Source organism: Telopea speciosissima, chromosome 10, assembly GCF_018873765.1.
Source record: "Telopea speciosissima isolate NSW1024214 ecotype Mountain lineage chromosome 10, Tspe_v1, whole genome shotgun sequence".
Taxonomy (NCBI): Eukaryota; Viridiplantae; Streptophyta; class Magnoliopsida; order Proteales; family Proteaceae; genus Telopea; species Telopea speciosissima.
This window is the reverse complement of record NC_057925.1, coordinates 34157823-34229911: the sequence shown is the minus strand read 5'-3', so window position 1 is coordinate 34229911 and position 72089 is coordinate 34157823. Positions and strand designations below refer to the sequence as shown.

The 72089-nt window shown below is 39.4% G+C and overlaps 1 protein-coding gene across 1 annotated transcript; it reads left to right on the top strand.

Annotated features, from left to right (window-relative positions):
- The first annotated feature begins 38005 nt into the window (after positions 1-38005).
- LOC122641537 (14 kDa zinc-binding protein-like) lies at positions 38006-67169 on the top strand. Its single transcript, XM_043834801.1, has 5 exons — positions 38006-38175; positions 38856-38913; positions 39537-39626; positions 66791-66908; positions 66997-67169. Exons 1-5 carry the CDS (start codon positions 38039-38041, stop codon positions 67062-67064), a joined length of 471 nt encoding a protein of 156 aa, XP_043690736.1. The 5' UTR covers positions 38006-38038; the 3' UTR covers positions 67065-67169.
- The last annotated feature ends 4920 nt before the right edge of the window (positions 67170-72089 follow it).

The window sequence follows — 72089 nt, the reverse complement described above, 5'->3', positions numbered from 1 at the left end:
TTACTACCAGCCTCGGATGGACATCTTGGATATGTTCTCTTTGGAGACTAGGAGGATGGTCTTCAGAGCACTGACAGGATCATAGAACATGCCCAAATCCAAGATTTCTTACAAACCCAGTGCCTGTGTCATTAGCAGATGTGTGATTTACAACATCCACCCTAAAGGCGGTAACAAGGGTAGCATATCCATGATGAGGGCATACATTACTTATTGCCTCTTAGGAGCTGGTCAGGGGGGTCCAGTCATCAACCTCCCATATCTTTTACTTCAGGTGGTGCTTTACCATGCTAGGAACCCAGCTAATGGGAACCTTCCTTATGGGAAATTCCTTACTCTGATCTTCCATTACTTTGGGGTTCCATTGGAGGGCGAGTATGTTGATAGGATCAGATCTTGGCTCATAGACAAGATTTCCATTATGAAGATGAAGGTGCCTGGAGAGGATCCACCAGAGGGTGAGGAGTAGATGATGCCTGGAGATGAGCAGCAGGGGAAGGAGCAGGGTGGTGATGCGCTCGATGAGGGGTTGCTTGGAGAGGAACAGGGTATAGGTCCAGGTGATTTCGAGGGTTTTGACACTCAGTTTACTGACCTACCTACATATGAGACGATCGGTGCCACTAGCTCTCAGGTTCTAGGACCACCAGAGTGGGCTCAGATGATGACACACTTCGAGAGCCTAGGTTCCCAGCTTTCTAGTTTGGCGACTAGGGTGGATCAGGGTTTTACTTCTTTGGAGATGAGAGTGGGGTCTGTCGAGTAGCGGTTAGATTTTTGGGACAGATTCTACCGGGTTGATTCATGCCAATCACAGCCTCCTCCGAGCGACGTGCCTCCTTCTGAGTAGTACTTGATCAGCTCCAGATACTCTTACTACGTGGTTCAGGCTATTTTCCTTTTGTTATGCTTATGTACTTTTCTTTTTTCCTTCAGAGATGTACTTATTTCGGTGTGTTTTTTTTTTTTTATCAGCTATGTAATTGTTAAACTTTCAGTTTACCAGTGAAACTTATGTAGTGGCTTGGCCACAGTTATCTTTTATTCAATGAAATTTATGTATCTTTTATTTATATACATCTACCTCCCTTGTAGCTTTTAATTATCATATGTTTTATGGTTTGTAGCTTATTAGCTCTAGTCTGCACTCCATTATCATAAGAAGAGCCTCATGCTCTGATACCAAGCTCTGTCACACCCCAAACCACCCCCTAGGAGGATTGGGTAGGTGACCCGAATTGCATAATGGCAATCCACCAAATCCCACAGATTTAGAAGCTGTGCTTACTATCATGGAACCACAACCATCACTTTGCCAAAGGCAAGATCAGAGTGCCGCAGATAACTTATAATTTCAATAATAAAAGGAAGCATAGCGATACGGGAAATGATGATAATATATACATAAGAAAGTTTGTATATTTCCCACCAACCCATAAACATAGAAACAAAGTTGACAGGAATAGAACTACATGCATATATATATACAGGGTGAGCATACTCAACCCCAAAAAGAAAAAGAAGTAAAATCTACTACAAAACCACAGTCAGAAAGGGGATAAACTCCTGACAACTCAAAAAGGAGCCCCAAGCCAAAAAGCATTAGAAGCACTCCTCAACGGTCTTCATCAATGACCACCGAGAAAGTACGAAGGATCGGTATGACCTCCATCGGGGTCCACACCAACATCATCGTAACAACCAGGACTCTCCTCCTCGAGATAGCCCTCCAAACCACATTGGCATCTATCTGCAAAATCATCTAAGAAAAATAATGTATAACAGAGTGTGAGCCCCACTGAGCTTGTGAGCAAATGACATCATCATTCATGCACATGCAATCACAATTCACAATTCGTATGTTCCTACATGATGTGCAAGTCCAGTTTATTATTAGCCACCTAACAATACAACTAAGTCAGGTCAGTGCTACTACAATCCCCAATACATGTATCCCTGGTGTGGGTTTCCTTCACCTGCGGGGCCCACTTGGGTTCCAAAGTACCTTCCCATCAAGGACAGATGTGGGGAAGGGCTTTTTTTTGGTCATTTCCCAACCTCCCACAGTGTTATAGGGCCAATGGGTGAAGTTCCCAAAGCCAGATCACAATTTCAGCAATTTTCCATTCACTGGGTGATGGCTCTGGGCATTGGGTGCATCGCCCAGTACATCGCGCAATGCCCTCAAATTGACATTGGGCTGAGATTCCAAGGCTGGGCTTTTTAGGCTAGGCTCCATCTTGATCCTTTGCATGTTAGGGGGGTTAGGTAGCCCCTAGGATGGCCTACCTAATGGTCCAATTGAATCTTCCATCAGATCCACCATCAGGCTGCCAATGGCTGCCCAGACAACCCAGTGAATAGTATAATCGGGTTTTCTTCAAACTTGGAATTCGATTCCAACCACATGCAAGGCTGGAAATGGATGTAATTTGATGTTCCATGGCTGGAATCATCTAGGGTTAGGTCTGTGTAGCCATGGTTTACATCCAGGGTTCTAAACTGTCAGCCAGAAGTGAATCTGGGCAGTGTAACCATACACAGCCAAGTCTTGGCCTCAGGAACAGCATAACAGTGTATTAAAATCCCTCATAGATCATAGATCTTCCATGCACAAGGCTAGCATGGCAGATCTGGCATTGTTCTGGGCAAACCCTAGCTATTCAGGGCTTCCCAGAGAGCAAGAACACATCAAACAGAGAGAAGAGATGGGGATAGCAGGTTTATATAGGTGTAAATATACCAGAACAAGCTTGAGAGAGCTCGAACCAAGTTGGGTGCAGGGCTGCAGCAGCTCGTCCTCCTTCTTTCTTCTTCTCCTTCCTCTCCTTTCTCTCCGCTTTCTCTCCTACGGTTTCTATTAGAGCTAAGAGCTCTAAATGAGCTCAAGACCCTCCTATTTATAAGCCCAGCCCACACTGAGGCTTGTTTGGCCAATAAGTCCCTTTTTCAAAATAAAATTTTAAACTAATTCTAACTGATTCTGGGCATACTGGTGGGGTCCACAGTAAACTAAGGGTATGAGGTGGTCCCTCAGACTTCCCTCTATTCATGGAGGGTGCCCATGTCTATATTGGGTGGTCCCCATAATTAAAATCCAATAAAATATTCAAAAACATCCACTGGGCGATGTCACTGGGCCTTGTTGCATCTCCCAGTGCCATCGTCCAGAGAATTCCAGCAAGCTGAAATTCAATGGGCTTGCACAGGGGTTTGACCCTTGGTCAGGGTATTGTCCCCACATGCCTCATAGGGAATTTTACACACTTTTATAGAGGTGGGTCCCACCATTATAAGGAGGAGAGAGATTACCTGGGATCCAAACCATATATTAGGGAATGAGCTATACATTTGCTGGGGTCTACTGTCCACCTACTGACAGGCATATAGGATGATCCACACAGGGTTTCTTCATTAATCTAAGTCACTGGGGTGATGCTCCATAATGATCCTGGTTGCCTGATCAGGGGTTTCTGTCCTTCAATCAAAATTTCTAGTCAGCCAGGGGCAGGGTTTGACATTCTATGCCTGGCAAAACCAAAAGTGAATATTAGTAAATTTTTGTCAATTTTTTTTCTGTATATCAAGTTTTCTTCGAAATTCCATCATAATGAGAGAGATGGCACTTGCCCAAATCTTTGGAAGGTATGGAAGTTAAGCATCAATAAACCAATTATTGTAGCTTCTTCTTATCAACATTTATCAATGTGTGTTGAATGGTTAAGTAATTTCTTTTTATCTCTGTAGTTCATGCAAGCTGCTTTCGTGCTCGTAGGAGAGATTTATGGCTGAATTTATGGTCTTCAAATTACTTTTGCTCCTTGGATCATTCCAGATTGTGAGATAACCTAGAGGGGGGTGAATAGGTTATCACTAGTGAAATGTTGTCCTTTTTAAAATTTTCTTGAATTAAATAGAGAGAGATAAAATGCGTAAATAAAGGACACATAAAATTTATAGTGGTTCAGTTGAACTTAGCCTACGTCCATTCCTCTCAACCTTGAGAGAATTTCACTAGTTACTTCCTTTCAGTACAGTAGGTGGGAAGAACACCTTTATAATATTTTTCCATGGGATAAGAGGATCCCAATCTTTTAAGGATAAGAGAATCCAAATCTTTTAGGGATAAGAGGATCCTTACAAAACCTAAGTACAGTCTAAGCTAATGCAATAATGCTTTATAAATTCAAAAGCCTAAACTAATACAAAAGAGAATAAAGGTAAAGATTATCTAGCCAAGGAGTGTGATGTGTACTCCTTGTAAGTGTCAAATAATATAAATAAATGCTTGTAAATGAAGACCTTCTTTAAGACTATTCTTTAGAGTGCAAGCATGTGAAGGTCCTTTAAGCTTTGAAGTCAATCTTCAAGTGATATTGATGTGGACAAGAGAACTTCAATGATGAGAGCAATAATTGACTTTTCACCTTTCACAAAAGTTGGATTTTGGACCGTAGTGGATAGGTGAAAAGGTCTGACATGTTTTCTATTTATAGACTCATTAATGGCCTTTAGAATATGTATAAAATGTGCTCTAACGGATCTATTTTTAACCCATCCGGTTGACCTAAAGATTGATCCGGTCGATCGGATCATAGCCGTTCGAGAAACTAGCCATTGGAAGGCAGCATTGGCATCCGGTCGATGTTCGGTCGATCGGATCATCGTTCCACTTGATCCGGTCGACTGGATCATTTCTGGGAACGTACTAGTGAGGCTATTGTTTCTCCAAGTCAATGCATACCCTGTGATCCGGTCGATCGGATCATAGACTGGATCCCAGTCAAGGCTTAATGCTGACAGTTTGACTGCAGGGATTGGTCCAGGACTTTCTCCAACCAATTCTAACATATTCTAAGGTCAAAGGGGGTTCAATTATAACCTCCTAAGGTCTCTAAATGGCGCATAAGTTTTTTCATTTATATTATGCAAATGCAATTACAAGTATGTATACAGTGTGTATCTAAGTATGCACACAAACAACTTGTCTTTCTTTCTTCATGTGACATTCTTCAATCTTCAAAACATCTTTTAAGATCTTCTTTACTTGACTAGCTTCGTACGTCTTCGAGATCTTGGACTTCAAGGCTTTGTCTTGAATGTCTTTACTTTGTGCCTTCTAGTTCTTTGACTTATTACCCTATTGACATATTGGCACAAACAAAATCTTGTACAATATGTTTGTTATCATTAAAACACTTATGGAGGTAGGGTGGAATTTCCCAACACAAATGACTTTAATGCTACCTTATTCTCACATAAAAAAAAGGACTTGGAGCTTTTAGTATGGGTTCAATAGTTGAATTTGGTGCTATGATTGATGCATACTCTCTGCTGGTTGCATTATCATCTCATGGAAGAAAATATACTGGACAAATAACAGAAGAGTTGATCATGTCTTTGCTACCCTTGATAGGTCTCTCTGTAATAGTGCTTGGATGTCCTTCTTTCATGATTGTGTTAAGAAAGTTCTTTCACCTGTTGAATTGGATCACTCTACTTCGTTGATTTAATCTGAAGCACTGCCAAAGCCAAAAAAATGTCCTTTCAGAATCCATAAATTTTTGATGGACCACAATATTTTTTGCAGGTTGTAGGTGATTCTTGGAATTCTCATGCTTTGGGTTCTCCTATCATCATCCTTAATAAGAATCCAAAGAGGTTAAAATATTTTCTTAAAGCATGGTCTCGCTTTTTCCAAATTTTGACAGTGTAGTTAACGAAGCAAAGCTGACCTTAGGAGATATTCAAGAAACTATATATGGACATAGTTGGGATCAGTGACAACCTCTTTGATATGCAAAAAATAAATACATTGAAGCTCTGGAGGGGCAGGAAAAGTTGTGTGATGAAAACTCCCATATTAGATGGTTGAAACATGGGATAGGAATTCAAAATTTTTTTCCATCTATCCACTCAAGATCGTAGACCAAAGAATTTGATTCGTTCTCTTAAGAAACCTCATGGCTCGGTAATCTATGATCAATCTCAAATTGCATCTTTGTTACTTAGTACTTTGAAAACTTTCATAAAGTGTCTTCTTTAGTTCATCATCTTGAGCTTTTATCTTGCATCCATGTTGTCATCAACCTAGTGGACATTTTATCTTGATAGTTCCTCGGGTCTAGATGGGTTTTCATGATGTTTCTTCCAAAAATGTTGGAATATTATTGAGAATCATATGGATGAAAATCCTCTACAATTCATACATCTTTCATTGCATTTCGGTGCGGGTTCCATAAAGCGCCATGTGGCTATGGAAGTCGTGCAATTGAGATTCTTTTAGCACATTTCAAATGAAAGACCCATTTAGAGTACCGGGTTGAGGTATCACCCGCCCGACGAGTGAAGAGAATCCCTTCCCTCTTCCCTCTCTGGATAGTAGCTTCCCCTGCGATTTCAAGCTTTGGACGGAACGGAACCAGATCTCCTCCGATGGCTTAGGCATTACACACTTCCTTTCTTCTACAATTTAAGAGTGTAATAGAAACCCTATTTCGTGAAAACATCTCCACAGGTATTATTTTCTTCAACCTCAGAACTCTGATCTAAAGCCCTAGTACAGATTTTGTGGGATTCTTTGATTCTGTTTTCATTATGTTTTTCCCTTATTTTTTTCTTCTCTTTTTCTTGACTAGAACACCATATCTTATATGAAATGAATTCGCTTAATCATCATAAGGCTCTTTTTTTTTGAGTTCAAAGGAGGAGCTCAAACCTTATCGGCAACAGGGTCCAAAAATGCACCAAATGTTGTTCCTAATCCCATCTGATACACAAAGAAGGAGAAATTTCCAGAGACAAAAAATGAGATAAAATGGGAGCAAGGGGAAGATTACTCAATTTGATTATGTTTTCTTTAACCATGAGTTGTATTCAATGAACAGATTAAGCAAACAAAGATCTAGTACAGACATCTAGAATAAATTGTTTCACATTTTCCTCTTCTTTTTTCTTCTCTTTTTCTTGAGCAGAACACCATATCTTGTTAGACTCAACTAGCTGAATAAGGCTCTTTTCTTTTGGGTTCACCAAATGCATAAAAAATGCTCAAACCTTTGATTATGTTTTCTTTAACATTTTGGATTGCTTTTGCTCTTGTTGAGAGTTTATTTATGTGATAAATTATTCTTATAATATTGTGGATTATGATCTTATAATAGAAGCTCATTTCTTTTTTTGGGTTTATTCATTTATCTTGAAATTTTTTATATATAGGATGAGATTACATCCTCACAACAATGTAGGATCAATGAAAATAAACTTAGGTCTTAATATTGACGTATAGGCCAACACATTTTGTTGAACCAATTCACAAGAATGGATGAAGAACCTAAGATGTGTAGCTATAGCCAAGGGAGGATGGTCATGCGAACTTCCTACATGCAAAACAAACTTGTGCGGCGATTTTACAGATATCCAGTCAGTGAAAGACATCCAGATGCTTTTAACTGGGTGGATCATATTTTGAGGAATGAATCGGAGAATGTAGACATAGGGGCATGTCAATCATATAAAATGTTAACAGCCACACATGGTTGATTTCGGTTGCTCCACAATGAGCATCTGACCCACAAGTGTATAGCCAAATACTTGTGGACCAGACACTACTCAACCATTACTATGGATTATGGAATGACCATCTTCCTCTATATTTAGGTGTAATTTTTTTTGTTCTATGTATTTTATGCAACACCTATGTGTCGACACTGAAATTTTGCCACCACTCCTGAAAATGATGACAACGGGACACAGATGGAAGGTATCATGCCCCCTTAAAGAGGCCCAAAAAGACCCAAAAAACACATTGGGAACCCAAAAAATGCCTTGGTGATGTCATATCCAAAGCATGGCATCATGGAAAGGGATCCACGATGTCACGGAAAACCCACACGGTACCACAAAAAAGTACAAATGTCGTCTTTATGATGTCATCTGTGGTGCCGTGGAGTTCTTCTCCATGGCACTGCAGAAGGCTTCCACGACGCCATGGAGGATCTCACACGGCGCCGTGTTTTGTGGGATACCCCTATAAATAGAAGGGTCCCCCTCCCCCATTTGAGAGGAGGAAGAGGATGAAGGGAGAGGGTCAGTCTATTTTTTTGCCTTTCTTCACATCCCCATTCAAGCCATTTGAGCGATTTCAAGTTTCCCTCCAAGTTATGGGTAGATCCTTTGATTACCCTACTTGAAGAGCGAGCATTCCCGTTCCTATGTGAGCCATTACTTCGTCTACATACGGATACCGGAAGCCTCCTTATAACTGTTATTCTGTCGATGTGCAGGTAACAAAAAGTCTTTTCATAAGTCGTTATTCGATCCAAAGAACCAGTGACGATTCAACCATCTGTCTCCACCGGAGCCAGCGAATCATCGACAGTTAAGAAATCTCCTTTTAAGGTATATTCACTGCATTTTATTTTGGCACAATATAGTCTTTTGTGTTTTCTATTTTAGCGTAAATATTGTAAATATCAATAGAATAAGCATAATGCAGTTGTCATGTGAATATGCCATAAAGAGAGAATATTCGATATTTAGCATCTATAAAAGAAAGACTTGATCAATCGGGTAAGGTGGGGTACTAATACCTTCCCACTCTTGTAATCTCACCCCTTACTCAATCTCTGACTAGACCATATGGAATCACGTAGCCCGTTTCATCTTGGACAAGGGCTATACCTATTGGATCCTAGGCCCTAATCCTAGGTGTCGACTCCATTTCCTTTGATATAAAGCATGATCCCAATCCCCATGAAGATGTATCGAAATGATACGACATTCTACCCCAATGACAACCTTTGTCACCATAAGGCGGAGGCACCCTCTCCAAACCTGAGAGGACTGCAGTACTTACAGTGGCGACTTCACTGGAGACCATAGGTAAATAGTCAAGCTTTCAAAAATAGATGCCTCCGATAAATGCAAGAATATTCTCTCTCATATTGTGTGAAAACTTGTATGACTAATCTTTGCTGTGATACTAACTGCATCATGCATCATGTCGAAGTGAAATCAAATGACAAGGGTACTCCCTGTCGTACCTCTACCCCCGGGGGAGGTGAAGTACGTCATACTAAGTACTCTGAGATCGGATGATAGCCGCTTCCTGCACCACTTTCAGGCATGCACAAATGGCATGAGAAAAATTTAACCATGTGGTTAGTCATTGGATCCCATGTGTAGTCATGGATAATTCACGGCGAAGCCACAACTCTTGATATTTACTTTACGAGTTTAGTATCACAGGTGAGGATAACTACTAGTATGTTGTGGGGTGCTTTAGAAACTCAAAAAAGGCACTAGCACGGTTATTTTGAGATCGTGTGACCTATTCCCTAGTTATATTAAAAGAATCACATACCTATGACTCACGTAAGCGATAGGTATATCGATTCTGTTAAAGGTGACCTTTTCTGTCCTATCAGCCTACCTATATCAAGCACCATATAGGAAAATAACTCATATATGATTAGGATACGACAAAAACTACCCATTGTTAGTTTGATTGAGGTCCAAATTTAAGATTTATCAATGAGTAATCTTGTTTTCATATGAGATGCCAACCAAAGTAGGGATTCCATAGTCCCATGATAGTCCCTTGAAAATAATATGGGTAATTCATTCCCATATATTGGAATCCTACGTGTCCCTTGAAGAATGGGTATCTTGTATCAATCCAAGACATATCAATTGAAATCTTGACTTAGGTCCTTTTTTTGTGTTCGCATAATAAATTTGTTCTTGGCTTAAGAGATGTTGAGCAATGATGGAAGGTTTCCATGACGACAAGTGTCAGAAACTTTGATCACACCCTCGACTACTTAAGCAAAGATAAATCAAAAGCCAAGAGCAATGTTTTGCGTAAATTGACTATTTGTTTGTATTGAGTGTTTGCTCCATTAGAGATAGTTTCTTCTCTTCTAGTATCTAAAATAGGATGTTATTTATTATGTAGAGGCACGATTCCGTACCCAAGAGAGCTTTCTTTACCTATGTGGATCCGAAATGATGGAAGATTAACTTAGATCAATCTGCCATCCTTTCCAAATACTCTATCACCTTCTCTTTCATCTATTTCTTTAACTGAAATATCATTTGAAAACAATATGGATCCTTCCAACGATCATCACTTTGAGAGTCATATGGAACATTAAGTGGAACAATTGTAGACAGATATGGCAAAAGTGAGACAACTCATGACACAGTTGTTGCAAGCAGTCCAAGTGTCTTCCAAGGGAGATTTGACACCGATTTCTACCGAGTAGGAAGTAGGAAGACCACTCCGACAATTCCCAAGATACCAGTTACAATAATGGTGGAAGAAGGAGAAGATGTTGTGGTTAGTTTGTCGTTTGATCCTCTTGAGACTGAGAGAGAAAAGAAAATGAGAGAAAAAGTTAAAAAACTTGAAGTTGCAGTCAAGGGAAAAGGAAAAGAGAAAATTGAAGAAGAATCAGTCTTCTTTCCTGAAGGAAGGATACCCGAAGACTTCAAGTGGAAGCTGGATAAGTTTGGTGGTTCAGGAGATCCCAAAACTCACCTCAAGATCTTTGCTACCGTGACCAAATCTTAGGACCTCACTGAAAATCAAATGAGGCAGGTGTTTCTATATTCTTTAACTGAATCGGCTCTGAGATGGTTAACTCAATTGGACCAAACTCAAACCCAAACATGGTCCTCAGTGGTGAAAGCTTTCACAAAATAGTATTCTTATAATACTGAGATGGACATCACCAGGAGACAATTAGAAACTTTGAGGAAAGATTCAACTGAAGAATTCTCGAAATTCATCATGAGGTTTTGGGAGAAGACTGCAAAAATGTGGAATTGCCCTACAGAGGAAGAGCAGGTAGAGATTGTACTCGAAAATCTGTGTGGGGAATATCATGACAAATTGTACTATCTGCATATCAAATCTTTGATTCTCTCATGGCTATTGGGAAGAATATCGAGGACAAAATCTTTAAAGAAAGGCAGGCATAAGGTGTGACTAAGGAGACGATTGGGTCCTATTCCGAAAGGTAGGCTCCAAAGGCAAAGGGAGTGAACGCAATAGGAACCAGTCGGCAATCGACAGAAGTACAGATGGTAGCCTCCACAGCTTCACCACTAGTGATCCAAGCTGAACCAGAGCCTCCTAAAAGGACCTTCAATTTTGTAGGAAGACACCAACTGTATTGTTCACCAAATTAAAGAGGGAAGGAATGATTAATACAGTCCTACCAAGGCATGTGGATATAGAAAATTTCCCAATGTGGTATAAACCCAACTTGTATTGCCACTATCATAATAAAAAAAGGGCATCAAACGGATAAATGCATACATCTCAAACATGCCATTCAAGATATGATTGACGCCGGGAAGATTGAGCTCCAAACAAAGCAACAACCGAATGTGACTATAAATCCTTTGCCGGCCCATGGAGTAAACATGCTATAAGAAGACTCAAAATAAGGAGATCCTACTCTCTTAATCAGACCCATCGATGGAAAATGAAAGCTGATGGATGCACGTGTCTACAGGGCTATTCTTGCATCAAGAAGAGAGAAAGGGAAGAAAAAGCATCAGATTTTTCCAAAAGTCTCCTAGGAAGTAAATCGACCTGACTCCCCTTTTTATCATCCAAGGTCCCCGGACAACATGCAAGTAGAGCCTCCGGTTCCATCAACGAAGATGTCGTAGCCTCTCCTGAATCATCAACGGGATCAGTACATATGTTGGGAGAAGAAGAGCCTTCAATGGACCCAACAATGTTGATTCAACCCAAAAGGGAGAAAGAGAAATAACAATTCTAGAATGAAGGAGGGTCCTCCTCTTTTCGAGGAAAAAGCAAACAAACTCAAAAGAGAAGAGCAAAGAGAATGCGAGTGTGTGTTCATTATGCTAGGACAAATTGCTATGGCAAACAAAGAGAGCGTGGACAACTATGTGATCATGGCATGGGAATGGTATCTAATAAGCGGCTATAAAAGTTGGACTTCCTAGAAAATGGTTTGGATGGTATCGCATTTTTGTGGAAATATAGGTCCACAACCTATAAAATCAGTCACCTGGCAATAGATCAAGAGTTCAATGACAAAGATGATGGCGCAAAGACAATAGAAAATGTGACACCTAAGCCAATCAAGGCTATGTCAGCATTGGCCATAGGGAAATCCTTACTTAAAGAAGTCTCTCTCATATATATAGGTGGAAACATTGATGACAACAAAGAAGATGAAGAAGAAGTTGGTTATGATGATATATTTGATGAATGAATAGACTATGCTGAAGAGAAGGTTCGTCTGAAGACTTCTGAAGATGAGTTCTCCGTAGAAGCAACTGGGTGGACAAATAGCATCGGAACAGATGACAATCATACTGATCCAAGTGACCTCATCCAGCCAATCCCATTGGGAAGTGATGATGAAGAGCTAGGATCCCCAGAGGATCCGAGAGGAAACTGATTTATGGCGTGCAGAGATTTTGACCGTTGGGTATGAACATCTACTATCTAGTAGAAGATGTGCTTGAAATTGCCACCATGACTCAAGAAATCCTTTACAAGGTGACTTCTCAATTTCCTGATCTTGTGTGCAATTTTGTGGCATAATGTGAGCAACTAGAAATGCCTAATGAAAATGACCTGCTTCTTCGAGTTTTGCACGAACTGAGAAACATGACCTGGCTTACTAATGCATTGGCACAAGACTTGTTCGAGAAGCCCCCTTAAGACCCCATGCTCTTCTCAGATGTAAATCCTTACTCTGGACCTCCCAGGAGGGTTGAAGAATAGGAAACGTGGATCAATAACATAAACACGAGAGATCCTTACTTTGACCCAACAAATGAGATCCGACCTATGGATGTTGATGGTGAAGAAGACCCAAGTGAAGAATCGCATGAAGAAGATTCAAGCGAAGAAGACCTAGATGAAGAAGATTCAGACGAAGAAGAATTAAAGCGAGAGGATGTGAATTCACCTAGAGGGGGGGTGAATAGGTGAAGGTAGTGGAATATAAAAAATATTAAAGAAATAAAATAGAAATCAATGAAATACAATTAAAATTGCAAAGATAACACAAGAATTTATAGTGGTTCGGTCAAAACTTACCTACGTCTACTCCTCTCACCTTAGAGAGAATTCCACTAAAAAGAATCTTGACAATGAGCAAGAGAACTTATACAAATCTTGATTGAGAGTAAGAGAACTCAACTACTCTTGATTTTGAGCAAGAGGACTCAACTTAACACATATAATGAAAAGTTACTAGGAAAATGATTACCTCAACCTTAGTAAGTGTGCAAACTACCTTCCACCCTTGGAGCTTGAAGCTAATTGAGGTAGAGGAGCTTGAGTGTGTGAACTTTATGATGAATTGATGCTTACAATCAATGAATGGCTCACTTTGATACTATTGCAATGAATCTTGTATTGAAGGCTCTTAATTGTGATTAGTAGTAATGATTAGAGCCCTTAAACAAGTGCCTATTTATAGGCTAGGTAGCTCTAATAATTATGGAAACTGTCTTAAGATCGGATTAGATTAGACAGTAATAATCCGGTATATCGATTCCCAATCCAATATGCCAGTTCACCAAATTTCCTTATATGAATTAAGGTGCAATGGTCAAATTCCAATAGTCATATCTTAATCCGGTATGCTGGATCATAATCCAGTATACCGGTTCAGGGTAAAATATAGCCAGTAGTGATCCAGTATGCTGGATCACTATCCAGCATAGGTTGGAAAGCTTTTGTGGCTTATTTAATGAGACCTACAATGATTCGGTGTGCCGTTTAAGGATCCAGTATGCCGGATTAGCTATTTTCTGCTGAAATAAGCTAAGTCCTTTATGGGGCTACCTTGGGGGTTTCCAAACTAAATTGGTCACATGTATTGGGGTTGTTTTAACCTCCTAAAGTCATTCTATATGAATGTATGCGTGTGTGTGTGTATTACATTAATTGTGACTTTAAATAAATAATTTACAAAAATAGTACAAAGTCTTCAAGACTTAAACTTGACAGTCTTCAATGTAGGCTTATTCTTTTTGACTCGGTCTTTGTCTTCAAGACTTCATTTCTTCATTTCATTAACTTGAGCAATAGTCACTTGTCTTGAGTGCTTGCTCCAATTGTGCTTGTATGCTCTTGTATGCTCCCCCTCACTTGGTGCTATGCTCTTATCTAAACAATTTAAACAAGAGTTAGTCCAAGAGTAGTTTTATTTGTTATCATCAAAACCTTTATGTCATCATGGTGGATGACTTAGAGTGTATGAGGTCTTTTCCTCAACAATATCCCCCTTTTTTATGATGACAAATAATCCAAATGAATAAAATAATGAAGCAACTTTAAATTGAAGCAATTCAACACATATTAATTGTTATCAAGTAAAGTTGCACAAATATTCATAAAACATGAAATGAGAAAATTACAATATTCAAAACATTAACATTTCTCAATTCATTTCAATTCAAAACATTCCATTACAAACATTTTATTCCTTCCATGCCTATATATTTTCTCCCCCTTTGTCATTGTCAAAAAGAGGGTAGAGAGAATTCAAGGATTCGGGTCAAATGGTGGAATAGGAGGGATGGAGCTTGATTCAAAGCAAATTCACTCAATCAAATGGGTCACACAAACCCAAGTCTCCTCTAAGTGAGCAAAACCTTTCTTCACTTAAGGGTTTTGTGAAGATATCTACGAGTTGCTTCTCGGTATAAAGTCAAGTCGGATTTCACCTTGTTGAGCTGTATCACATAGGAAGTGATGACGAATATCAATGTGCTTAGCTCTTGAGTGTAAAATCGGGTTCTTACTTAAGTTTATAGCACTTGTGTTATCACACAGGATAAAGGAAGTGTCAAACTTGATTCCATAGTCTTGGAGAGTTTGCCTCATCCATAACACTTGTGCGCAACACTGTCCGGCCACGATGAATTCGACCTCGGTGGTAGATAAAACAACAAAATTTTGCTTCTTACTAAACCACAAAACCAAACATGATCCTAGGAAGTGACACGTCAAAGTCATTGTCCATAGGGTATTAGAGGCCAATGCTTGGAGTTCCTTTTAAGTGCTTAAAGATTTGCTTCACAGTACTCAAATGGGATTGCATAGGTTGGACTTGAAACCTAGCACAAGCACAGACACTAAACATTATGTCCGGTCTACTAGCCGTTAGGTAAAGTAAACTACCTATCATGCCTCTATATTTGGTAGGGTCAACAGGAGTTCCATCTTCACCTTTGGACAAGGTTACATATGTACTCATTGGAGTACTAGAAGATTTCTATCCATTGATGTCAAACTTCTTCAAAAGTTCTTTAAGGTATTTAGTTTGACTGATGAAAATCCCATTAGGGGTCTATTTTATTTGCAGTCCTAGAAAGAAATTTAATTCTTCCATTAGACTCATTTCAAATTCACTACTCATGGTTTTACTAAATTCATGGCAAAAAGATTCATTAGTAGAACCAAAGATGATATCATCAACATAAATTTGAACTATTATTAAATCATCTTTCTTATGCTTAACAAATAAAGTAGTATCGATCTTACCCATTGAGAAACCATTATCAACGAGAAACTTACTTAACCTATCATACCAAGCTCTTGGGGCTTGTTTCAAGCCATAAAGGGCCTTCTTTAGTTTGTAGACATGCTTAGGGTACTTTGAGTCTTCAAATCTAGGGGGTTAGATGACATATACTTCTTCATTAATGAAACCATTTAAGAATGTGCTTTTCACGTCCATTTGATGTAACCTGAAATTCTTATGACACGCAAAAGCAAGCAACATTCTAATAGATTCAAGTCTAGCTACAGGTGCATATGTTTCATTAAAGTCAATGCCTTCCTATTGGTTATAGCCTTGAGCAACCAATCTAGCCTTGTTTCTAGTTATGTTAACATCTTCATGAAGTTTATTTCTAAATACCCATTTAGTTCCAATTATTTTGGTGTTCGAGGATTTTGGCACTAAGTCCCAAACTTGATTTCTTTCAAATTGATTAAGCTCTTCTTGTATAGCATTTATCCAATTACTATCCAAAAGGGCTTTCTTTATATTCTTGGGTTCAATGGTAGAGATGAAGGCTACATTAGAGCGAACATTTTGAATTTTACTTCTAGTTTGTATGCCTTTCTCAAGGTTTCCAATGACAAGGTCAAGAGGGTGATCTTGAATAGTCTTTATCTCTTTTGGAAGTTGATGCACTTGATCATTAGGTTCTTCTAAAGAGACATTTTCAACTCTTTTTCTAATTTCAAGTACTTCATCTTCATCTTCTTCTTCTAAATCTTTATACTTATCCTTGGCCATAAATTCCTCAAATTTTACATTTATAGACTCTTCCACAACTAGTGTTCTTTTATTGAATACGCTATAAACTCTACTATTTGTGGAGTAGCCTAGAAATATACCATCATCGATCTTTTCTTCAAACTTTTCTAAGTTGTCCTTAGTATTAAGAATAAAGCATACACAATCAAAAACTTTAAAATGATCAACTTTAGGAAGCTTATTATGAAAGAGTTCATAAGGATTTTTCAAAAGTATTGGTCTTATCAAAACTCGGTTCAACACATAACATGCCGTATGAACAGCTTAGGCCAAAAAATACTTTGACAAAGAGTACTCATTGAGCATTGTCCTTGTAGTTTCTTAGATGGTTCTATTTTTCCTTTTAACCACACTATTTGATTATGGTGTTCTAGGAATCGAAAAGTTATGGGTTATACCTTATTTTCTATAAAAGTCTTCAAATTCGTCTATGTTATCAAATTCTCTACCGTGGTCACTTTTAATAGAAGTGATCAAGTAATCCTTCTGATTTTGTATTCTCTTGCAAAGAGATACAAATTCCTCAAATGCATCATTTTTATGCTTGAGAAAGAGGGTCTAAGTAAATCGGGAGTAGTCATTTACAATAACAAAGGTGTACTTCTTACCTCCTAAGCTTGTGGTTTGGATAGGTCCAAACAAGTCCAGGTGGAGTAGTTGCAAAAGTCTAGAAGTAGCAACAGAGTTAATGGCCTTGTGAGAAACTTTTGTAAGTTTACTTCTTTGACATGCTCCACAAGTGTGTTGCTTATCAAAGTTCAACTTAGGTAGATTTCTCACCAAATTCTTAGAGGATAGAGATTTAATTATTTTAGGATTAATATGTCCTAATTTCCTATGCCACAAGATAGCATCATCAAATTTTGAAATAAGGCATGCATCATGTGAGTTTACACTAAATATGCAAGTATAAACATTATTTCTTCTATATCCTTCAAGAATCATGTTATCATTAGAATCTTTGATTACACATTTAGAGGCATTAAAAATTCACAAAATATCCATTGTTGCATAATTGACTTACACTAAGTAGATTATACTTAAGGTTATCAATTAGGCTAACATTAGAAATTACTGTACCTCCAAATTGGATTGATCCATTTTCAATGATTCTTCCTTTGCTGTTGTCTCCAAAGGATACCCATCATCCTTTTTGCTTCTTGAGCTCGAAAAACAGCTTTGGATTGGATGTCATGTGCTTTGAACAGCTACTATCGATGTACCATTCCATGTTGCTCTTATGCACCTACAAAACAAAAATACTTAATAAAATTTTGGTCCCCATTGTATGTTGGGTCCGTCATTGTTAGTATCATACCTTCTTCTTGGTCTCCAAACCATTTGGTTACCATTTACCTTTTGGTTGCCATACAAACTTGTGTATGATTGGGGGTTCTAAGGTCTTTGGTTTTGGGGTACTCTATATGATCCTTGGTTTTTGAGTGGTCTTTGCACCTTTATTGGAGTTCTAGTTGGTCTTTGTATCTTTGGATGACTCCTCCTGTTTTGACCATTATAAGGTCTTCTAGGATGATGGAAAACTTGGTTCATGTGATAACATTCCCAAATTGTATGCCCATTTTTATTGCAGTTATTGTATACAACAATTTGAGGGGTATATGGAGTCTTTCCTTTGGGATTAGGTTTATTAACTTGAAGACTTTTCTTTTTGGAATAACATTCTTCAAGAGAGTGTCCCTTCTTCCTACAATAGTTACAGTATTTGTTCTTCTTCACTTTATTACTTGCCATTTTACTTGTACTCGGTTCTTTGGTTTGATTTGAATTTTTGGTCACATCATAGCCTACCCTTTCCTTCTTGAGAGGTGCTTTGGATGCAGTTCCAAGTAAAATATCAAGAGTCTTTTTACCATTAGTGAAAGATTCTAAAGCTTTACACAACTTTTCTTTTTCTTCTTCCAAGTCGTTAATTTGAGAAATTAAAGTCATGTTTTGGTCTTTAAGGGTGTTTATCTCTTTTAAGAGATTCTTTTTTGTAGTAGCTAATTCCATACTACTTTGATAAAGGTCTTCAAAAGCTTCTTCTAATTCTAGAAAGTCTTTATCCTTATGAGATGGAGAAGTGGGGGTTACCTCATTTTGATTATCTTCATCTTCAATAGCCATAAGTGTAAGGTTGGTTTGTTCTTCTTCTTGAGATTCTTCATCTTCCTCTTCTTCGTCGCTTGAATCAAAGGAGTGTTCGGCTTTATAGGCCTTTTTGTATTTTTTTATTTTCGGATAGTCTCCCTTATAGTGTCCTGATTTTCTACACTCAAAACAAATAACATCTTTTGAAGAGGAGTCGGTATTATCTTTAAAAGTACTCTTACCTTACTGGTCCTTAGAGAATCTCCTTTTACTGAATGAGGTTTTGCCCTTGTTCTTCAGGAATCTTAAAAACTTTTTGGAGAGATAGGCGATCTCGTCATCAGAAAGTTCTTCTTAACCATTATTGATTTCGTAGCATGATTTGAAAGCAATGACCTTCTTCTTAGGTTCTTTTGGTTCATCTTCCTTGGTGTCCTGTTTGAGTTCCATTTCGTGGGTTTGGAGTGATCTCAACAGCTCATCTAGGCTTAACATATCAATGTCTTTTGATTCTTTGATTGCTATAGTTTTGGGTTTCCATTCCTTTGAAAAAGATCTCAAGATCTTTCGAACATTTTCTCCATTTGAATATGTCTTACCGAAACCCTTCAACTTGTTTACAATGTTAGTGAAATGTGTAACCATAACATATATATCCTCATCATTTTTCATCTTAAACAATTCATACTCATTAACAAGCATGTCTATCTTAGATTGTTTGACCTCAGAAGTAACTTCATAGGTTACAACGAGTTTGTCAAAATCTCCGTAGCGGAGTCACACATACAAGTTCTATTATACTCTTTTTCTCCCAAAGTACATCGAATGTAACTTATTACTACATAATTGAGTTGGACTTTTTCTTTATCAATTGTAGTCTATTCCTCTTTGGATTTATATATTGTGTTTGGTCCATTCTCAATAAATTTTCATGCATCAATGTTATTGGCACAAATAAAATTCTTGAAGTGATTTTTCCAATAGAAAAATCCTTCACCTTCAAAGAAGGGTGGTCGGATAATGTTGTATCCTTCAATCTTACGATTGTCAGAGGATCCCATGGTCTTTTACTCTTAATTAGATTACAAACAATCAAGCCCTTGAGCTCCCGCTCTAATACCAAATGTGAATTCACTTAGAGGGGGGTGAATAGGTGAAGGTAGTGGAATATAAAAAATATTACAAAAATAAAAGAGTTATCAATGAAAGACAATTAAAATTGCAAAGATAACACAAGAGAAAACTTACCTACGTCCACTCCTCTCACCTTAGAGAGAATTCCGCTAAAAAGAATCTTGAGAATGAATAAGAGAGCTCGTACAAATCTTGATTGAGAGCAAGAAAACTCAACTACTCTTGATTTCGAGCAAAAGGACTTAATCAATCTTGATTCCGAGCAAGAGGACTCAACTTAACACATATACTGAAAAGTTACTAGGAAAAGGATTACCTCAACCTTAGTAAGTGTGTAAACTACCTTCCACCCTTGGAGCTTGAAGCTAATTGAGGTAGAGGAGCTTGAGTGTGTGAGCTTTGTGATGCATTGATGCTTACAATCAATGAATGGCTCACTTTGATGCTATTGCAATGAATCTTATATTGAAGGCTCTTAATTGTGATTAGTAGTAGTGATTAGATCCTTAAACAAGTGCCTATTTATAAGCTAGCTAGCTCTAATAATTATGAAAACTATCTTAAGATCGGATTAGATTAGACAGTAATAATCCGGTATACCGATTCCCAATCCGGTATGTCGGTTCACCAAATTTCCTTATATGAATTAAGGTGTAACGGTCAAATTTCAACAATCATATCTTAATCCTGTGTGCTAAATCATAATCCGGTATACCAGTTCAGGTTAAAATATAGCCAGTAGTGATCCAGTATGCTGGATCACTATTTAGCGTGGGCTGGAAAGCTACTGTGGCTTATTTCTTGAGATCCACAATGATCCGGTATGCCGTTTAAGGATCCGGTATACCGGATTAGCTATTTTCTGCTGAAATAAGCTAAGTCCTTTATGGGGCTACCTTGGGGGTTTCCAAACTAAATTGGTCACATGTATTGGGGTTGTTTTAACCTTCTAAAATCATTCTATACAAATGTATACGTGTGTGTGTGTGTGCATTACATTAATTGTGACTTTGAATAAACAATTTACAAAAATAGTACAAAGTTTTCAAGACTTAAACTTGACAGTCTTTCAATGTAGGCTTCTTCTTTTTGACTTGGTCTTTGTCTTCAAAACTTCATTTCTTCATTTCATTAACTTGAGCAATAGTCACTTGTCTTGAGTGCTTGCTCCAATTGAGTGTGTGCTCTTGAATTGGGTGTATGCTCTATTAGAAAAGGAAAGCCAATGAGAGAATATTGGATATTCCACCCAAGATTGGATTCTTCTAGCAATGTAAATCTTTATTCATTGAGGAAGATTGCATGGGTAGATAATTGAGCCATATTTAGAAACTCAATATATCATAACCATGTGAGCTAGTTTTTGGGATTTTGTGAGATGCTAATATATAATTAGTGGGATTGCAAAATCACATAATAAGGGACACCAAAAACCCAAAAACGTTGAGCTCACCCTCCTCTCCAAAAATCGTTCTCCCCTCTCTCTCTTCTTTGGTGTTTGATCTTAGAAGAAGATCACTTGGTGGTGTGATCTTTGGTGTTGTGGAGGAGATACACAGCTTGACCGTGGGAACGCAAAGCTTACGTGGTGTGTGGAACGATTGAGAAAGGGCTATCATCGATTGGAGGTCTTGCACTTGTGAGGCTTAGGTAATAATCGATCCCTGCTTCGTTCTGTTATTGAATAACTTCTCCCATCGATATTGTGATCTTGTTTACGCTTCCGTTGCGATCGCACTTGTGGTGCCTTCAGTGGCATCAGAGCCTCTTTGTCGATGGGGTTGTTTTCAATTTATTTTTTTATTATTATGTGATGCTCAGAAAAACTTTATTCAATTTTTTTGTTTATTAAAAAAAAAAAAATTGGGATGAGATGCATGCGACCAAGGGGCCACTGGCTGGTTGCCTGTGCACGCCCCACCTAGCGCATGCACCCCAGCCCCATGCCGTGCCATACCCCTCTTGTTTGTGCTCACCTGGCTGGCTACCGCGTGCGTACGTGGCTGGCTGCCGTGTGTGTGCGTGGGCAGCCTTGCTATGTGCGGTGCTACCTTGTGCCTTTGTGCACTTGGTTTTGTGATTTTTCCTTTTTTTTGCTATATTTTGTGTAACAGATTTTTATTTTAAAAAAAAAAAAATTTATGTTTTACTTGTTGAAGGGAATTTCATTGGAGAAGATGGGTGGAGAGATTCCTCCCTTCACCCACCTTCCCCAATAGGCATAATGGTTTGTTATAATTTTATGGTTATTAATTTTATTTTAAGCATGTATGTGATGGCATTGTGGGGGTATATGTTATGACCATTATGGCATAAGTTGTCATGGTAATGGCTATGTGATGTACATGATCATAGTGACATTGGATTGTCATGGTAGTGGTCATGTAATGCACATAACCATTATGACATAAGTTGTCATGGTAATGGTTGCATGATGGATGCATTGGATGCACATGATCATAATGACTTGGATTGTCATGGAATGATGTTTTTGAGCAATTTTCACATAAAATATTAGAATATTAATTTTTGAGCATCATATATGTAATGATGACCATGGTTATGGGATTTAAAAATTATATGCATTAGATGTATTTGTATGCTAGGCATGGCATGGATGTGATTTTATATATAATTTCCTTTTTATCCTCCAGGCAGTCCAATTTTGGTGGACTGGTTTCCTGTTATGTAATTTTAATTATTTGGAAAGAATTGTAATATTTTTGAAATTAGTTTAAATTTATTTATTGTAACCACTTGGAGACCATTGTGGATTGTGGATCATGGATCATAGATCGTGGATCGTGGATCGTGGATCATAGATCGTGGATCGTGGATCGTGGATTATAGATCGTGGATCGTAGATCATGGATCGTGGATCATAGATCATGGATCATGATCATGGATCATGGATCATGGATCGTGGATCATGAATTGTAGATCAAGGATCTTGTCGGTTCATTGGAAAGAAGATTGGAGGATGGACTTGCTCACTTAGGAGTGTCCAAATTTATTATAGTTTTGGAATTTTCCTGTAATAGTTAGTTGCATATGCATTATCACACTAATTTTGCCATGTGTGGGAGTAACATATGAGGCTATGATTGCTCCCATCCATCTTTTAATCAAAGTGAGTTTATCATGGTTATGAACCTATGTTAATTAAAGATTTTATCCCATAACCATTGGTGTTTATATGTTTATAGTTTTCCTTGGATGGATGTGCTATTATGTTTATACATTGGATGTATGGTTGTGGATTATATGTGTTTTCGTTCTCCCTCATTTTCAATACAAGTGTTATATGGGAAACCCTGGTTGGTGGGATTCTCATGGCCTCCCTTAGTTGGTGAGTGTAGAATTTTTATTGATCCACCATTGTAGATGTCGATAGGATAATATTTGGGCGAATTGGTGAAATTGTCTGCACTCATCTCACATGTGATAGGTAGAGAATGTGGTTAGTGGTATATGTACTATGATAATAGACATTAACCCACAAACACCATAGTTCCCTCCAAAATTAAGGGTAAACACTTAACTTGAGTGTGTGTCAGCGATAGGAATAGGCATGACACTCAGGTGACCAAATTACATTAGAAGTCTAAGTGACGGACAGAATAGTCCACCCAACCAAGATGCGAATGATGAACTCCGATAGACTAAGTTAGGAGCATGAGGGTTGATCATTTCCAATTCGTGCCCTACAAGCTAGAGGGAAGCTTGGGGTGTGATTGACCATTGATTGTTCTTACCCCAGTTATTTCAATAGTTGTAGATCATGTTAATTATTAATTTTTGTACATCATGTAGATTTTAAAAATATCAACCCAAATGAACTATGCCGCCCTTATCAAAGACCATATTTTGACTGGCCCAAACTATGTTGACTGGAGGAGGAACATCAAGTTACTCCTGTCTGTAGAATGTCTGTCCTGGATGAAGAAGAGTCTGAATTCCCTAATGAGGAGAACCCTGATTCTAAGCCGGCCTATGAGTTGTTTTGACAGAAAAACTCTAAGGCAAAACTCCTCGTGTTGAGTTCTCTGGAGAAGACCATTGCTGATTCGGTCAAGGATCTATACTTGGCCAAGGACATGATGGAGGAGTTTAAGGAGATGTATAGGAGAGAAGAAAGACATGCCCATCATCAACTGGTGACACTCCTCCATAGCACGAAGATGGCTCAAGGTACTCCAGTTATTGACCATATCATGAAAATGCGGAACTTGTTCCAAGAACGGATGTCATCTTCTACTCTTTGCCTAAGGAGATCTACGGATCGTTTATTGTTAATTATAACATGAATAAACTTTCTGTGGAACTCCCTGAGCTGGGCAACATGTTGCAAGAAGTGGAAGCTGCATCCAAGAAGCAGAAAGTGGAGGTCTTGACTACAGAGGACAAGTCTTCTTCCTCAAAGCCCAAGGGCAAGAAGAAGGCTGACAAGGGCAAAAACCATAAGGTTGGCAACAAGGGAATTCAGAAGAATAATAGCAAAGGGACTTATTTCTATTGTAAGAAGGACGGACATTGGAAGAAGGAATGTTATGCCTTCCTGGCTGCTCAGAAAAAGAAGCAGGAGAAATAGGAAGAAGGTATTTCTGAAACCTTGGTCCTTTATAAGTCTAATTTGTCAGAGGAACCTACTGACACATGGTTGGTGGACTTGGGGTCTACCGCCTATATTTGTAATTTGTTGCAAGGGTTTAAGCTGACAAGAAGACTGAGTAAAGATGAAGTTCGTTTGCGAATGGGTACGGGTGATGAGGCCGTTGCTAAGGCCGTTGGAGATTTTACTTTAGTTTTTGATAATAGTACTTTAATTTTGAGAGATTATTTTTATGTTCCTCATTTCAGGAGGAACATTGTTTCTGTTAGTAGGCTTGTTTTGGATGGTTACACTTTTCTTTTTGGTAATAAGTTAACTATTCGGCTTCATAATTCATTTATTGCTTTTGGTCTACTAGATAACGGATTATATCTCTTAAAACCGATACTAGAGATAAATGAGATCTCCAATAATTCTTTGAAAAGAAAATCAGCCCAAGATAATTTAACATATCTTTGGCACTTGAGGTTAGGTCATATTGGAGTAGAAAGGATAAACAGGTCGGTGAAGGATGGGCCTTTAGAATCATTGAAGGTAGAACCTTATCCAACCTATAAGTCGTGTCTACAAGGAAAGATGACCAAGAAACCCTTCTCTAAAAAGGGAAGAAGAGCCGAAGCTGTGTTAGAATTGACACACTCAGATGTATGTGGACCCATTAACATTCAGGCGAGTATAGTTACGAATACTTCGTAACCTTCACTGATGACTACTCTTGTTATGGTTATATATACTTTATGCACCGCAAGTCGGAAACCTTTGAGAAATTCAAGAAAATCCGAGCGGAGGTTGAAAAATAGTGGGTAATAGCATCAAGTGCCTCTGATCTGATCGAGGAGGAGAGTATTTATCTGATGAGTTCAGGGACTATCTGAAGGAAGCTGGGAATATAACTTAGTTGACTGCCCCAGGAACACCTCAATAGAACGAAATTTCAGAAAGGAGGAACCGAACCTTGTTGGACATGGTTCGGTCCATGTTGAGTTATTCAAAACTGCCATTGAGTTTTTGGGGTTTCGCACTGGAAACTGCCATCTATATACTAAACAGGGTACCAACAAAGTCTATGACCAAAATACCTTTTGAGTTGTGGTATCGGCGTAAGCCCAGTCTTCAACATCTTAAGGTGTGGGGGTGCATAGCACATGTAAGGAAACAACAGACAGATAAGTTAGAATCCCGAACAGATAGATGCTATTTCTTGGGATACCCTATAACTACAATAGGCTACTACTTCTATGACCCTGTCAATCAAAAAGTCATTGTTAGTAAGCATGTGACATTTTTTGAGGATGATATGATCTCACCAAGATCAGATCCAGTGGTCATTAAAGAAATAACTGATGACCAAGTACCCTCTGCATCGACAACGGTCCCAGTTGACGTACCCACAGTTGAGCAACAGCCTCAAGAGCCTAGGAGGAGTGGGAGGTCTATCAGGCCACCAACTCGTTTGAACCTTCTCACAAAGGAGGATCAAAAGGTGGATGAATTCCACATGGTGTCTGATTATTCAGACACAGATCCTTATACTTACGCTGAGGCTCTTAAGGATGTTGACTCAGTGAAATGGCAGGAAGCTATGCGCAGTGAAATAGATTCTATGGATTTTAATCATGTCTGGACTCTTGAAGATCTACCAGAAGGGGTAAAATCCATTGGCTGTAAATGGATCTACAAGAGGAAGAGAGGTGTGGATGGAAAGGTGGAATGTTTCAAGGCAAGACTAGTGGCGAAGGGATACACTTAGAAAGAGGGTGTTGACTATGATGAAACCTTCTCACCTGTGGTGATGATTAAATCCATTCGGATTCTATTGTCAATTGTTGCATACCATGACTATGAAATCTGGCAGATGGATGTACAGATCGCTTTCCTTAACGGTTGAGGTCATATACATGAATCAGCGAGAGGGTTTTGTCTCCCCAGGAGAGGAAAATAAGATATGCTGGTTGTTGAGGTCCATTTATGGACTAAAACAAGCTTCCAGATCATGGAACATCCATTTTGATCAAACTATCAAGGAATTTAAGTTTGAACAAAACATTGATGAGCCATGTGTGTATAAGAAAATCTGTGGGGGTGACGCCTGTTTCCTTGTCCTATATGTGGATGATATACTGCTCATTGGGAATGATGTGGAGTTACTTTCATCTGTAAAGATGTGGTTATCCAAAACATTCTCAATGAAAGATCTGGGTGAAGCTAGCTACATCCGAGGAATTAAGCTTGTGAGAGATCGCAAGAAGAGGATGTTGGGATTGTCACAATCCACATACATTGACAAAATGCTTGAGAGGTTCAACATGCAGGATTCGAAGAGAGGTAATGTGCCTCTTAGACATGGAATCGGTTTATCCAAGTCACAATGTCTTCAAACTCCTGAGGAAATTGAGACTATGAAGAGAGTTCCTTATGCTTCCGTAGTAAGAAGTCTGATGTACGCCATGTTGTGTATCAGGCCAGGTATTTGTCATGCTGTAGGGATTGTGAGTCAATATCAATCCAATCAGGACAAGAACATTGGACAGCTGTCAAGGGGATCCTCAAGTATCTAAGGAGGACCAAAGATTACTTCCTTGTATATGGTTGTGATCAATTGTCAGTGGTTGGATATACAGATTCATATTTCCAAACTGACAAGGATGACAAAAAGTCTACCTCTGGGATGGTTTTTGTGATTGGTGGAGGTGTAGTGATTTGGAGGAGTGCCAAACAGAAGTCAACAGCTAATTCCACAATAGAAGCTAAGTACTTGGCAGCTAGTAAAGCAGCCAAGGAAGGTGTCTGGCTCAAGAAATTCTTGACAGACCTAGGGGTGGTCCTTGAGCTAGTGGAGCGACCCATATAATTGTTATGTGACAATAGGGGAGCTATAGCACAAGCGAAGGAACCAAGAGCTCATCAGAGGAACAAGCATGTGGAGCAAAAATATTACTTGATTCGTGAGATTATTCAGCGTGGTGATGTAGACATAGCTAAGGTTGACATTGCAGATAACCTATCTGACCCCATGACTAAGGCATTGCCTCCTAGTGTTTTTGAAAAACATGTTGGGAATATGGGGGTGAGGTCCATGGGTGACTAGCACTGATGTACAAAACTCCTTCTATTGAATTAATGAATTTTGTTTTTGATTAGCATGATCAGTTGTCGAGCTCAGTTATTATCCTTAGGTATTCATACCTAAAACTGTTCACTACTGGGGATGGGACTGGACATCCCATTCGGCATGGTGGTCACATTGTGTGTGCTTAGGATGGTTATTTTCCTAAACACAAATGTGAGTGTACATTTGGTGTGTACATTAGACTGGATCACTTGAGAATTTCACATATAGTGTACTGTCAGTTTATAAAGAAAATGAGATTCTCTTAAGTAGTTCACGATTGGTCCCTTGACCTGAGGGGTCCTTATCGATGCATTCATATGTTGAGACTTTTGGTGTACCAACGGTTAATGTCTTTCTCTGACTATATATCAGTGCGTTGGATTCTCAATGTCTGACTGTATTCGAAAGTGATGCCCAACATGGAACCCACAGCTCATATGTTGGGAGTATGTTGAGCAGAGTATTCTTTACAGGATTGGACACAAATCCGGATCCGGTAGCATCTTCAAAATATTTTTGAAAATATTTTTAGTTATATATCTATAACATTATCTATTTTCTTAAACATTTTGTTTGAAATGTTTTCTCTCGGTCCAATCAAGGTAATTGAATCTCTCGATCGGTGTATCGGTTCATTGAGGATTGACAGTCTCATACACATGCCTTATATTGAACCATGCAACATTGTTTTGTAGGGGATTGATGTGTGTTTTTAACTACTTACCTTGGGCGTAGGTTATTACATCTGCTTAGCATCTTCGATGTTGCATTTCTTAGAAGCTGAGTGGAATCCCATTGCGATCCTACCCTTTTCCTTTCAGTTCCATTCATCTACGCTGTAACGGTTGATCATGGTTTCCATTTCATGATCCTCTTGTAAGATTGGATCTTACAGTAGGATGGAGGAGATTGTTAGAAAAGGAAAGCCAATGGGGGAATATTGGATATTCCACCCAAGATTGGATTCTTCTAGCAATGTAAATCTTTCTTCATTGAGGAAGATTACATGGGTAGATAATTGAACCAAATTTGGAAACTCAATATATCATAACCATGTGAGCTAGTTTTTGGGATTTGTGAGATGCTAATATATAATTAGTGGGGTTGCAAAATCACATAATAAGGGACACCAAAACCTAAAAACGTTGAGCTCACCCTCCTCTCCAAAAACCGTTCTCCCCTCTCTCTCTTCTTTGGTGTTTGATCCTAGAAGAAGATCACTTGGTGGTGTGATCCTTGGTGTTGTGGAGGAGATACACAGCTTGACTGTGGGAACGCAAAGCTTGTGTCGTTCTGTTATTGAATAACTTCTCCCATCGATATTGTGATCTTGTTTACGCTTCCGTTGCGGTCGTACTTGCGATGCCTTCATGCTCAGTGTATGTTCTTGTATGTTCCCCCTCACTTGGTGCTATACTCTTATCTAAACAACTTAAACAAGAGTTAGTCCAAGAGTGGTTTTATTTGTTATCATCAAAACCTCTATGTCATCATGGTGGATGACTTGGAGTGTATGAGGTCTTTTCCTCAACAGAGGACTCGAATGAAAATGGAGAATTAAAGGAAGAAGGCCAAGAAGAAGAAGCAGTCGAAGAAGAGTCTGATCGATCAATAACCTGCCTTGATAACTATCATAAAATCCGTGGGAGAGCACCATGGACCCTGCCATTCCAGGTGAACAAAATCCATAGAGACATTTACAAGATTCAAGAGATGCTCATGAAAGTTGTAGCCTCAGATGACAAGTATCAAGAGGAACTTTGACAATTGGATCTAGGTAGGGAACAATGGCCTTTACCTCAGGCAATATGCAACTTGGAGAATACTGTAAAACTGACACTTGCTTTGGCACAAGATTTATGCAGAACTCCACCTCAATCCCCAGACCGAGATAGTGAGGAGTACCATGAATGGATACAAGTCCATGATGATTTCTTCCTCAACAATGTTAATGAGGAAGGCCAATTCAATGATCCCACGGTAAATATCCATCCAGTCATTTCTAATCCTGAAGAGAATTCAAAATCTAGTTCTGAAAGCTCCAATTCTCAGGAGGATGAGACCAATCTTCAATTTTATAAGTCATTGGCTGAAGCAAAGGAAATGCATCAAATGGCCACTGAAACCTTTCAAATGTTGCACCAATTGGTCCCTGAGAACCCAAGCAGCCCTGAACAATTCCATTTATTGGAGTAGATAGCTGAAAAAATAAGAGTCATTGGCAAAGATCTTGAACCAGGCTCAGAAATCCATTGTTGCCCTGGAGGTTAAGATCAAGAAGAAAGCCACAAAGTAAGAGGCAAAGAAGAGGAATTCTGCTATAGGAACCATCATCATCTCGGACAGTGATATAAAAGAAGATAGTCTTTGCCTGGTTGAATTGATCATCAAAGAAAGAAAGCCCGAGGTAATGGAAACCAGGAGTGGGAAGAACTTCAAGAAAAAGGGTCTGACAGTGGAAAACACGAGCCTGTCCAGTCAAAGCCAGGCATTGTTCAAAAAGAACATGAGAATTCAGTGTTGAATCAGTTAAAGAAAGTGCAAGCTAATATCTCAATTTGAGGGTTATTAATGGCTTCACCAACTCACCGAGAAAAGGTATTGAAAGCCCTTTGCAGGGTACAAGTGCCCATCGAAATAGTACTAGAAGAACTATCTTATATAGTGGGAGCCACTTATGCAATCCAGTCGTTGCTCTTCTTATATGAGGATTTGCCACTAGGAGGGAAAAGTCATAATAGAGCCCTCTACATCACTGTGGAATGCAACAAGAATCAAGTTCCTCAAGCTCTGATTGATAATGGTTCAGCCCTTAATGTCATGCCATTAAAAGCTGCAAAATACATAGGTCTGCCTCTTGACCAGATGAAGCCTTCAAATCATACCATAAGAGCATATGACAATACCAGGCGGGAGGTAATCAGAGTTCTCACTATAGATATCAAGGTTGGACCAGCTTGGTTCAATGCCAATTTTCAAGTCATCGATATCCAAGCATCATTTAATATGTTGCTTGGAAGACCATGGGTACATTCCACCAGCGCTTTGGCATCTAGCTTCCATCAAAAGATGAAGTTCATACACGAGCAAAAGGTGATTACTATTTTTGGGGATCCAGAAATGGTACACACGCATGCAAACATAGAAGTGGAAGGTTCATCCCTACCAAAAGTGCAATTGGGAGGGTTTGAAATTGGAAACATCTGTGCAGTCTCTTCTGAAGGAATAGAACTCATCCCATCAGAATTCCCAACTACATGGAGCAAGGCCTCAATCAAAATGATGAAAGAAATTAAATACTTTCCAGCATTCGGATTGGGAAAAAACCAACAAGGGATCCCAGAGTTCCAAAAGATACAAGCTAATGCCAACCGACATGGCTTGGGGTTTGTCCCAATGAAGAGAAAGGCCCCATCAGGAGGAGGAAACAGTGTCAAGAACCATAAAATGGAAAGTTCTCCTTATTTCAAAACATTAAATGGATACTTTGTGAAGGAAGGAGAAGACTTCCCATACTGCGGGAACATTGAGCCCTGGTTTGATAAAGAGAAGAACAACTTCCAATATGGATTTGAGATATTCTTCAAAGACGAAGTGGATTGGGTGACCATAGAGTTGGACCAAACAGAGATGAGCAAAGATCCAAAGGATCAAGGAATTGGCGGGTTGTTCATAATAGCAATGATTACTGGGGAAGAGGAAGGGTCGACACCTGAACTGCTGATACAACCTCTTCAAGGATCCATAGGAAATTGGACAAGAGTTGTAGAGAATTTCCACATTATAGAGTCCAAAGTTGTAGCTAGCTCTAATGTAGTCCTAGCTGAGCCCGTTTATGAGGCTACATGTATTCTCCAAAAGGAAGTTAGTAACTTCCAGTCTATCGAGTCTGTCTATATTCCTTTTATCATGAATGAAATTGTTGATTCTGATTATACTCCATCTTTTTCTTCTTATTCTTCTGATGATGATGACATCATCGAACATCACCATCTGTTGGAACAATTGGAGCAAAGAAAAGCTCAGCCCATCTGAGAGGACACTTGTCTTATAAATTTGGGAACTAACTAATATCCTCGAATGATTAAAATCGTACCTCTCTCAATGAGGAAGAAGTATGTCAAATAACTTCCCTCCTAAAGGAATTTGAGGAAGTCTATGCATGGCCTTATGAGAATATGCCTGGCATCGACTCAGAGATCGTACAACACAAATTACCTACATATCTAGATGCCCGACCTGTCAAGTAGAAACCAAGGTGAATGCAACCAAAATGGAGTGAGAAGATCTAGGAAGAAGTTATCAAACAATGGAATGCCAAATTCCTTCAAGTAACTCAGTACCCTCAATGGTTATCCAATATTGTTCCAGTTCCTAAAAAGGACAGGAAAGTTAGGATGTGTGTGGATTTCTACGATTTGAAAAATGTTAGCCCCAAGGATGGCTTCCCTCTGCCTCACATTGACATATTGGTCGACAACATTGTTGGTCATTCTCTGTTATCATTCATGGATGGATTCTCAAGATACAACCAAATTAGCATGTGTCCAAAAGATCGAGAAAAGACTGCCTTCACTACACCTTGGGGAACATTTTGTTATAAGGTAATGCCCTTCGAATTGAAGAATGTTGGCACCACATATCAAAGAGTAGCTATAGCCATACTACACGACATGATACATAAAGAATTAGAAGTGTATGTCAATAATATGATAGTCGAATTAGTTAATCAGCAGGGACACTTTGCAGCATTGAGGAAATTTTTTGAAAAAATAAAAGAATACAAGTTAAGGCTGAATCTACAAAAATGTGTGTTCAGGGCAATAGCTAGTAAATTGCTTGGATTTCTCATCAACGAAAGAGGGATAAAAGTAGATGCCGAAAAGATAAAGGCCATTACAGAAATGCTAGCACCAAGGAAAGAGAAGGAGGTTCAAGGATTCTTGGGTCACAGTCAGTACATAAGCAGGTTCATAGCTCGTCTAAACACGGTGTGTGAACCCATTTTCAAACTCTTGAGGAAAAAAGAACCGAAAGAATGGAATGGCAAATGCCGAGATGCATTCATAAAAATAAAAGAGTACCTGGTTCATCCGCCTATTCTTGTTCCACCGGTGTTGGGCGAGCCCTTGTTGTTATACCTGTTTGTGGAAGAAATATCAATGGGGTTAATGATAGCACAACTCGATCAGAAAAGTGGAGAGGAGCACACGATCTACTACTTAAGTAAGAAATTACTGGAGTACGAAACTCATTACACCCCATTGGAAAAGACTTGTACCTCTCTAGTTTGGGTAACTAAAAGACTGAGGCATTACATGGTTTCACATCCAATTCGGCTTATCTCAAGGATGGACCCGATCAAATATCCTTTTGGGAAACCAGCACTGACCAGAAGGATGGCCAAATTGTTGTTGTTGTTATTAGAATTTGACATAACATATGTCAACCATAAATCCATCAAGGGATGAGCTCTCAGATCACCTAGCAGCACACCCAGTGGGATCAGATTTGCGGCCGATGGAAGACTCATTTCCAGATGAAGATATGTGCTTTACAAAAGAAGATCAAGAAGAAGGATGGCAGCTATATTTTAATGGAGCTGCAAATCAAAAAGGGTATGGAGCAGGGGTGTTGCTTTTAACTCTAAAAGGACTTTACTTACCTTTGGCATTTCGATTGGAATTCAGTTGTACCAACAACATCGCAGAGTATGAAGCCTGCGCTATCAGTTTGGAAATGGCCCTCTCAATTGGAGTAGAAAGAATCAAAGTCTTTAGAGGCTCCTCAGTTTTGATTTGTCAGACTCAGGGAAAATGAAAAACAAAAGATGACAAATTGAAGCCCTATCAGGAACATCTAGAGCAGATGGTTAAGTATTTCAAAGAAATTTCTTTTGAATATTTACTAATGGATAATAACCGGTTTGCAGATGCTTTAGTTACATTGGCCTCTATGGCAGAATGCGATCCAAAAGCCAAAATTTGTCCCTTCTTGGTCGATAGAAGGACCGGCCTGGCATATGGAGAATCAATCAATCTGCTCACAATAGATGGGAGAGCATGGTTTACACCCATAATTGATTTCATCAGGGAAAGAAAATACCCTGGATATTTCATAATGGGTGAAAAGAAACAGTTACGAAAGTATGCTACTCAATTCATCCTCCAAGGTGATTTGCTGTACAAGAGGTCTTACGATGGCATACAACTGCTATGCGTAGATGAGGAGCAAGCTCAAACTATTATGGAAGAAATCCATCAAGGGATCTGTGGACCGTACATGAATGCTAGAATGCTAGCCAAAAAGATCCTCATATTAGGATATTATTGGGCGACCATGGAAGTAGATTGTGTTGCTTTCGTTAAAAAATACCACAAATGCCAAATATTTGCCAATATCATACATATTCCTCCCATAGAGCTGCACTCGTTAAATGCTCCTTGGTCATTCTCAACCTGGGGAATTGATGTGATCAGGAAGGTAACTCCAAAGGCTTCTAATGGACAAGAATTTATCCTGGTCGCCATAGACTATTTGACAAAATTGGTAGAAGCTCAGTCTTATGCGGTCTTGACAGCTGCCAAGGTGGCAAAATTCATAAAGGAGAATATCATCTGCAGATATGGTGTGCATTATGAGCTGATCTCTGATCAAGGAATGCATTTTCAAGGGAAAGTAGAGGAAATCTGCAACAAGTTTGGTATAAAAATGCATAGGTCTATGACATATAGACCTCAAATCAACGGTGCAGTGGAAGCACCCAACAAGAATATAAAGGTCATACTATAGAAAATGGCTAATACTCACAGGGATTGGGCCAATAAGCTCCCATTGGCCTTGTGGGCTTATCGAACATCTATTCGGACTTCAACCGGGGCAACCCCATATTCCCTAGTGTACGGAGTAGAGGCTGTTTTGCCCATAGAAATTCAAGTGCCCTCTCTCCGGATACTGTTTGACAGTCAACTCCTTATAGGAGAATGGATGAGAGCCAGATATGAAGAACTAAATCTCATAGACGAGAAGAGAATGAAGGTCATGGATAATCTCAAGAAATATCAACAAAGGATGGCCAGAGCATTCAATAAGGGTGTACGTCCTTGGAATATTGATGTTGGAGATCTGGTGTTGAGGGAACAAAGAGCTCTGATACATGACCCAAGAGGAAAATTCTGACCCAATTGGAGCGGCCCATATAGAGTGAAGACGGTCTTACCTAGTAATATGGTGCACCTTACGGACCTAGACAGAGAAGACCATTGGGGATTGGTCAATATGGATCAATTGAAGAAGTATTTTGTTTGAATTATTGATCAATTTGAACTATGTTCGACCTGATTCCTTCCAAGGGATACGTAGGAAATTTGGCATGCCCAAGTGCGGTCTCAAAAAGAAGAAGAAGAAAAGGTAGGGGCATTGGGTCAGTCCATTCCATCACTCTGCCAACTGGCATTTCTTTCCACTAAAATGCTAAAATCCGCTAATTGGAATTCAAAATCCCTTTGTTATTGACCTAGAATTTGTCTAGGATTAATAAGAGTTGGCTATTGACTAAGGACTCACCATTGCCTAGGATACTAACAAGAATACTTGATGCAGGTATCATGCATGAGCCAAAAAAAGAAGGTTGGGTGAACAATTATGCCAATAGACTATGCGTATGCATATGGATGATCCTACATTGCTAGAGAGTATCAAATTACGAATACTTGGGAAATCAGGTGTTTTAAACTCCACCATGATTTGCTTCAGAAAGCATTTTGATGCTGGGATCCTCAGTTACATGTTTTCCACTTTGGAAAGGTCAAGATAGCTCCAACCATTGAAGAATTCTGGGCTTGCATGTTATCACCCCCACAAGGAAGATTATTCCTCCCAAGTGTGCAAAAAGACCAATTTTCTAAAGCCTTAGAAGATTTCTTCGGAATGGATAAGAAGGGAATTAAGCAGATTCTCAACTATGACAAGGTGGATCAAGATCTTCAGCAAGGATAAAGCAGAAGAAGAAGAAGAAGAAGAAGAACATCGAATCTAATGCAGGAAGAGAGCATATCTCTTTTATATGATCGGGAGATATTTCTTGAGGATCCCAGGGAAGGGCATACTGTCAATAATAGCAGAAGTTGTCAAGCAACTCGAAGAAGGATGTGACATTGTTCCCATAGTATTAGCAAAAACCTTCAAAGGCTTGGATATCATGAATCATTCTCAGAAATATGGAACAAACCTCTGTTATAGATCTCTCGCAGTATTATAGATGTGGCTAATGGCAAAATTGCGATTGGCAGAACTCATTCCATGTAATCATCTCCAATCCATACATTATCAGCCAAAAGAGTTCTACGAGATTCAAGACTGGGAGGATTACTTGGGCAAAAGAACTACTCAAGAAATTCAATGAAATTGTCATTGGATGAAGACAAAGCTGAAGGTACTAGAGACAGAAGGATATAACTATGTAAGATTTTTTGATATCTCAGAAATAAGAACAAATTGAATTGAAGAATTTCAAGACTCCAGAGATTTTAATCGGAGAAGTGGCGACCATGTTATCTGAGTTGTGGAGGAAATATGTTGTAAATAAGTGATATTCAGTTGATATCTATACCTGACTTGTTTGTTTCATCCACTCACTTCCCATGTAATCAAAATTTTCAATGAAGGAATGCATTAATTTACGGAATTATGCATCTATAAATGAAAGAAATTTGTATTTACATTCATAATCATTTGTTTTCAACAAAAAAAGAAAATAAAAAAAATGTATATATGTTAAAAATAAAAAAAGACAATTAATGTACATAAAGATTGTTTCCATAGCATAATAAAAGTAGGGGAAGGGTAAATCAAAATCCAAAGTCCTCGGTCTAGAAGCTGGGATCCACTCCTCCACTCCCAGATCCAGATATCTGCAATCACAGAGCCTCTATCTTCCTATGAGCCCTCTCTAGCTCATCGTGGGTCCTCGCCAGGTCACCTTGAAATCTCTCAGACTTGCCCTGGTGAAATGTGGATTGCCCCCTCTAAAAGAAGAAAAGAGATTGGCTGAGAAAATAAAGAAAAGAAGAAGAAATGAAAGAATGAGTGGTCAGTCAAGAGACTCACCCAATGGCGGCTAATCTCAGCCCTCGCTATGATGGCCTCATCCAAGCTGCACACCATGCACCACATGTCGACATATCTCTATTCCATAGTACATGTCTATATTAGAGTGTCTGTATACTTGATCGGAATCCCAAAACACAATTAAACATATTTAATCATAACATACATATAATTTATCATTTTATGTGAAAATAAGTTTCGTAAAACCATTTTCAAAACAGTATAGGATCCTGGTTCTCATCCAACCATCCATAGACAATCTCTCACTTGATGATCCCCAATCGGACAGTGGAGACCATGTTGAGTGACTCTTTCACACATAAAATATTCGCACATTCCCAGAACATCAAATTTGGTTCTTAGAACCTCAGTCATTGATAAATCGAAGAATGCATTCACATTTTGCAATGACAAGATCCTCTTAAGTACTGAGCCTTGGTGACAAACACATGTCTATCCCTAACTTACATCCGACAATGACACATGAGGGAATTGATATAATATACATCAGTATGTATATTTGCATTCGTACCTTGACATCAACATGCCTAGTTTTACTCAATGTGATGACCATATGATAAGGATGCCCAACCCAAACCCTAGTCGTGACTACCATTTTAAGTGTAAACTTAAGGACATACAATACTAAAAAAGTTTTATATCGCATGTGATAATATTAAACCAAAATATATAAACAGTTTAATAAAAATAAATTAGGTTTGATGGACACATAAATCCAACATGTCTCTCTCCCTCTTCAGTAGGTGGAGCTGATGATCAGAGAGGAGAGGTACAGGGAAATGGGGGCAGAAACAAAAACAGGTATGTGGGTGAGGAAGAGTCGCTATTTTGGGTATCCATTTTGAAACATCCAATCTTTTAGTTGAGTAATTTAGTTATAAGGGAAAAGGTTATCTAAGCGGTCAGGGTCTCAAGGAGTCAAGGTGTTACGGTGGCATAGTCTCTATCTTCTTCACATGAAATGATTTTGTTGCCCTTTTACGTTCGAAATAGTTCCGTCATATTTTATTGATGTGCTTCTTTATGCTGTCTGCTAAAAAAGACATCGTTTGTTACTTAAACAAAAGATTAATGTGTGAGTAATTTAATAAATTAAAACCTAATTTTGAGTAATTTTGTAATGAGAAAATGAAGCATATGCCACCCTTGTACAGATTCCATTATACCCCTCACATAATAAACAATGGGGCCACATTGACACTCTTCTATGTTGCCAATGTGGGCCCATGTGGCCCCACCTCCATATTGATGATACCATTTTCCCGATCCTCATTTTAGCGTGAAGATTCCTTTTCACATTAGCATCATGGAAAACTCCCCGTTTGTAATTTTACCTATATATTTTTCATAATGAGGAGAAAAATTCAATGTGGGGAGTGCATTGTTCACCCAGATATATGGGGAGAAATAACCATCTCGCCCCCAATGAAAGGCATAAATCCCATCCCATCCCAATGATGTTTCTGCGTGCTCCCTCATCGGCCTGCCGCCTGCGTATTCGAAAGGACCACGCTCCCACGCTCCCCTTAATTAAAATGATCAAAATACCCTTAGATTTGACGTGGAATATTGTCATAGGAGTTGGGCTGATGAGAGAAGCAAGGAAATTAGGACGGGAAAAACATGAAGCCCAGTGTCAGTGACGATAACATCCCTAGTAGCAGACTTGAGGTTCTAAACTCTCACTTTTCTTCCGTTCCTGCCATGGCTTCTGAGAAGGAAGCTGCCCTTGCAGCTGTTCCATCTGATTCTCCGACCATGTAAGCTTCTTCATTTCCTTCAATTTCTTCATTTGTTTTCTTTTGCCCTCATTCTTTCTGCTATCAAACTCTTTGACTATAATCTATAAAATTGATTTAGTGCCTTTGGTAGGAAAGAATTAATGAGTTCTGATAACTTTAACATCAGGCTAAGAAAAATACTGCTAGTAGTTTAATTTTTGGAGCTATTCCCTGTTGAGCTGATTGCTTATTATTTGAGCTGTTAGTCCAGATTAATGAGAGGTTTAAGAGAAGTATACAACCCATTGAATTGCTTTTATACGAAAATGTGAAAGCTTTCGATTTCTGTTAAAATTTATTTATTAAGTTAGAGTCCCGTGCCATTTTTTTTGGTCAGAAATTATGTGTAACGGACAAATCTGCACTGCACTGTATCTAATTAGCCGCAGGTGCATCAAGTCTCACCCTATAGTATCAAAATGGGAAATATCTTCTTGGTATTGTTTAGGAACATATGACAAATTAGAATAAAAGAAACGAGGCCAATACTCCTCAGCTTGACTAAGGGTAATTTTTTTTTTTTATTTTTCGTTATTTGGTTTGCATTTTTTTCTTTGAATTTAAATTATGATTTTTTTTAACATATGAGTTGCTCCATTGGAGTGTTTTTTAACATATTGATTTGGGGGTTTAATCAATTTCCTCTGTTCCATGTACAGATTCGATAAAATCATAAATAAGGAAATCCCTTCTACTGTGGTTTATGAAGATGATAAGGTATTCTGGCAAAGTACAAGTGTTTTGTGGTTCCCTTTCTGAGTCAATACCAAAGCATATCCTTCATTAGAAATAATTAATTTTTTTTGTTAAAGGAATGCTAGGTTTACAGCCACACAGGAATATGGGCAATCTCAGCTCCCTACATCAGTGGGTCATACTGCTTTAAGGTGGGATCCATTTTGTTGTGCAGCTGAGATCCCCCATTCACTTGTGCAGTCCAAACCCCTAGTATTTCTCATGGTTTCCTCCAACTGCAGTGAGTAGGTCATGCTTTCATCTCAATACGTGTAAATTGTTGTGCCACTTGACTTGAAATTTGAACGTTATTGATTTCAACCTTACAGCATGCCTACTATGAAATGTTTGTGGAGGGACCTGGTCAGTTGGTCTTGATGTTATGATGTTTTTGTGACTTGTATTCAAATAGGGGATTAATGAAATGGCTTCGCAGCCAGGCTGCTTGTATTTGTGATTTCCCTCTTAAAACTGTTTGCAAGGGGCAAAAAAAAGTAGTAATCTAGCTTTAAAGCTTTTTATTCGCAAATCTAGAGTAGGTTGTCTTTAAATTGTCATTATTTACTGGGGGATGTGTATTTTATTATATCTGATATTTTCAACAGGTTCTTGCATTCAGAGACATTGCTGCACAAGCTCCCACACACATCCTAATTATCCCTAAAGTTAAGGATGGGTTAACAGGTCTCTCAAAGGTATTCATCATTCCTCTGGTTAAATATCCCAAGGACAATCCAAGGTGCTTTGTCGATATTAGTGACATAAACAATACAGGTCTCACAAAAATAGCTATTATCCATAGGAGCATTCCATAGTCTTACAAAATATGGTCTTGCAGTAGTTTCTAAACAAAGTTACTCAAATCTGCTTCTATGGTACTATAGATAGGAGTTAGTATTAGATCTGAGGTTAGTATTTACGCACCTTTAAAGCACAAATTCTATATGGCATAAATATGCAAGTAAGGGAATCTCAGAATTCATAATGGTTCGGATCGAAGTTACTTTGTATGGAAGCTGTTATCTTAGGTTGTAAAATCTTATCTCTCATGCTATTATTTGGTTAGTGAGTACCCTAAAAATAAAAAATGCTATTATTTGGTTAATGAAGTTTACAATTTTCCAAAAAAATGGCTGTCTTCTGACAGCTTTCTGATAACAGGGCTTAATGCAGACAAGCTATGCTTCACAGGCCCTACAGCCACAAGAAGAAGAAGAACCAGGCCTTTCTTTAGGCGACAATTCCTTCAACTGAACCTATTTTGGTTCAGGCCAAACCAACCTTGGTCTGGGTTTTTTCTGGTTCACCCGAAACCAGCAACGTGGGGGTGGGGTGTTGATTAGTAATTACTGCTAGTTAGCCTTAGTTACTGATTTGTTTATTTAGTAGTCACTACTTAGTTTCTAATTCTGTTATTTCCATTTCTCCAGTTTTTTAATGTATGAGGTACCACTACTACATGCGTGGGCCTGTTTTATCACTTTCTATTCTGTTCTACCCTTTTTTAGAGGTACTACACCCTCTATATATTGTAAGGGGCCATAAAGCCCTTCACATTTTTTTAAGTTGAAGAAAGCTTGGGTTTGTGCTTTCTTTTGCTGCGAGAGGCCCAGCAAGCTTGGTGACATGCCTTGCTGGTTAGTGAGATACTGTACTAGGTCCTAGGTGAGAGGCCTTGCTGGTTAGTGAGAAATGGCAAAGGACTAAAGAACCAGAGGGTAAAAAGAGGTATTATGATGCTGGAAACGAAGCTAGGAAGATTGTGGGGACGATTAGGGCATAGTTGTCACGTCGTCAGGGCGATCCAAGTCGGTGGAGGGGTGTCTAATCGATATATCGACATGTCGCCCGCCATGGCAATCATGTCGACCATGTTTTATTTTTTATTTTCTCTATTTTTAATGTCATTTAGTATGTTTATAATATATACCCTATAACATAAAAAATCAACAGGAAAGTGTACTACTAATCTACTATGGTCTAATTCATGAAAGTGTAACATAAAATATTACCAATCCCCTCCTCTGTGTGTGTGTGTGTGTGGCTGTGTGCAAGGGAAGAAGAAAGAAAGAAAGAAAAAACTGTTGTTGGTGACTTGGTGTTGCTTTAGTGCTTTACCAAACAAAAAAAATACAACAGCCGAGTGTATTTGGCTGTGTCACTGTCACATGAAAAAACCCCCTCTGTGACTGAATATTATCTATTAAAAAAAAAAGGAGAAGAGGAGTCGCCGGAAGTGAAGAAGACGAAGAAGTAAGAAGAAGAACTGAAAAAGCAATGGGGGGAGAAAAAGAACTGAAGAAGAACTGAAGAGGAAGAAGAACTGAACTGAAGGAGTGAGAAACCCCCTCTCTGTCTCTCGCAGTCTCGCTGGAGTCGCGACTGTGCGTGAATGAGTGAGAAGAGGAACTGAACAGAAGAAGAACCACCAAATAAAAAAAAAAAAACAATTACAGTAATTGCTTACCTGCTTGAAGAGGTTGCCGGAGCTGGGAGCACTCGCCTGTAACTCCAATCCATATGAAGATAAAAGCATTATCTTTTAAAAGGTTAAAAAAAATTAATAATTATTAAAAACTTAAGTTTTATACACTTGAACATGAATATCGGCCGATATGGCCATATATTGTGGTATGGCATCCATGTCGGCGCCATGGCGACGCCATGGAGGTCATATCAGTCGATATTCTTACATATCCCATGTCGTTGTTCGATATGTCCATTATTCTAGCGATAAGGCGTCATGGCAACTATGGATTAGGGAGAAGAAATATGATGATCTCTCTATCAACCTAAACACAAAATAAGGGGAAAAAGCAATATATAGACTCAGGCCTTAGATATGTACGAAAGGTTAGTGTGGCGGAAGTTGAAGAAGCGTTAAAAAAGTTGAAAGTAGGCAGGACATCAGGCCCATATGAGATTCCAATAGAAGTGTGGAAAACCATAGGAGGTTGTTGGGTATATTGGTTAATCAATCTGTTTAACTGGATTATAAACTCAAGGAAGATGCTAGATGAATGGAGAAGAAGCATTGTTGTTCCGATCTACAAAAATAAAGATGATATCCAAAGCTGCAATAACTATAGAAGCATAAAGCTAATGAGTCATACTATGAAATGTTGGGAGAAGGTTATTGAAGCCCGCTTGAGAAGAGAGACTCATACCTCAGTGAACCAATTTGGCTTTATGTCAGGTAGATTCACGACAGAAGCTATCTACTTAATGAGGAGGCTCATGGAAAGATATAAAGATAGCAAGAAGGATCTTAATGTAGTTCTAGATTGGTAGAAGACCAACTAGAAGCCAATAACCAGGATCTGCTATGAACTAGGTAATTCGGCTAGGTTAAAATAGGTGAAAATAATGAAATTAGGGTTGGGGTTTGATGGTAGGGTTAGGTCAAGTTGATTTAGGGGAGTCTATCAGTGAAGGTTACGTTAAGTTTTAATGGTGGAAGGTGTGTTGCAATGAATTGGCAGCAGGTTAGGTTTAGGATTTTTGAAAAGAAGAAGATGAGGGAATCTAGGGTTTAAAGTGGTCAACTAGGTCTGGGGCTTGGATCGAATTTCCCTTAGGGTGAGGGGAGAATTCGATCCAAATTTGGAGGGGTTTTGATGTTTGAATTGGTCTGGGCAGAATTTGGATTATGGGAAAAAGGTTTGGAGATGAGGGGAATGTTAGGGTTTGGTGGTTTAGAGGATTAGAAGAAGAAAGGTATGGGACGGGGATGATTCAAACTTAAAGTTGTATGAGGGCATGATGACTAGTGTGAGATCTGTGGGAGGTTAGGGCAAGGAATTCCCAATTATGAATGGGTTACATTAGGTATCAACCTTAAGCCCTTATCTATTTGCGCTTATCATGGATGGCCTAACCAAGAACATACAAGACGAGATCCCGTGGTGTATGCTCTTTGCCGATGACATAGTTTTGGTTGATGAGACAAAATTAGTGAATTGGGGAAAGAGAGTTACCGCAAAACGACTATTTTAGATATTTGGGATCAATCATAAATAAGGAAGGTAACATAGAGGATGATGTTTCATAGAGAATTAAGGTGGGATGGGTGAAGTGGAGGGGCACGTTTGGAGTGCTGTGTGATCGACGTATTCCTTTAAAGCTTAAAGGAAAGTTATATATGACTTATACGACCAGCTATGATGTATGGGGCAGAATGTTGGGCAGTTAAGAAGTGTCATACTGAGAAGTTATGTATAGCAAAGATGAGGATGTTAAGATGGATGTGCGGAAAAAGGATAAAATAAGGAATGAGCATATTAAAGCTGACGTGGGAGTTGCCCCAATTAATGACAAGCTCCAAGAGAGTCGTTTGAGGTAGTATGGTTATGTTCAATGGAGGCCTAGGGACGCCCCAGTATGGAGGAGTGATATAATCAGATTGAAGGAGTTAAAAGAGCTAGGGGTAGGCTTAAAATGACCATAGGAGAGGTTGTGAGGAAGGACATGCATAGTCTAGGACTTGTACCAAGTATGACCTCGGATAGAGCCTATTGGAGGGCAAGGATCCAAGTGGCAGACCCCATTTAGCTGAGATTCTCCTGACTTGTTGGGTTGTGCTCTGTTCCCCTTACTTCCTTCTTTCTTGTCTTTTTCCATATTTCATTTCTCATCTCATTTCCCACCCCTCTTTTTCCCATCTTATCTCTCCCCTTTGCTGTTTAGACCTCAGTTTTCCCTACGTGGTTTGGTTTGGATCCATGTAGCCGACCCCATTAAGTTGGGATAAGGCTGAGTTTGTTGTTGTTCCTTGCAATCCCAGCACTTGTTTGAAGTTGTTCGAGGTCTACTTCTGGATCTGTGTTACTATCCTGCTGTGCCATTGAAGTGGAGTACTGTTAGTTGCAAGTAGGGATCGATTGAAGATCATTCTCCATCTTTTGTTACCCTGCGACTGCAAGTCATGTTGGCAGTAGTGGTAAGCTTCTAATGTGGATGCAACTTTCTAGTTTTATATCTGTACTCTTATCTCTCAATCTAACCATCAGTAGATGTTTGGAGGGTTGTATCCATTGGCCAGGCTTTACCTTCGATCCCAATTTGGTGTTGATCTGCCCTGCAGATTGTTAGATATTGGTAGTTACTAAATCTGAGGCCTTTATTTTATTCTCCCTATTGTAACAACCCATCTAACAGTTGGATCCCCACCAAACATGGAAGCGTTGTACTCTACCAGAATTTGGGGTTGATCCAAGCCCTGGTTCTTTAGCAATCAAACCCCTTGTTCTGCTGGAGTCTTTGCCCTATGGTTCTGCTTGTGGGTAGGGCTTAGTTACTTGCTGTTAAGCTAAGTTGAGCCCTGCTAATTTGGTATCAGAGCTATGGTTGAGTGTAATTCTAGTACCTCAAGTCAGATCCATGATTCTAATGTTCAAGTGATTGATAGGTGAAGCAGTTGACTGAACGTATGACAATGATGGAGCAGTGCATTGAGCATAGTTATCAAGGTGGCAAAGCAACACAAGGCGCTGGAGGGGTGCCTAAGCGCTTAGGTGACAAGACGCCCCCAAGTGTTATTTTTTATTTCCCCCTTTTCTAACATTATTTAGTATGCTACAATATATACCTTTTATCATAAAAAATCAACATTAAGCCTCCTCAAGTCATAAAAAATCAACATTAAGCCACATTAAGTCATCAAAAATCAATATTAAGCCACATCAAGTCATAAAAAATCAACATAGAACTAGAAGACAACAGAACTGAAGAAGCAAGCTACTGGAAGTTTGAAACAATTAAACATACATTTGGTTTAGACTGTTCTTAGAAAATATGATCCTATCTATAAGTAATTAAATTGTTCTCGATTTATAGAAATGTTCTTGTTCTCTAAGAAGTTTGACTTGTCAGATGATTTTATTTTTACATGAGACCTTTTAGTATTAGGTGGAGCACAAAACCAGCTTTCCAACAAATCCAAAATTGCTTAAATTTGATTTATATTGAAGAAGTTATGTTCCGGTCAAACCTTATTTGGTATGCTCGAATGTTGTCAAAATCGCTCTGAATGAAAATATTTTTTAGTTATCAAAACAAATGAATATTTTACCGCACTTTTGGTTTTTAGCAATGTTTTACCATATTAAGATTTATAGAATTTTTAGATTTGAGAAAAACCTCAGCATTAGAAAGTTGAAAATTTTACCTACCGTCGAAAATCCAGTTTTTGTTCTTGAACTGGGGGGTTGATTTTTTAACTATTTTTATTTATTTGCTTATTTATGCTCTTATTCTTAGCATAAATAAGGGCCAACACTAGGTTCGATACCAATAAAAACCAGTACAAGGCGCCTTGCAATAGGGCGGAGGTCGCCTAGGCCCCAACAAAACCGCCTAGATGCCTAGGCGACGATGCCTTGACAACTATGGCAATGACTCTTGGTTATGAGGAGAATGTGTGGTGTGGCATTATCCCAATGGTGTTGAGTGATGTGCTTCTTGGACGACCATGGATGTATTGATAATGATAGACCATGGATGTATGATAATGATGTGCTGGTAGGAGGAATGAAGAACAATATTTCTATTTACTTCAATGGTAAACCCATGGTACTAAACCCAATCAATACCAGCTGAGAAAACAAAGCTCCGAGTTGCCCAAGCAAAGAGACAACAAGTTCTACAGTCCATGTATGAGGACCAGTAAGCAAGGAAGTGTGCAACCAGCAAAGAGCGGCAAGAGAGCAGGCAGTCCGGCAAGAGAAAACATGCGGACAGAAAGCTTGTGGCCTTACCACAACAAGAGTTCATCAAAACCAGCAAGGATACTGATTTGATATTTGCCCTAGTGGCAAAGGAAGTTATTCCCATAAGCCATAACTGAATCTAAATCTCCTAAGCCTATACGGGATTTAATTTCTGATTTTGTAGATCTAGTGTTCAAGGACTTGCCCGATGAGCTCCCAGCTATGAGATTTTCAACATACTATTGGCCTAGTGCTGGGGTCGGTTTTGCCTAATCTTTCCATTTATCGTCTTAGCCTTACTGAGCATGCCGAGCTCAAGAGATAAGTGGACGAGCTGCTGAGGAAAAGATTCATTTAAGAGAGCATGAGCCCATATGTCGTACCATCACTAAGTACTCCGAAGGACGGATTGTAGCTCATGTGCATTGACAGTCAAGCAATTAATAAAATCACCTTCAAGTACAGATTTCCTATCGATTGCCTTGATGAGATGCTGGACTTGTTGACGGGAGCGACGATCTTTTCCAAGATAGATTTTAAGAGTGCTTCCCACCGGATTTGTGTCTGTCTAGGAGATGAATAGAATACGGTTTTCAAAACAAAGGGTGGACTGTACGAGTAGATGGTCATGCCTTTTGGCCTTACCAATGCCACTAGCTCCTTCATAAGAGTATGACACATATACTTTCCCTTTATCAGCAAATTCTTGTTTATTTGATGACATTTTAATTTACAACAAAAAAAAAGAGGAACATTTAGATCAATCGAGGCATGTGATGCAAGTCCTAGAAGCTTAAAAGCTCTACATCAACCTCAAGAAGTGTTTGTTCATATTACCCAAGATCGTTTTCCTTGGTTTCATTGTGTCGTCAAGGGGCATAGAAGCTGATCCGGAGAAGATCCAAAGCATCATCAATTGGACTATGCCAAAGGCTCTCATTGAAGTGCGAAGATTTCATGGCTTAGCATCTTTCTATCGACGACTCATTAGAGGTTTCAGTTCTATCATGGCACCCAAGTGCATGAAGTAAAGCAATGGCAAATTTTAGTGGAGCCCAACCACTACTAAAGTTTTCACACTCGTCAAAAAATAGGGCTCTGGTGTTACAACTACCAGATTTTGACCGCATATTTGAGGTTGTCACAGATACTTTCCACATTGGCATTGGTGGTATTCTTATGCAAGGTGGCCATCCTAACGCTTTATATAGTGAAAGGTCGAATGATGTAAAAAGAGGTACTCCACCTATGACCTTGAACTATATGCAATAGTACAAGTTTTGACGCATTAGAGGCACTTACTTAATCGGCAAAGAGTTTGTACTCTTCTTTGACCATGAAGCTCTCAAACATTTGCACTCCTAAAGAACAATGAGTAATTGCCATGCCAAGTGGGTAGTGTTGATGCAGCACCAAGTAGGAAGAAGATGAAGAAGAAGAAGTCCTGAATTAGGGCTTAGTTTGGAGCCATAGCTTTAGGATTGCATTCTAGTATTTTTTCATTCCATACTTAGTTTATTTTTCTGTTTTTCAATTGAACTGGTTCAAATGGGTTGCATCCAATTGGTTCAATTTAAGTTATTTAGCTAAGTGTCTTTTAACTTAAGTTAGTAGGGTTAATTAGGTCTTTTCAATGTTTTAAATTATTAGCTTTTATTTTAATTCCTTCCCTTCCACAATTTATCAAGGAAGAGATTAGATTGTACTAGGATTTAGCATTAGCCCTTTATTATAAAAGTTTAAATCGTGGGAGGCTCCCCCACAGTTTTGAAGTTTAAAAAAAAATCGTATTTTCTGGCCATTGCTGCTGCTGACTGCTCTTTATGAGTGTTGCCTTGTGGTTCCATCAAGGAAGAAGGGCAGGTGGATCTCTTGCGACTGTTTACGCCGTGCCGGCCGGGAGGATCTCTCTCTGAAGGTGGTTCCATCCTTCATTACTCAAGCTTGCCGTCAGTGGAGTTCTGCTGCAAGTTTGAAATTTAAATTCTGTTTCCATTCCTTTACTTCCCCCAGTCGATCCTCTTTGTTTTTTGGTTTGATTCATGAACCCTAATCACTCTTAACCCTATCCAGCCTGAATCCCTCATCAGAACTCCATTAAATTCAGGCCACAGCTTCCCTTCCATAACCCTTCCACTCGATTGTAAGCTCAGTCCCATTCAACCTTTCAAACCCTAATTCCCCCCTCCTCTAGTAAAACCCGAAAAACTCTAAAAGCTTCCTAGACCTGACCAACCATCAGAACCAGCCCAAAATCTGTTCGAACTTCCCTCCTACTGTCCCCTAAACTCTACCTCAACCCCAGTCCTAAACTCCCATTAGAAACCCTAAATTCAACCTAATTTCTAAAGCCCGAAACCCTAACCCTAATTTTTGAGATTTAAAATTCTTATTTAAACTTAATCAAACCTAGTTCATTACACTCCCTAAAACCTGCCTAGTTTAATCATATAAACTATATTTCCATTACCCCACCCTAACCCTAGGATTTTAACCTAAAACTACACTTCTGCCCTATTGTAACTGCAGAACCAGCAGCCCCTTAGTTCTTTGTTATTGGTCCTGGTTTAATTGGCTTCTAGTAGGGCTTTACTCTATCTAGAACTACATTAAGTGGTATCAGAGCCATGGATCAGCATGGTAATCAAGTATTGAACCCACCTACAGATCCAATGGCTGCTATGTTAGAGTTGTTTCAGAAATTGGCTGCTGAATAGAGGGCTGCAACTAAAGCCCAGAAGGCTGCTGCCGATGCCATCATGGCTAGGGTGCAATGATTGGAAGAACAAAGAGTTCCCCTTGATAGAGACAGCAACTTACCCATCGATGAAGACAGGTATCAACTCAATTCAGTGGTACAGAGGCTGCCTGACAGAGATGAGAATACCAGAGATGATTACAGAGATCACAGAGATGGGTACAGAGTTCATAGAGATGAACCCAGAGATTACAGAGACAGACTTAGAGATGTCAGAAATGACAGAGATCATTACAGAGATCATCGGGACAGAACTAGAGGTACCCGTGAGCTTTCCTGGGAATACAGAGATCGATACAGAGGTTACAGAGATAGAGATAGAGCAGACCGGAACAGAAATAGAGGTCGCCAACCTACTTCTAAGGAGTACATGAGATCATACTTCATTGGAGACCAGGGCCCTAATCGGCGCTACACTAACAACCAGAAGGTGAAGTTTGAGCTGAAATAATTTGATGGTGATCCTGATCCTCAGGTATTTTATGATTGGATTGCTGCCCTAGATGATTATTTTGACTGGTGTGATCTGTTTGAAGAGAGAAAAATGAAGCTAGTCCATACTAAACTTATCGGACCAGCACGTCAGTGGTGGAGAACCACTGAAAGGGAGATGGACTTTGATGGAACAACACCCCGCACTTGGGAGAACATGAAATATGACCTGAGTAAGAAATACTTGCCAAGGCACTTCAGGTCTCAGTTACAATATTAGTTCAACTCCCTACGCCAAGGGATTATGACTGTATCTGAGTACATGAGGAAATTTGATGCACTTTCTTCTCGCACTAGTATTAGAGAAGAGGGCATCCAGATGCTTTCAAGATTCAGGTTGGGTTTGACAAGTGAAATCAACAGAGCAATTGGTGTGGTTGAAGTTACAGACATCAGGGATTGCTTTGAGAAGGCCTTGAAGGCAGTGGAGCTACTGGCTTCAAGTAAACAGCCAGGTTCTACTTCCAAGCCGAGCTACACCAGTGCTAGCACCTCACGACAAGGTCCCTCTATAGGCAGCACCTTTCGCTCTACTGCTTCCCCACGTGTTGATGATAAGGGCAAAGCTCCTATGGGATGTAATGAACCCTTCACTTGTTTCTACTGTCAAGACAAGGGACATATTGCTAAGGACTGCCCAAACAAGAGGAAGAACATCAACGTGGCTGCCAGGGAAGAAGCCTACATGATGATGAAGAAAAGGGCTTCGACGCTTATCTTGCCAATGATGATGATGATGTGGCTGCTCACTTTGAAGATGAAGATAATGATACAAGAGGTATTCATATGCTGCTTCAAGAGGCTGCTGCCCAACCAGAATTCCAACCTTCCCCACCTATCAAAGAGCTGCTGTCTGCCTACAAATTTGAGCCATCTGCTGAGGATGATCTTAAGAAACTTGACCCTGATTTGAATGACTATTCCATGATCTCTAGCAATTCATCGGAGATGAATGCTTTTAAGTTGGGGAGAGTTGATGCAACACCAAGTAGGAAGAAGAAGAAGTCCTGAATTAGGGCTTAGTTTGGAGCCATAGCTTTAGGATTGCATTCTAGTATTTGTTCATTCCAGACTTAGTTTATTTTTCTGTTTTTCAATTGAACCGGTTCAAATTGGTTGCATCCAATTGGTTCAATATAAGTTATTTAGCTAAGTGTCTTTTAACTTAAGTTAGTAGGGTTAGTTAGGTCTTTTCAATGTTCTAAATTATTAGCTTTTATTTTCAATTCTTTCCCTTCCATGATTTATTGAGGAAGAGATTGGATTGTACTAGGATTTGGCATTACCCTTTATTATAAAAGTTTTAGTCGTGGGAGGTTCCCCCATAGTTTTGAAGTTTAAAAAAAAATCATATTTTCTGGCCATTGCTGCTGCCGACTGCTCTTTATGAGTGTTGCCTTGTGGTTCCATCAAGGAAGAAGGGCAGGTGGATCTCCTGCGACTCTTTACGCCGTGACGGTTGGGAGGATCTCTCTCTGAAGGTGGTTCCATCCTTCATTACTCAAGCTTGCCGTCAGTGGAGTTCTGCTGTAAGTTTGAAATTTAAATTCTGTTTCCATTCCTCTACTTCCCCCAATCGATCCTCTTTGTTTTTTGGTTTGATTCATGAACTCTAATCACTCTTAACCCTAACCAGCCTGAATCCCTCATCAGAATTCCATCAAATTCAGGCCACAGTTTCCCTTCCATAACCCTTCCACTCGATTGTAAGCTCAGTCCCATTCAACCTTTCAAACCCTAATTCCCCCCTCCTATAGTAAAACCCGAAAAACTCTAAAAGCTTCCTAGACCTAACCAACCATCAGAACCAGCCCAAAATCTGGTGGAACTTCCCTCCTACTGTCCCCTAAACTGTACCTCAACCGCAGTCCTAAACTCCAATTAGAAACCCTAAATTCAACCTAATTTCTAAAACCCGAAACCCTGACCCTAATTTCTGAGATTTTAAATTCTTATCTAAACCTAATCAAACCTAGTTCATTACACTCCCCAAAACCTGCCTAGTTTAATCATATAAACTATATTCCCATTACCCCACCCTAACCCTAGGATTTTGACCTAGAACTACACTTCTGCTCTATTGTAACTGCAGAACCAGAAGCCCCTTAGTTCTTTGTTATTGGTCCTGGTTTAATTGGCTTCTAGTAGGGCTTTACCCTATCTAGTAATACATTAAGTGTACCTCCAAGAACTTATCTTTGCCTTGAGGTATAAAGCTGGAAAAGAGAACCTAGTTGTTAATGTGTTGAGTAGGAAAGTGCTCACCTTGAAAACTTTTTCAACCCAAGGCATGAGTCTCAAACATATCAAAGTGAGTACCTTTCCAATGCTGATTTTGCTACTGTTTATTAGGCTTTACAGTAAAGGGGGTACTGATGCAAAGTACTCCTTACAGGATGGTTTCCTCTTCTTGGGAACTCGCCTATGCAATACATCCTGGAGGCAGAACCTTCTTCGAGAGCTACATGTAGGATGATTAGGAGGACACTTTGGCAAGGATTAGAACTTATATTAGGTGGTTGACCTCTACTGCTTGCCATGTCTTCAAAGGGATGTCCAGCATGTGATACAGAGGTTTATACTCCTCGCTGCCTGTACCTCACACATCATGGTTTCAAATCAGCATGGACTTCGTGCTCGGTTTATTCACTGCATGATTCTATATTTGTGGTGGTAGACCGATTTTCAAAGATGGCTCACTTCATGCCTTGTCAGAAGACCTATGATGCAAGCCATATTTTCAAAGAAGTGGTGTGACTGCATGGGCTACTTGAATCGATTGTCTCAGATCGAGATTTAAAGTTCATATAATTTTTGGAAGATTCTGTAGATGAGGGAAAATACAACGCTACAGTTTTTTTAAAGCCTTTCACTCGTAGACGGAGGGACAATTGGAAATTGTGAACCGAAGTCTTGGCAATTTTTTACGATATCTTTTACAAGACCATGAAATGACTTGGCCATTGATACTTGACATTTCTGAAATTGCTTGCAATAGTTTCAATAACCGGACCACGGGTCTCACACCTTTCGAGATAGTGCTTTGGATTCAGCCTAAGAGACCAATAGACTTGGTTCCTCTTCCTTCTCGTGTTCGAGTTAAGTGTCGAAACTAATGAGTTCATATGACACATCACTAAGGTACACACTGACGTATGGCGAAACTTTGCAATCAGCAACGATGCGTAAAACAGCAGCTATCAACATCACTGTTTCATTGAGTTCCAGCCCGGCAATATGGTAATGGTACGTGTTGCTCTAGAGAGGTTCACACCTGGTTGGTAAAACTGCATCGTCAAAGATGGGTCCATTCATGGCACTGAAACGAACTGGACCCAATGCCTGCTAGCTTTAGGTATCACTGGACCTGACTATTAGCAATATTTTTAATGTTTCTTATCTTACCATATATGTGGGCCACCATACCGATGAAGGTGATATTGAGTACACTTTATGACCTCCACAGCTTGCTTCACTGGTCGAAGATGAAATTGAAGATGTTATTGATAACAAGTTCACCATGATATGGAAAGGTGACGGTTATTACTCTTTCCTTGTGAAGTGGAAAGGTTGTCCATAACATGATTGCACATGGATCCATGTAGATGATTTCCAGTGCATCTATCTGGGTCTTTATGAGCAGTATATGCCTGTTCTACATACGTCAGGACTTTCGTTAGACCATGGTTCCTTCAACTGAAACTATTTTGGTTCACTAGCCTTGGTCTGGGTGTTTTCTGGTTCACCCAATACCAGAAACGTGTGTGTATGTGTGGGAGGGGTGATTCGTAGTTACTACTAGTTAGTCTTATTTACTGATTTGGTTATTTAGTTGTAAGTTGTAACTATTTAGTTTCTAATTCTGTTATTTCTAGTTCTCCATTTTCTTAATGTACAAGACACCATGCGTGGGCCTATTTTAGCACTGTATATTTTTTGTTCTTCCTTTGTTCTAGAGGTACTATAACCCTCTATATTGTAAGGGGCCATAGAGTCCTCCACTCCACCGTTTTTAAAGTTGAATAAAGCTTGACTTTGTGCTTTCTTAGCTCTGAGGTGCAGTGGCTTGGTGAGATACCTTGCTAGTTTTTGAGATACTGACCAAGGCCATAGGTGAGAGACCTTGGTCATATCCCGATCCTCCTTCCCCTTTTCTTCTACCTATTCCTTTCAATCCCAGCACTTGTTTGAAGTTGTTCAAGGTCTACTTCTGGAGCCGTGTTACTGTCCTGCTGTACCATTGCAGTGGAGAACTGTTACTTGCAAGGAGGGATCGATCGAAGATCATTCTCCATCTTTTGTTACCTTGCAGCTGCAATTCATGTCGGCAGTAGTTTTAAGCTTCTAATGTGGATGCTGCTTTCTAGTTTCTGTACTCTTATCTCTCAATATATCCATCAGTTTGATGAGATATTTCGGGGGTTTGTATCCATTGACCAGACCCTACCTTTGATCCCAATTTGGTGTTGATCTGCCCTGCCGATTGTTAGATATTAGTAACAAAATCGGACGCCTTTACTTTCTATGTTATTCTTCCTATTATAACAAACCATTTAGCTGTTGGATCCCCACCAAACTTGGAGGCATTGTACTTCTACCATTACCTCATACTCGACCATAATTTGGGTTTGATCCAAGCCCTGGTGCTTTAGATCAAACCCCCTGTTCTGCTGGAATCTTTACCCTACGGTTCTGCTTGTGGGTAGGGTTTACTTGCTTTCTGTTAAGCTAAGTTGAGCCCTATTAGGGCTACTTTTAACATCGGATATGCTATTGTTGTTTCTGAACTGAAGAAAACCTTGTCCCCTTTATATGGAGCAGTTTACTGAAATCCTCTTCTGCCAATTCATTCTGTGCTCGCCTCAACCCTGGGTTTTCATTTCTTTTTTCACCAGCTGAACCCACAGTCTTTCTAGAGTTCCCCTTATCCTTTCACTGCTTTGAGCTTGGATCATATATTCATATCTTTCCTTGTTACTACAGTAGTGGCATCCAACCAAACGATCTTTGTGGACTTTGCGCATACTGTCACTTAGGCTCCCGTCTGGTTGGATGGTAAATGCTGTAATGAAGAGTTAAAATAAAAATACTATGGAAACTTCTCTGATCATAATTAACAGTAATTGTGTAATTAAACCTTCCTAAATTTAGTAACATAGTGTTACTTCACTTTGAACTACGATATAAAGTGTAGCTATTTTCGTTATGCTATTGCTCTTTCCTTATTAAATATTTTGCATTAGCTTTTATCATTTTACATCAGACCAGATAGAGCCTTAAGGGTCGTCCTTGATCCCTAGTTCTGATGAATGTAATTTTTATTTGTTTTATCATTTTGGTGTTACCACACATCATATAAAAAAAAGGAGGAAAAAAGAAGAATTCCATGATTCTTTTAATTGGAACCCTAAAACCATAAAAAGTAATTTGATGCAATCCACATCTAGTCCTTAAGATTCTGCATTTACAACAGCAACAACAACAACAACACTCAGCCTTATCCCAACTAAATGAGTCGGCTTCATGTATCCTTCCCCTCCAATCAGCTCTATTTGAGGTTATACTTGATACAAGGCCTAAGCTATGCATGTCGTTCCTCACCACTTCTCCTAACGTCATTTTAGGTCTGTCCCCGACTCTTTTAGTTCCTTCAATCTGAATCAAATCACTCTGACGTACTGGGGCATCCAATGGCCTCTGTTGAACATGGTAGCAAACATGGCCATGCTACCTCAAACGACTTTCTCGTAGCTTATCATGTATCGGAGCTACTCCCAAATCAGCTCTAATATGATCATTGCTTACTTTATCCTTCCTAGTTTTGTCACTTATCCATCTCAACATCCCCATCTCTGCTACACCGAGTTTATCTATATGATGCTTCTTAACTGCCCAATATTTCGCACCATACATCATAGTAATGTAGTCCTAGATAGGTAGGAGACCTACTAGGAACCAGATAACCAGGATCTGTTGAGCTGGTGATTCAATGGGGGCAGAATTGAGGTTTTAGGTCAATTTTAAGGTTAGGGTTAGGGTAATGGGGATGTGTCTTATATGGTAAAGCTAGGTAGGTGTAGGGGAGTCTAATGAACTAGGTTTTATGAGTTTTGGATGGGGTAGAAGTAGGTTAGATGGGTTTGGGCAACAACTAGGGTTTTGGGTTTTGAAAGGTCGAAGATGATGGAATCTAGGCTAGGAAATCAGGTGGTTGAATGGACTTAATATTTAGGTTGAGTGTGACCAGGGTGGAGGGGAATATATGCTGAAAGTTACAGCTAAATTAGATGGTTAAATCTGGAGTTATGGAGGTTTCCTAGTAGAGATAGGAGAGAGGGGTAAAAGTGTAATTTCAGACAATCAGCTGGGGGGATGGTTCTGAAATTTGGATAAAGTCTCTGTTAGAGTTAGAGGAAGATTCGATCAAAATTTTAGTAGGTTCTAATGGTTAGATTTGGCTGGGCAGAATTCTCGCGAAAATCACCTTACATGTGAACTTCTAGAAGGGAAGAAGAATAGTTGTAGGTTTTAGGGTTCTAATGGATCTATGGTTTCAATGGTGGATGAGGAAGGTAATAAGGATTGAGTATTGGCAATGGAGATCGATGGGGCTAGGTTTAGAGGATTAGAAGAAGAAGGGTGATGGCTAATAATATCAACTACTTACTTGGAGTTGTAGGTCTTCAATGGCAGCAGCTTGAAGACAAGTAATAGGTCCTCCCGATCTACAAGATTCAGGGAGTCAACTGGAGATCCACCAGTCCCTTCACTTTGATATGATTCACAAGGCAACACTCAATAGAGCAGAGCAGCAGCTATGGCAGCAAGCAAAAGCTTCATTAATCAAATTCGTGTTCAATGTTTGCCCCCCTTACAACCTTATATTAAAGACCCAAAATTAGAATTCTACACTAAAAAGGAAAGGCCTAATCCAATCCTTAACCTATTAGGTAACTTAAACTGATTAGGAAACTGAAATAGACTCAAAATAGAGTCCTAATCCAGCCCAACTAAACAACTAAAAGAAAACTAATAAAATCACTTAAATTGAACCACTGGTTCAAACCAGCTTTGGATCGGTTCAATTTAAAACATAAAAACATGAAAATAAATTAAGTATAGGGCTAATCCCGTATGCAACTCATGTATCCCAACTTTAGGCCCATAAAAGTGGCCTATTACATAGAAAACCCATGGGATCAAAGGCCCAACATGTATATAACCTAACCCTAGACTTATTCTTAATAAAAGAAGCCCATTTTGGTGATGAATCTGCATCAACTCTCCCCAGCTTGAAAAAATTCGTCCTCGAATTTTGCAGTGATGAGGGGGAAACAACTTGTGAGTAGAAGCTTTTACCATTCCCAAACAAAAATCTAGTTGCTTGTAGACTTTAGGGAGGTAGTCTTCAAGGCATGGAGCTTTCTCTTCAAAGAATCATAGTGGCATAACAAACTCTATGTGCTCGACCTCTGAATCAATATCAATTGTGTATGTCGTGTTCATAGAGTCTTCAGCAGTGGTAACCTTTTCGTCTAGGACTTGAGGCGCAAGCTGTACCTCTTCAAGAACAACATCTTGAATGCCAACAATTTCTTGTGGAGTGCTCTCAACCACCTCAGCATCTTTTGTTGTTTCAGCTTGTCTACTTTGTTCTCTTCGACATTGACCTCTTTTGTAGATTCTTCTGCATCTTGACTTTCCATCTTTGAAGCTTTAGGCATTCTCTTTCTTTTCATCATAATTCACTATGATCACTTCAGCTTTGTCTTCAATTTGTGCTCTCTCAATTTCCGTTGGCAATGTACATTTGTATTCAGCCGCTGATTTAACACTAGTGATGTCAGATTTCCAACACTTTTCAACTTGCAAACGGAATCTCATTGATGGAGGCTTCAAGTTGTATTCAGATTTGAAGGTCTTTTGGTGGTGATGTTGTCGATGGGAAGTTAAGTTACCTTGTTGTAGATCTCTGAACGTCCGTGGGAAATATTTCTTACTCATATCTTCCTTCATCTCTGCCCATGTAACTGGTTCTCTACCACGGTAGTTAGGATAATCCACCAGGGTTCTCCACCAATTATGTGCTGGTCCCACTAGCTTTAATGTGCTAGTCTCATTTTCCTATGCTCAGGCAAATCATGCCAATCAAAATAATCATCTAAAGCAGCTGTGGATCTGGTCTACCGTCATACTCCTTCAATTCGAATGCCTCTGGAGGTCTAGGCTGTTCCCTATAGTCTCTGTAAACTCTATACCTGTCTTCCCATTGATCTTTGTACTTTCTCTGTCTTCTCTGTAATCTCTATGCCTGTCCCTGTCTTCCATGTGTCTTCTAGGAGGTCGGTAGACTTGGGATTACACCTGATTTCTGTCCTCTTCCATGGGCAAATTGCTATCCCTAACAGGAGTAACCTGTCGGTGCTCGATTTGCTGTAATTTTTCATTTATAGCTCTATGTTCAGTCCTTATCTCTTTAGATATAGCCCTCCGTTCAGCAAAGAACTTTTGAAACATCTCAAACATTGCAGCCATAGGATCAGGTGTTGCTGGTAATGATCTACCATGTTTATCCATGGCTCTGGTACCACTTAATGTAGTCCTAGATAGGTAGGAGACCCACTAGGAGCTAGATAACCAGGACCTGTTAGCTGCTGATTCGATGGGGGCAGAATTGAGGTTTTAGGTCAATTTTAGGGTTAGGATTAGGGTAATGGGGATGTGTCTTATATGGTAAAGCTAGGCAAGTGTAGGGGACTCTGATGAACTAGGTTTTATGATTGGATGGGTAGAAGTAGGTTAGATGGATTTGAGCAGCAACTAGGGTTTTAGGTTTTGAAAGGTGGAAGATGATGGAATCTAGGGTAGGAAATCAGGTGGTTGAATGGACTTAATATTTAGGTTGAGTGTGAGCAGGGTGGAGGGGAATGTATGCGGAAAGAAAGTTACAGCTAAATCAGATGGTTAAATCTGGAGTTATGGAGGTTTCCTAGTAGAGATAGGAGAGAGGGGTAAAAGTGTAATTTTAGACAATTGGCTGGGTGGATGGTTCTGAAATTTGGATCGAGTCTTTGTTAGGGTAGAGGAAGATTTGATCAAAATTTTGGTAGGTTCTAACGGTTAGATTTGGCTGGGTAGAATTCTCACGAAAATCACCTTGCATGTGAACTTCTAGAAGGGAAGAACAGTTGCAGGTTTTAGGGTTCTAATGGATCTATGGTTTTAATGGTGGATGGTTTTATTGGTTGATAATATCAACTACTTACTTGGAGTTGTAGGTCTTCAATGGCAGCAGCTTGAAAACAAGTAATAGGTCCTCCCGATCTACAAGATGCAAGGAGTCAACTGGAGATCCACCAGTCCCTTCACCTTGATATGACTCACAATGCAACACTCAATAGAGTAGAGCAGCAGCTATGGCAGCATGCAAAAGCTTTTTCATTAATCAAATTCGTGTTCAATGTTTGCCCCCCTTACAACCTTATATAAAAGATTCAAAATTAGAATCCTACACTAAAAAGGAAAGGCCTAACCCAATCCATAACCTATTAGGTAACTTAAACTGACTAGGAAACTGAAATAGACTCAAAATAGAGTCCTAATCCAGCCCAACTAAACAACTAAAAAAAACAAATAAAATCACTTAAATTGAACCACTGGTTCAAACCAGCTTTGGACCGGTTCAATTTAAAGCATTAAAAACATGAAAATAAACTAAGTATAGGGCTAATCCCGTATGCAACTCACGTACCCCAACTTTAGGCCCATAAAAGTGACATATTACATAGAAAACCCATGGGATCAAAGGCCCAACCCTAGACTTTAATCGTAATAAAAGAAGCCCATTTCGGTGATGAATCAGCATCACGTAGTCAGTTGTATAACTGTCGTATATTTCCTTTAAGTTTTAAACGGATACGCTGATCACACAGTACTCTGGGCACACCTCTCCACTGTTAGGGTTAGGGTTTAAGTACAAGGTTACTTAAAGCATTACACCCTGAGTATCTAGTTTGGAATACCCAGACTGCTGCCTCCAGCTAGTATATATAAAGAAACTAGGGTTTAGGTCAGATGGGCTAATTACTAGATTGCCCCTCACAGCCTGGGCATAACACAAGTAGGATTATATTAGAACATATAAAGGGATATTACATAAATACCCTTACATCCACTTCATCCATTCTATTTTAATTCTCTGTGAAACATCATCCTCTATATCACCTTCTTTATTTATGATTGAGCCCAGATATCGAAAATAATCATTTTGTGGAATCTTCCTCTTATCAATTTTCACCACCTCATTTTTTTCCCTAGTGTAACCAAAGTTACACCACGTATACTATGTTTTCGTTCTACTTATCTTAAAACCTTTTGATTCCAAGGTTGATCTCCATAACTCCAACTTGGTGTTAATCTTTGCTTTTATCTCATCCACCAAAACAATATCATCAACAAAAAGCATACACCAAGAAACCTCATCTTGAATGTCTCTGGTTAAATCATCCATGATAAGTGCAAACAAATAAGGGCTTAAAGCTGATCCTTGATGTAACCCAATTGTAACTGGGAATTCACTACCTTGACCCCCTACAGTTTTTACACTTGTCACCATTCCATCATACATATCTTTAATTATGTCCACATATTTACTTGAAACATTTCTCTTCGTTAATACTTGCCAGATTAACTCTCTAGGGACTCTGTCATAAGCTTTTTCTAGGTCAATAAAGACCATATGGATATCCTTCTTGCAACCTCTAAATTTTTCCAAGAGTCTCTCATCAGTATCTAATAGCTTCTATCGTGGACCTTTCTAGCATAAAACCAAATTGATTCTCCTTAGTAGTAGTTTCTTGTCTCAGGTGGGTTTCAATAACCCTCTCCCATAATTTCATAGTATGACTCGTTTGTTTGATGCCTCTATAATTATTGCAGCTTTGAATATCACCTTTATTTTTGTAAATCGAAACCACGATGCTTCTCCTCCATTCATCTGGCTTTTGCCTTGTGCTCATAATCTTTTTAAATAGCTTGGTTAGCCAAGATAAACATTGTTATTTTGGGGGACTAGATCATAATTAGTTACTACTTTGTGGGACATAGGAGTTGTATCTACTTTAGATGTCTTTATTTGAGAATATCTATAATTGGGAATTATGGATGCAATCAAAGAGGAATCTTAGGTAGACTTCCCAATGAGATTCTATCTTTCCCCAATTTTAGCAGCTTAGGGTTTTCCTATTGCGGCATAATCTTATATATGAGAGGCTAGGGAGGAGAGGTTGTCGAACACACAAGGTTATTTGCTTCCCATGATTTCTCCTCTCCTTTTGGTGAAATCACAGGCTACCTTTACCTCTCTCCATTTCTTCTCTCTTAGTGCAAGGCTATGTTTTTGATTCCTTGGGTTGTGAAGAAGAATGTCTTTGTCGTGGTTAGTCCAAGTGTTGCCAAAGTGATTGCTACGTGAATCCCTTCGTTGCTGGATGTGGAAGAGCTAAGTTCCGTATAGGGATGTAAACGGATCGGATGTGAAGGTATTTCCTGGCCGAATACGGATACCTCTAAACGGATTCAGATGCAGATCGGATTTGGATTTTTGACCATCCATTTACATCTCTGCCTTGTGTAACCCGGACCTTCCTCCCCCTAACGGATACAATTCACTCTCAATCCATATCTCTTAGATCATGATTCTCTTTTCATCATATTCTAGAACCTGTTGAATCTTCAAAACCCCTCAAAATGATTATTTACTTAATTTTTTATTATTAAGTATTCGGATTTTTTTCGGACGGATTTTTATCGGAGTATTCGGATTTTTTTGCGGATATCTCTAAACGAATACGGATTCGGATTTCAGTTATCCATTTACATCTCTAGTTCCATAGGAGCATAGTTGTCAAGGCATCGCCTAGGCTCCTAGTGGTCGAGGCTCTTCTTCAATCCAAGGCGATAGCACGCCTTGTTGACACTGCACGAGTTTACGTGATTTATGTCTATTGTTTTGTTTTGTTTTTTTTTAAATGAATATGCTTATATTATATCCCTATGCTTTCTTTACTATATGTTGGTTTTGTCATTAGGACAGTACTAGCATAATTATATTATATTGCATTGATATGGCTTCTATGCTGTATTTAAGCAAAATTATATAAAATTATCATTGCTATATTACATAGTCATATACTGCATGCCTAGGGCACCAAGATGATGCCTAGGCGGGCGCCTTCTTGCCTAGGTGCCCCTCCAACTCCTTGGATCGCCTAGTTGCTGTGACTATTAGGTAAAGGAGGTCCTGCACGTGCGACTCAAAGTAAATATTCTCCCTTGCTATGAGATGGAATATTTTAAACCATTTGAAAGATGACTCAGAGAGCTACATTTTTCTAGTTTTGAGCTTTGACCAATTCCAAATGCACAACCTCTTCAAATGCATTTGAAGTTGCTGGTTGTGCAAGAGCATGGTTCTGAACAGCACTAGCCATTCTAGTTGATTGGGCCATATCTCCCACTTTGGACCTCTGATAAACGTGACTTCAATTCCCATTCGAAGCTAACTTGAATATCATCGAGTTTCATGTTGATCATTTTGAGATCCTCCCACTGTCTGATGAAGCTTTGCCGGATTTTCTGGCTTCCTTCTGCATTCTTCCAAGTTTTGAATTTTTCAACCATTGCGTATGACTTGAGAAGTTCTAATTCATTACTTCCAATCTTCCATCTTCTTTGCATGACTTCCTTGAGCTTCTTCATTTCTTGCAATTTTAATCTTGCTTGAATTGTCTTAGCTTGCTTCTTCACTTGTGAGATGCTTGATGAACTACAATTGACATCTTCCGCTTTGATGTTTGATTTCACTTGACAAACATGTTAAAGCACACTTTTAGATCACAATCCAATAAGATTGCACAATCGTAGTTTGCCATACATATTGAAGAACAAATAGAATAAATCATAGTTCATCATATCAATATGCGTACTTAAATATGACTTGGCTGCCACTACCAAGTACTCATGATATATATAAGTGCCATTACCATACACATGCACAATCATTATACAGAAGCTTGGCTGCCACTATCAAGCCTTAGAATGTTTGACTGCCACTACGAACATGCACAAACCTCATGACATGTTAGACTGCCAATACCAAACACATACAGGGACAGTTATCATCAATATATAATGTAATATATAATATTCCAACAACTGTTCTCCCTTTCAAATGAGATTAAATGTTTTGAATACCCTATATCCAAATGTGACCTGATTCTAGGTCTAATGAGATTAGAAAATTAAATTTATTATTCTGCTCCGTTTCACGCTTGCCCTCCCCCAAGGATCAGTTCTGGGTTTCACTTGGCCATCAGTCTTAGTTCTTACCTCACTGTTGAGAATGGAATAATGGCTTGTGTCCATTATGTCCACAGCCCACTTTATTTATAATAGATGGAAGAATGTATCAGGATAGGAACAAGTACAAAATATCAACCATGCCTAACTTGCTTCAATGGGTACAAAACTTTTACTATTAATACTCTTAGTAAAAATATCAACCATGCCTAACTTGCTTGAATGGGTACAAAACTTTTACTATTCATACTATTAGTAAAAATATCGGCTAACTGATCACACGATTGCACAAATGGGACACATATGACTCCTTGCTCCAACTTCTCCTTAATGAAGTGACGATCGATCTCAACATGTTTAGTACAATCATGTTGGATCGGGTTGTGAGCAATGCTGATTTCGGATTTACTGTCATAGTACAAACGCATAGGCGGCTTCATTGGTACACCTAAGTCACTAAGAAGCCCTTGCAGCCAAAGGAGCTCACAAATTCCATGGGCCATAGCTCTAAACTCAGCTTCTGTAGTGGAACGAGCAATAACTGCTTGCTTCTTGCTCCTCCAAGTTACTAAGTTCCCACCAACAAAAGTGCAATATCCTGAAGTAGACCTCCTGTCATCTGGACATCCTGCCCAATCTGCATTAGTGAAGGCCTCAACTTGCAAGTGACCCTGAGGAGAGGAAAAGACTCCTTGTCTGGGAGCAGACTTTAAATATCTCAAAATTCTATATGTTGCCTCAAGATGAGTAGAATTAGGATCATGCATATACTGACTAACCATGCTGACCGCAAATGCTATATCTGGCCGAGTATGAGACAAGGATATCAAACGACCAACCAACCTTTTGTAGCTGCCCTTGTTTGCTGGCTCCCCATCCTTATTTTTCAAATGAATATTAGGCTCCACCGAAGTATCTGTAGGCTTGCATCCAAGAATTCCTGTTTCAGATAAGAGGTCAAGAGTATACTTCTGTTCTGAGAGAAAGATACCTTAAGCTGAATGAGCTACCTCAATCCCAAGAAAATATCTTAGTCTTCCCATATCCTTGATCTCATACTCTGTTCCTAAATAGGTTTTCAAATGTACCTATCTCTTCAGAATCACTTCCAGTAATCACAATTTCATCAACATACACTATCAACACTGTGATATGTTGACCTCTCTTTTTGATAAATGAAGTATGATCAACATTACTTTGTTTGTAGCCTATCGACACCATGGCTCTATGGAACTGACCAAACCAAGTCCTTCGGGACTGTTTTAATCCATATAAAGCTTTCTTGAGTTGGCAAACCGTACCCTTAGTCTTTCTGGCAGCAAAGCCAGGAGGAATTTCCATGTAGACTTCTTCTTCTAGCTCCCCGTGAAGAAATGCATTCTTTACATCAAGTCGTTGAAGATCCCATCCTTGGATAACGGTACAGGAAATGATTACCTTGACAATATTCATTTTGGCAACTGGGGCAAACGTTTCCTAATAATCAATCCCATAGGTTTGAGTAAAACCTTTAGCCACTAGGTGTGCCTTGTATCTTTTCACAGATCCATCAACCTTCTACTTTACAACAAAGACCCATTTGCAGCCAACAGGGTTCTTACTTGGAGGAAGAGATACTAAATCCCAGGTGTCATTCCTTTGTAGGGCACCCATCTCTTCATTCATTGCTTCTTTCCACCTCAAGTTTGCTAATGCCTCTTGCCAGGTATTAGGAATAGAAATAGTGGACAAGGAGACAAAGGCATGGAAAGAAGGAGAGAGAATTATACAAAACAAAGTCAAAAAAAATTTATCTTTTTATGCCATGTTCCTCGAGAAAAAGTTTTTACTGTACTCTTTGGCTCCCCCTAAACTAAAGGTTGTTCCTGCTCCCCCTAAACTAAAGGTTGTTCCTGCTCCCCCTGAATCTATTCTGCTCCAGTTATACCATCTTCAAGTTCTATGGTGATGTCTTCCGTTGTGGGCACAAAAACATCAACCAATGGTTCGATGAGAGGAGGTGCCTCTTCACTTACAAACTCCCCCTAAAGAGGTTCGTGGGAAGAAAAATACACCTCAGATTCCCGAAAGACAACATCCATGGTGATCAGTAATTTCCGGGTAGGTGGAAGATAACATTTATACCCCTTTTGGGTAGTAGAGTAGCCCAAGAAAATGCAGCGAAGTCCCTTGGGATCAAATTTCCCACTAACCTGGTGATTTCTAGCAAAAACCTCACAACCAAACACCTTCGGGGGTACGATAAAAGAAGAGGACCCCAATAAAACCTCCAGAGGCTAGCAAGCGTCAAGGACACATGAGGGAAGCCGGTTAATAAGAGAGAGAGAGAGAGAGAGAGAGAGAGAGAGAGGTGTTTGGTGGTGGGGGCTGTAGACACGGAAAATAAAAAAGAGAGGGAAAAAAGTTCTAGGGTTTTGGCATTAGTGTTAGGATCCCAATATAGATTCTAGCTTTGATACCATGTTGAGAATGGAATAATGTCTTGTGTACATTATGTCCATAGCCACTTTATTTATAATAGATGGAAGAATGTATCAAGATAGGAACAAGTACAAAAATACCCCTAAGGGAATAATAAAGACTAAATACTAGAATACCCTTGTACCCCAAATTACAACACTCACTCATACTCTTGGTTTCGTTAAAACCATACGTACCATACTTTGGTTCTAGTCAATCTATTATGTGCTCAGACTGTGGGTAGTGTAGACACTGATTTTTTGTCACCCCCTAATTGGCGATGATGACAACGGGACATGGACGATGGACGATGCACTCTCCCTCTTTTTAGACCCAAGATACCTGACCCATAAGACCAAGAACCATGCTGAACACAAAATGGCCCATTTTAAGCCCAAAAACAAGGAAAAATGGCACTGCGCTCCCACGGCGCCGTGGACGCCTTCCCACGGCACCGTGGGGATGTGTACCGAATTTCCATGGTGCCATGAGGGGGTGTGACATCAGCCTGCTGACGTCACCCACGGCGTCATGGACATCTCCACGACGCCGTGGAGGACTTATCCGGCCAGGAGAGAGAAGGGGTCCCTCCCTATAAATAGGAGGGTCCCCTCCCACATTTCCCAAGGAAGCTTTTCTCGGGTAAAGAGACCCTCCAGAGCTTGTTTTGCCTCCTTTTCACTCTCTTTTCCTCCGTCTTTCCCTCGTGAGTATGTGAGTGAGTGGAGTTCTTTGACGTGGGTAGATCCTTCGGTTACCCATCCAAGCATAGAGCGATTTTGCTCTTGGGTATTGTTATCCCGTCAGTGTACGGATAACGAAAAACCCCCTTCACAGCCGTTATTCTGTCTGCATACAGATAACGAGAATCTTTTATATAGTTGTTATTCTGCCCGAAGTCTGAGTGACAAAACTCATCTCGTATAGCTTCATTCTGTTCGACAAGCCGATCGTCCGTCTTCACCTGAGCCGTGGACATTCACATATTTTGCCCTCGAGCGCTTTCATTTAGTTCTTGCATTTCTAGACAGGTATCTGTTTCTTTCCCTCTCATTATTTTTGGCATAATGTAGACAATTAAAGTAACTATAGCCTCATTCTGTCCGACAAGAGAGAGACAAGCCGATCGTCCGTCTTCACCTGAGCCGTGGGACATTCACATATTTTGCCCTCAGTGCGCTTTCATTTATTTCTTGCATTTCTAGACAGGTATCTGTTTCTTTCCCTCTCATTATTTTTGGCATAATGTAGACAATTAAAATAACTAGTTTTAGTGTACATAGTAAATGATCTTTCTTTCTTTGTCATGATTAGTGCATCATAACTTAGCTTTACATATTAGTATAGGATATATTATTAAGGGAGAATATTTGAAAACCAGCATCTAGTAGAAAGATCGGTTTATCCGGGCGAGGTGGGTGCCTAACACCTTCCCACCCTTGTAACCTGACTACTTACCCTGAATCTCTGACCAGACCATATGGAATCGCGTAGCCCTTTCCGCTAACCCCGGATGGGGCTACACCCATTGGGTCCTAGGCCCTAACCCTAGGTAGCGACTCCATTTCTTTATAAAGCATGATCCCAATTCCCATGATGATATATCGGAACGATATGCCGTTATTCATCGAACCCAATCCTTGTCGCCATAAGGCTGAGGAACCCTCGTCCCGAGGACCACGGCACTTACAGGTAGTATTATTCAAAATTGCTATTGGTATTTGGTGCTATACAGTCAATGGCTTTATTTTGTATTTTGTTGTATGAAAGTTTCACTTCCATTTTTATATTGCAATCTTTTGATGTGTGACGTCCTAAAACAGCTTCCTTTCTGTTTCGTTTCCCTTTTTTCAGTATCACTTACTCTTTTCCATCTTCTTGCAACTGCTTAATTTGTATGGAAGTGAATGGTCAAAAGGAGTTTCTTAAATAAAGAGAAAAAAACTAATACTAATGTGACATAGAGGAAGAAAGAGAAGACTACAATTCTTTGTTGGACAGAATCAGTTAGTTCAATTGATGGGTTCTTGGTTTCATGTCTCAATTGTTATTGATCCTGTACTATTATTATTGTTTCCCTCAGGCTGAGGAGAGGCACTGTGAGATTCTTGGTTACCTTCTTTATACTGCCAAGCGTGTTGCTAAACAGGAAGGCCTTGATGATGGCTTCAGGATTGTCATCAATGATGGACCCAAAGGATGTATGTTAGTCTTTCCCTATTTCCTATGGGGTTTCAAGGTTTTCTTTGGGAGTAACTGGGGTTTTTTTTTAATTTATTTTGGATGCAGGTCAATCCGTCTATCACATTCATGTTCACCTTCTTGGGGGACGGCAAATGAACTGGCCACCTGGCTAATGTGTTCCACTCAGGAAGGGAAGATAAGTTCTGCATATAAAGAAGCTTGAACGTTTCCCTCTGCCCATGCTTGTCTGGACAGTAATAAACTGTAGATTATGGCCACTTTTGTTTGATTTTTCCCTTTGGTTTTTTTGAAAGTACGCGTGGTTGTACTAGGGATTTAGACACACTTATAATTCTAGACACTTATAATTCCCTACTCCCCCAAAACACCCGTTCTCTGCGATGCTGCGATCTCTACATTAATTTTGGTCTGTCTAGTGTTGGAACTCATGTGACTGAACCATCTCAAATCTCTCATTTGCAAAGCTTCTAATAATCTTGTAAAGATGTTGAGAGAAGTCCACTGTTCAGGCGTGCATGACTAATTTGTCATGACCAATTGGATGCCATCCTCACGGACTAGGGAACACTTCAAGTTTGTTACGGGGGCTTGGGTTTTCGTGACATTTCAACCTTTAACATAGCTCTATTAGCCAAGCAGTGTTGGAGTTCACCCCCCCCCCACCCCCAATTTGGATCCTCTACTGCTGCCTGCCCGTCCTGGTTGTGTGCTTCCTCACACAGGCCCGCTCAATGACCACCCTATCTTTTTTTATGAGAGTTAGGGTTGAGACTTGAGAGTTCAGCAATTACCCTTTCTTCTGCTCTTATTAGTCTTTGATTTTCTTACTTTTTTTATTATTGAGTTTATTGTGTATTTCTATTAATAGATATGTGATTCCGTGTATCACATTGCATAAAATAATATATGTAAACCAATAGAAAATCTAAAAAAAAAGAATCACATTGTAAATTATAAAAATAAGATAACAAAATCCAATAAGGTACCTTAAAAGGATGGACGTACACAAGGATGTATTTCAGACATTTTATTACTATTCGATTGCTAAATGAATCGGATAATAATTGGTCTAATAGAAGGATTATCATATTCGTATCCGATTAGTTTTTAGACGTGATAAACCCAAAATTACACTGGCCAATTGTGAGCTGCCACATGTCTCGGGCCAAGTGGGAGGCCATCCTAAGCCTGGCCACCTTACATCTCACTTGATTAGTCCGGAAAGCAAAGAACCAACAAGGAAGTCCAAGGACCAAGACTAAGTACTACATGCAAGCTACTACCGTCATCGACAAGATAGGCATAACCTCATCAGTTGAGGGTACCACTTACCAGAGGCACAGTTCCAGATGGACTCATGCACCAAGGACCTTATCCAATATACAAAGACGCATGAATGTCTATCTATCAGGAACATCCTCCCTACTGGGACTCTATCTCCCGTAGGAGAGCAACCAACCAAGAGAGGAATCCTACCAACTAGGAACGTCTATCTACTACGAGGACTACTCGTCACCAACTAGGACTCTCCACACCGCCACATTCTACTATAAATATGAAGGTACTTTATCCCATTGACCCATCTTGAATTCTAGCTATTCATCTGTTTGCTCAGAGAGATCTAACTTAGGCATCGGAGATTCTTAGGCCGGAGGTTCTCCCTTATCACCCAAGTCCTTTTGCAGGTTGTGACACTCGAAGGGACCACAAAGTGATTTCTTGACGCAACAAGACGGATTCAGATTCTCTAAATGGATACAAATGTGGATCGAATACGGATTTTTGAATATCCATTGACATCCTTAACTGCCGCCTGCCCGTCCTGCCTATGTGCTTCCTCACACAGGTAGGGGCACAATGACCGCCCTACCTTCTGCTCGGGTGGGGTAGGGCGGTCATTGCGTCCCTACCTGTGTGAGGAAGCACATAGGCAGGATGGGTAGGCGGCAGTTAAGGATGTCAATGGATATTCGAAAATCCGTATTCGATCCACATTTGTATCCGTTCAGAGAATCCGAATCCATCTGAAAACTAATCGGATACGAATATGATAATCCCCCTATTCGATCGATTATTATCCTATTCGTTTAGCAATCGAACGGTAATAAAATGTCTGAAATACATCTTTGTGTCTGTCCATCCTTTTAAGGTACCTTAGTGGATTTTGTTATCTTATTTTTATAATTTACAATGTGATTCTTTTTTCTAGATTTTCTATTGGTTTACATATATTGTTTTATGCAATGTGATACATGGAATCACATATCTATTAAAATAAATACAAAATAAACTCAATAGTAAAAAATGTAAGAAAATCAAAGACTAAGAAGAGTAGAAGAAAGGGTATTTGCTTAACTCTCAAGTCTCAACCCTAACTCTCATAAAAAAGGGTAAAGATGTCAACGGATAGTCAAAAATTTGTATTCGATCCGTGTTCATGTCCATTTAGGAAAATCTGTATTAAAAAAATCACTATCCGAAAACTATCCAAATCCGTCTGAAAATTGATTCGATACGTCCGAATATAATCGAATACGAATATAATAATGCCACTATACGACTGAATTCGATCCGTTTACATCCTTAGCGGCAGTAGAGGATTCCCCCCACCATCTGGATGTCCACTTGTTCCAACATAACCAGTTCTTTGACGGATTCAGATCCTCTACTGCCAAGAAGTTACCTACCATCGTCCTACCTAGCCCCTTGGGAGCACCACATGTTTTTATGGCGATCTAATGGCCAAGTTTTAAAAAATTCAAATGTGAGAAAGAGATTTGGTTATAGACTTCAACCAACACGGACCGGACTGAACAGACCAAAATGATCGGACCGACCTAAACAAAACAAAACCCTAAGTGAGCAAATCATTTTGAAATCGATTCAGATTCTCTTCTTCCTCCTCTTCATGGTGGCTCTGCAACCTCTGTCGCTAGTATATCTTCCTCTCTGTGGCTCTGCAAATCGAGTTTTGGTGTTCTTCCTCTCCTCTTCGTGGCTCTGCAAATCGATTTTTAGGGCTTCATTAAAGCTATTGAGCTTAACTGGGGAAAGGGAAAGAACACGTTCTTGTGAAACTATTTACACCCTATTTTTTACAAAATTCATTTTGATTATACATGTTACCATTAAAGAGGTTTCTTTTTGAATATGAGTAACAAAATGGGAAGGTGGTGCACGAGATTGTGGGTAGTTATGGAAGTTGTTGGAACTACCATAACTGCCAAGGGAGCAATTATAAAAGAATGGAACGCGAAGAAGAACAGACACCCAGTCAAACCACACAACACTCTACAAAAGAGTTTTATCCTTTTTCCTTTTTCATCTTTCAAGATGTAGATCTCTCATCTTTTCCTGTAATTTTCGCTGGAGTTGGCTTCCAGCCACCAATGCCTCATTGGCTCATGTTTCAAGTGGCATTCATGTAGGTCTTGCTTGTGAATAACTCCAGTAATTTTGTCTTTTGGCCCGTTTTTTCTGAAGACAACCATCAGAATCAAGCTGCAAACTTCATCAGTCCGTGGCTGGCAGAGTTGTGAAGCTTCATCAAATTCATTTCTGAGAGATTATGTGATTTGGTTGTAGAGTAGTTGTAGTGTAAATACCAAGTTGTAAACCTCATCAATGTCGGATTTCACAAGTTGTAATGACTCCAACGAATATAGACTACAAGTAAGCAATTTGATCTTCAATCTTCTTCCTTGTCTTGTTTCATTGCGATTTTGCTTTATCAAAAAGTCCTTAGAGTTACTCAGGCATTGGAAAGATCTCACATTTGTCCTGGTTGGAAGTTAGAATAGGCCATTTCGTCATGGCTGGAAGTTAGAATTGGCCATTTTGTCTTGACTGGAATTTAGAACAGGACATTTCGTCAGTTAGAATAGGCCGTTTCGTTCTGGTTGGAAGCTAGGACAGGCCGTTTCCAACCTCATTTGAGCTTGCACAAAGGCTCCGGCATGCCCGCACTACCTCCACCGCGTGCGTTGTGCCATCGTGTGTAGGTGTTGGATTTTTCCACCAACAAAAAATAGAAAATTTGTGGTATGAAATTTTAACAAGGAATGTCAAAGAATATTCAAGAAAATGGAGAAAAGTACACATGCTAATGCTATTTGGCTATACGAGGATGTAGAAACTAATTCTATTTTAGGCTGGGTTGCATAAAAATTCAAGGATCTAAACTACCACCCCAACTAGAATGCAAGTGTTGTTTAGAAGATTTTAAGTGGAACCCCTAACAGATGGGCAATGGGGATTCTTTATGAATATGATGCTTGGAAACTTGATTTAAGCACTAAAGAATTTGAGGGAAGGAGAACACCTAGTTTTTAAGAACCTGAAGAACTTGGTTGAGAAAACAGAGAAGAAAGTATGAATGGAGATCATCAGAAGAAGTTCCAAGAAGAAATTTAATTTTGAACTTCATCAGAAGGCAAATTGAGATTCCAACTTCATAAAATAGTGAGGGAGACAAGGAAAAACTGTTGTATATAAGGTATTATCTGAGGAGGAAAATTTATACTCTATAAATATTCATTGGATTGCGACTTGGCTTTTAAAGAGCAGAAACCAGATTGGATCTACTTTCAAACATAACACTGCACATCAATAATGATAAACTCCAACCCCTTAATCAATAAAGCTTTTCATGTTTTGGTATAGACAGTTGATCATGGATTGGATAAAGAGAACTTCAAATGGTATGCCATGTAGGATTTGGTTTTACTTGATCTCAAATAAAGCTTTTCATGTTTTGTTCTTTGGCTTCTTCATTGATTTGGTTTTACTCAAGATTTGCAGAGTCCTTTCACCGAGAGGAGAGGAAGAAGACGATGGGAGATTTGGTTTCAAAATGAAATCCACTAACTTAGGGTTTTGTTTGATCCAAGGTTGGTTCGGTCCTTTTGTTTTGATCGGTTTGGCCCATGTTGGTTGAAGAGAGTGACCCAATCTCATGTCACTTTTTAATTCTTTTAGTCATATCTATTAGATCGAAGAAAAGCTAGGTGTCGCTCCTAGGGCTAGGCAGGACGATGGCAGGTAACTTCTTGGCAGTAGAGGATCTGAATCCTTCTTTGACTGGGTTGTGTTTTTTTACAAGTTGGCCTCGGCTGCCCCTTGTGCTTGCGATTTCCATCTTATTTGGTCTTCTTTGGTATTAAAAATTTGGAAAACAT

What these genes read in the sequence shown, in the direction of transcription:
- LOC122641537 (XM_043834801.1), top strand. Translation starts at nt 38,039, where the DNA reads ATGAAGCCCAGTGTCAGTGACGATAACATCCCTAGTAGCAGACTTGAG. An exon ending in TGGTTTATGAAGATGATAAG is followed by an intron (nt 38,914 to 39,536) that starts GTATTCTGGCAA and finishes TATTTTCAACAG; the next exon opens with GTTCTTGCATTCAGAGACAT. An exon ending in GGTTAACAGGTCTCTCAAAG is followed by an intron (nt 39,627 to 66,790) that starts GTATTCATCATT and finishes TGTTTCCCTCAG; the next exon opens with GCTGAGGAGAGGCACTGTGA.